At 49.6% G+C, this 71394-nt stretch overlaps 1 protein-coding gene across 2 annotated transcripts; it reads right to left on the bottom strand.

Annotated features, from left to right (window-relative positions):
- Positions 1-15768: 15768 nt before the first annotated feature.
- LOC120394711 (butyrophilin subfamily 1 member A1-like) lies at positions 15769-66759 on the bottom strand. Of its 2 annotated transcripts, XM_039518909.1 has the most exons (10): positions 66529-66759; positions 40867-40973; positions 38537-38652; positions 28601-28951; positions 23435-23719; positions 20213-20317; positions 18907-18927; positions 17639-17659; positions 17483-17509; positions 15769-16461 (listed from the first exon to the last, which is right to left on the bottom strand). In XM_039518909.1, exons 3-10 carry the CDS (start codon positions 38634-38636, stop codon positions 15947-15949), a joined length of 1425 nt encoding a protein of 474 aa, XP_039374843.1. In that variant the 5' UTR covers positions 38637-38652; positions 40867-40973; positions 66529-66759; the 3' UTR covers positions 15769-15946. The 2 variants fall into 2 exon arrangements, with proteins under 2 accessions (XP_039374843.1, XP_039374842.1); XM_039518908.1 differs by lacking the exon at positions 40867-40973.
- Between the last annotated feature and the right edge of the window lie 4635 nt (positions 66760-71394).

Here is a 71394-nt window from a genome sequence, read left to right as displayed (position 1 = left end):
GCTCAACGGGTAGTGCTCAATGGCTCGATGTCTAGTTGGCAGCCAGTATCAAGTGGAGTGCCCCAGGGGTCAGTCCTGGGGCTGGTTTTGTTCAACATTTTTATTAATGATCTGGATGATGGGATGAACTGCACCCTCAGCAAGTTTGCAGATGACACTAAGTTGTGTGGAGAGGTAGATACACTGGAGGGTAGGGATAGGGTCCAGAGGGACCTAGATAAATTGGAGGATTGGGCCAAAAGAAATCTGATGAGGTTCAACAAGGACAAGTGCAGAGTCCTGCATTTAGGACAGAAGAATCCCATGCACCGCTACAGGCTGGGGACCGACTGGCTAAGTGGCAGTTCTGCAGAAAAGGACCTGGGGATTACAGTGGATGAGAAGCTGGATATGAGTCAGTAGTGTGCCCTTGTTGCCAAGAAGGCCAAAGGCATATTGAGCTGTATTAGTAGAAGGATTGCCAGCAGCTTGAGGGAAGTGATTATTCCCCTCTATTTAGCACTGGTGAGGCCACATCTGGAGTATTGCATCAAGTTTTGGTCCCGCCACTACTGAAAGGATGTGGATAAATTGGAAAGAGTCCAGCAGAGGGCAACAAAAATTATTAGGGGGCTGGGGCACATGACTTATGAAGAGAGGCTGAGGGAACTCATCCCATCAACCTCAAATAGTACAGAAGCTAAAACACCACATTTGATTATCCCCACTGCAACTTTTTTTGACTCTATTTAATTCTGGTCTGTAAAAACACTCAATGCTCTCAGCATTATGTGGAGCAATGTAAGAATATCTGGGAAGGAGACAATGCTCAAAGGGAGAACTTGTGACTTTAACAACCACTCTGCTCATGGGGGGATCAGAATAAATAAGATGCTCAGGCTTAGTCTAGACAAGGATAAGTGGTGGAAAGTCCCAGAGGAGACATCCTAACTAATCCCAACCACTTTTCCTACCACAGACAGAACTTTGATTCAACAGAGTAGGTGAGTGATTTAGCAGAGGCAGAGGTGGGATCTCCAGGCTTCCAACAAAAGGGCCTGTAGAAATCAGGGAGAAGGGTAAGAGGGGCTGAGTGAGGAGAGGCAGCACCTCTCTACCCCTATGCTCTCCCTCGCCTCTTATCCCATGAGCCCCAAACACTTGATAGCCCCGGCACTCAGCTCCCCTGCTTCCTAGTTCCCCCAGTTCCAACCAAGCTGTCTCCCTAATTTTATCAACACCCATCCACTGATCTGTTGTATAACAATAATATTTATGACCAAATATGAAATTCCGCATCACACACTAGATTATATAACATGTTTATCAGCTTACCAAGAGCAGCAAAGCTATTGATCTTATTATTTGACAGGGACTTTCCTGGTTTACCCTGAGCATATCTGGCAGGTCCCAGTGATCTCTGCTTTGCCATGTACCCACATCAGGACCATTCAGGGCCGTTCCAAACACTGACTAGCAAGGATATTGAGTAAGTCAAGAGGGCTTCATTTGCACTCCTTCCCAAAATCAAAGGTCTTCTTGACTCCACTAAATCAGGCCACCATTGCTTATATAATGCTTATTCATTGGCTTGTATATTACTAGTCAGCATATGATGCATTATACACGCTAAATGAAACATAATCATTATCCCTGCAGTCAAAAGCGTTGAAACCTTTCAAAAAGTGTAAAGCTGAGTCGGAGCCTCTCTGCCTGGGGTCGATAGCCTGACTCCTGCCACCTGGAGCTGACAGCCTGAGCCCCGCCATGTGGGGCTGAAGCCTGAGCCCACTGACAGCACAAGCCCTGAAGCCTGGGGCTGCACACAAAGTCCCACTGTATGGGGCTGAAATCACAGAGGTCATGTAAAAAAAAAATCACAGAATCCAGCACCTGCAGGACCCACTTGTAGCCTTGGTTACTGCAATATTTTTTGTGATCGCTCATCCCCCCCCCCCCCACTTCCTAGCCTTTGACCCCCTTTTGGGTGAGCCCCCCTCCCAATTTGAGAAACACTGGCCTACTGGTTAGCACACTCTGCTGAGAAGTGAGGGACTCTTGTTCAAATACTTTCTCCCTTTCAGGTGTGACACTGGCAAACCCAGTGCCAGTTTACGCCAAGGCCCCTAGGCCTCACTGAAAATGCCTGGCTGGAATCCAGTCTGGCTCACCTGTGTGTTAGTTTTGTTAAAATAGGGATTTGATTTATGAAAATGTGTTTAGATTTTATGAAATGCTTGTGAGTAGCTGCCTGCGTTAACTTCATTTATAATATCTGTATCCCTCATTATATGGTAATCGTTAAGTGTTTGCTCAGTAACTATAAAAGTATTTGCTGTAAGACTATAAACCCAGTGAGGAGGGAAGCATCACCAAGGGCGAAATACTAGATTACCACAAGAGGTGTCATCTCCCCTCCAACAAAAGAAGGTCCATAGACACCAGACAAACCATAATGGAACATCAGTGGAAAAAAGACTTTGCTGATTCCTCCCCACACACCGATGAAGAGGAGATGTGCACAAATCCTCATCCCATCAGCTTGACCTCTGGGGGGAAGGGAATAAAATGCTTGTCAAAAAGAAATTGTTTTCTCATGGATGCTTGAACTCTGAGGGGTGAAGATTTCTAAGCATAAGCAAGAGCTCCCCAGGGATTAGACCTAAAGGACACATGGAGCTTGCATATTACAGCAGCTCCTGTTAGACACATTTGTGTGCGCATGTTTACCTGTTTTAACCTTGTAAAAAATGTTCAAATTTCTTTTCTTAGAGCATGGCTAAACTTGCAAGTTAGAGCGCATTAAAGCAGCCCTAGGCACCCTAACTCACGACACATCACACTGGCAAGGCACGTAGAGCGCCCAGACTCCGTGGCTGGAGTGCTTCTGGTAATCCATCTTGACAAGAAGCATAATGCTTGCTGCGCCCCAGCTGGAGTGACCTGGCACCAGTGTGGACACCCTGGTCTGTTAATATGCTCTGATCGGCCTCCAAAAGTGTCCCACAATGCATCTTCTAGCCACTCTAGTCATCACTTTGAACTCTATTGCCCTGCCCTCAGGTGACCAACCATCAGACCCGCCCTTTAAATTCTCTGGGAATTTTGAAATTGCCCTTCCTGTTTGCTCAGCCAGGTGTGGAGTGCAATCAGTGAATCTTTCCAGGTGACCATGCCTCCACGCGCCAGGCGATCCCCAGTATGGAGCAATGGCGAGGTGCTGGACCTCATCAGTGTTTGGGGGGAGGAAGTTGTCCAGTCCCAGCTGCGCTTCTGCCGTAGGAATTATGATAATGATGGAAAGGGGCCATGACTGGGACTCACAGCAGTGCAGGGTTAAAGTGAAGGAGCTGTGGAATGCCTACCACAAAGCCCTCGAGGCAAACGGCCGCTCTGGTGATGCCCCCACGACCTGCCGTTTCTACAAAGAGCTGGACACGATACTTGGGGGAGACCCCACCTCCACTCAGAGGAGCTGTTCTCAAGCCAGGAGAAAGGTAGGCAGTCACAGCGGCCAGTGCTTGGGGAAGGACTAGGGTGACCAGATGTCCCGATAAAATTGAGACTGTCCCGATATTTAACCCTTTGTCCCACGCCCCGATCAATGTATGATCAGGACGCCGTTTGTCCCGATATTTGGGTAAGGAGGCTAATAGGAGGGAGACCCTGACCCTGTGGGTGCTCCGGGGCTGGATCATCCACAGGGAAAAATTTCAGCCAAGCTCCCCACTCCTCACCTCCTTCTTTACCCCTCCCCCCCAGCACGCCACGTCCCCACTCCTCCCCCCCCTCCCAGCACTTCCTGTGGCCTAACAGCTGTTCGGCGGCACTTAGTGCTTTCTGGGAGGGAGGGGGAGGAGCAGGAACGTGGCATGCTCAGGGGAGGAGGCGCAGAAGAGGCAGGGCAGGGGCGGGAAAGGGGTGGAATGGGGGCGGGGTGAGGGCAGGATGAGGCGGGGGGTGGGCGAGCACCCACCCACTGGAGTGGAAGTCAGTGCCATAGAGGTGAGTGACGGGCAAGGGGGTGAAAATGCGAGCGGCGGGCCAGGGGGTGAGGAGGTGAGCAGTGGGTGGGACACTAAGGCCTGGTCTACACTAAGAAGGGGGGTCGAACTAGGGTACGCAAATTCAGCTATGTGAATAGCGCAGCTGAATTTGAAGTACCCTAGTTCGAACTACTCACCCGTCCAGATACCGCGGGATCGAAGTCCGCGGCTCCAAGGTCGACTCCGCCACCGCCGTTTGCAGTGGTGGAGTACCAGAGTCGACCGGAGCGCGCGGGGAGTTCGAACTATCATGTCTAGATTAGACGCAATAGTTCGAACTCCGAGAAGTCGAACTCTCCGCATCAACCCACGCGGTAAGTGTAGATGTACCCTAAGGAGGGACGCAGCAAGCCAGAGGCGGGCCAGGGGATGAGGAAAGCCACGGTGCGGGTGGCCGAGCGGGAAGGGGGCAGGACCTGGGGCAGAGTGGGGGCGGAGCCTGGGAGGAGCAGCGGGTGGACTGTGGGTACAGCTGATGACACCCCATGTGTCCAGATATTTTAGTGTGGTGATCTGGTCACCCTGGGAAGGACAAACCCCAGAGGAGGTGCCCGGTAAGAGGCTTTCATTTTAGAACATACATAAGAACATAAGAATGGCACCTCCTCCAACACCCCTGGTCCTTACAGTCTTCCTGGGCTTCCCCCTGAATCACCTCCAGGGCTCCACTGCCTCCCCCCAGTGCTTAATTTCTATAGAAAGAGGTGCCAAAGCTCAGCTCCAGAAGAAATGAGGCACTGGTTTGGCAACCCTGATAGTGGGTTGCATCTTGCCAGAGCCCACGGCCTTTCCACAGTCCTCTGGCCACTCCTGGTTCACCAGGGGCTTCATTCTAGTTTTTCAGGGGTGAGAGGCAACTTTAATCGTGATTCCAGGGGCTGCTTTGGCACTTGAAAACTCTAGGATTTTTTGCACATCATAATTTAGGAATTAGCTGACAGGAGCACTGTATCTAATTCCTATATAATGAAAGATTTAAAAAATATAGAAACTCCAATTAAAGTGACATTTTAAGTTTCTATGTAAATCTAGAACAATCAGGAGTTAATACAGCAAGATATTCCCAATCCCAAACTTTGAGGTATCAGTTCTTGAGCTTTAACATGGTATCAGAAACAAATGTTTGATACTTTTCAGAGTAGCAGTCATGTTAGTCTGTATCCGCAAAAAGAACAGGAGTACTTGTGGCATCTTAGAGACTAACAAATTTATTTCAGCATAAGCTTTCGTGGGCTACAGCTCACTTCTTCGGATGCATAGAATGGAACACACAGACAGGAGCTATTTTTACATACAGAGAACATGAAAAAGGTGGAAGTAGGCATACCAACTGGAAGAATTCAATCAATTGAGATGAGCTATCATCAGCAGGAGAAAAGAAACCTTTGAAGTGATAATTGAGATGACCCATAGAAGGTGTGAAGAGAACTTAACATAGGGAAATGATTCAATTAGTGTAATGACCCAACCATTCCCAGTCTCTGTTTAAACCTAAGTTAATTGTATCGAATTTGCATATTAAGTTGAGTTCAGCAGTCTCTCTTTGGAGTCTGTTTTTGAAGTTTTTTGTTGCAAAATTGCCACCTTCAAGTCTGTCACTGAGTGGTTGGAGAGGTTGAAGTGTTCTCCCACTGGTTTTTGAATGTTATGATTCCTGATGTCAGATTTGTGTCCATTTATTCTTTTGCGCAGAGACCGGTTTGGCCAATGTACATGGAAGAGGGGCATTGCTGGCACATGATGGCATATATCACGTTGGTAGATGTGCAGGTGAACGAGCCTCTGATGGCGTGGCTGATGTGATTAGGTCCTATGATGGTGTCACTTGAATAGATATGTGGACAGAGCTGGCATCAGGCTTTGTTGCAAGGATAGGTTCCTGGGTTAGTGTTTATGTTGTATGGTGGGGCAGGTACTTGTCCCAGTCCTGCGGATGCTGATTCATAAAAGTCCTCAGCATCATCCTCAGGGTCCCATAAAATCTCTCCACCAGCCTGTTGGACTGAGGGTGATATGCAGAGACCCAGATGGGCCAGACCCCACATTTCTCCCACAAGCCCCGGAGCAGGGCTGACATGACATTGAACCCCTGGTCCATAAGGGGTTGGTCAGCAGCACATCTGCCATTATGTCTGCCTTGATGGAGGACAGAGTCACCGCCTCTGGGTAATGAGTCACGAAATCCATCACTTCCCCAACCGGGTCGCCTTGCTGAGGAGCCCCACTATGTCCATAGCCACATTTTGGAAAAGTTCCTCTTTGATGGGCAGGGGTCTCAAGGGAGCTTCACCCTTATGCCAGGCCTTTCCCACCCTCTGGCAGGAGTCACAGGACCTGCAGTACTTTTGGACGGTGTCACAGACTCCAGGCCAGTAAAAGTTCTGCAGCAGCTGCTGCCTGGTGCGCTGGATTCTCTGATGTCCGGAGAGAGGAACATCCTGGGCCAGGTACAATAGCCTGCGGCAGTACTTCTGGGGGACCACCAGTTGCCTCCCAATTCCCCACAGTTCTACTGCTCCTTGGAGAGCCCATTCCTGGTACAGGAATCCCTTCTCCCACAGGACTCTGTCCCTGCAGCCTTCCCCAAGGGGGTTTGCAGCGCTGTGGCCAGCAAGTTCCCTCAGCTTCTCCAAGGAAGGATCCTTCTGCTGCTTGGTCTGGGATTCAGCTGCTGGGGAAGGGAGTGGAACCTATTCCCTCTCACTGGCTGGGCCTGGGGTCACAGCCACCCTGAGCCCTGTCCCTGGTTGCTCCCTCTCTGCCGTGGGATCACCTCACCTCCCAGCAGCACATCTGGACCAGGCAAACCTGGTTGGCAGCTGTCCTGCCCTGCCTGTGTGTCCCCCATACACAGCTGGGGTCTCCGCTCCCTCCATGCTCAGCGCTGTCCTTGCTGTCCCAGTGACAGCAGGCAGCGAGCTCTCTGCTCTGGTCACAACATCAGAGCCAGCATGAGCCCCCTCTCTGGTGTGCAGGGTGGTGGGGAGCATTTCTCCCTTCCACTCAGCCCCAGGGATCTGGTTACAGGTAGGCAGGTATCCTGAGCCCAGCAGCCCCTCCCTCCTGCCAGCCAGGTCATTTGCATTTTCACTTTCAGTCTCAGCCAATTGGTTCTCTGAATTCAAATTCAAATCCTCGGCCATTACAGGAGCACGGTCTGGATCCTGTCCCAAAGAGAAACAGTCATCCCCCAATAGGACATCACAGCTGATATCTTGGAGAACCCCAACTACCAGACAACCTGACCTCTCCTGTGTCTGCACAGTGATCTGAGCCATAGGCAGGGCAAATGGCTTCATACCTGGGACCTTCACCCAGGTCACACAGCCCTGCAGCATCTGGTGGGGCTGCACCACCTGGGGTCTGGCAACAGTTTTCTCAGTCCCAGAATCTCGCCACCCCAGGAATGTCTCCCCATTGACCATCACCTTCTGCTCCCACTGGGGATCCGAGGGGTCTGAGCCCAGGAGAGTCCATGCAGACATATAGGCCCGGGCCAAGAGTGGGCAGGGGCGGCAGCTTATATGGGCTCGAGGTGCTTAAGCACCAGGAATATTCAAGGCTGAGGGCTCTGCTCCACCAATATTTGGAGCTAGGTTTCTCCCCTGCCCCCGCCTTGGAGCTTCCCTGCCTGAAAGAAAACAGCCAGTGCCTCTCTCCTTTGTTTGTGCTGCTTCTGTCTAAGGCTATAGAGATCAGCGGCAGGCAGCCTCTTGGAGCACCGGAGGAGGGAGAGGGGAAGAGGGAGAGAGGAGGAGGAAGGAGGCACACAGGTGCTTGGGAGCTCTCCCCCCTCCTCCCCCCAGCACCCAGGGGCAGCAGCAGGGGTGGGGAGGCCACACATGATGGCAACCCCCCACCCCGGTGTGACGAACTGGGAATGTTCTTAGTGTTTTCTCTGAATACTGTGTTAGTACCTCAGTGTCCCCTATGCAGTTCTTAAGTATCTAGGTGGTGGATCAGGGTGTGTGATTGCTGCAGAGCAAGGGGCCAGTGCACATAAATGCCTGACACTGTCTCCTAGCAACTGATGGCCTTGGCCCCTCCTCTGCAAAGGTGCCAGCGGAAGGTGTTGGAGACAAAGAGGTCAGGTGACCTCCTGGCCCAGGAAAGGAACTGAGCAGAGAGGAGGGGCTGGACGGGGTTTGGGAGTCTGGAGCTGGCTGGGGACGAGGAGTGAAGTGCAGACATGGGGGTCTGGCTCACTGCCCCCAGAATGGACCAGGCCAAGGGGTCTGGTTCACTGTACCTACAAACTCTGTTTTAGACCATGTTCCTGTCATCTAATAAAACTCTGCTTTACTGGCTGGCTGAGAGTCATGTCTGACTGCGAAGTGGAGGGGAAGGACCCTGTGGATTCCCCAGGACCCCGCCGGGGCGGGCTCGCTGTGGGAAGCACATGGAGGGGCAGAGGATGCTGAATGCTCCAAGGAGAGACCCAGGAGGTGAAGATGTGTGAGCTTCTTGCCCTGAAAAAGTCTGCTCCAAGGGAGAGGAGGCTCCCCTCCTGACTGGCTTTGTGAGGAGCAGTTCCAGAGCATCGCCCAGGGACTCCGTGACACCCGGTACCCACCATAGGGGAGGCGAGTGGGCTTTCTGGACCTAAGAGAGTCCCTAGGAGCATGTGCAGTGACTGTGGTACAGAGTGAGTGTGCTGCGGGGGGGGGGGGAGAGGGGAGAGGAGGGGTCCCTCCCCTGGAGCTTGCTGCTGCCAGTAACGGGGTGCGGGGGTGGCGAGTCCTCTCTGGCCCTAGCCCTGGGGCAGCCTGTCTGCATCCCAAGTTCCTTATCCCCAGCCCTGCCCCACCCCAGAGCCTGCGCCCCCAGCACCCCAACCCTGGGCACCCTCCTGCACTGTGAACCCCTCATCCCCAGCCCCACCCCAGAGCCCTCACCTGAGGGGAAAAACGTGCAACTTAAATTTGGTGGTCAGTTTGGAATATCATTGTGTTTAGCACAATACTTGATTATTTTACACCCCTTTAAAGTATATAACTAGTCATATACAGGTGTTACAAAGTGGGAATGTTCTTAATGTTTTCTCTGAATACTGTGTCTGTGCCTCAGTTTCCCCTATGCATTTCTCAAGGATCTAGATGGTGGGATAAGGGGGTGTGATTGTTGTAGAGCCCTAGAGGCCAGTGTGATGCCATCTGCACAGAGAATGGCCGAAACCCTGTCTCTGGGCAACTGATGGCCTGGGCCGCTCTCCTGCAAGCTGCCAACTGAAGGTGTTGGGGAACAAAGAGATCAGGTGGCCTCCTAATGCCTGGAAAAGAGACAAAGGCCAGAGGACAGAGTGGCAGTGCCTGTGCGGACTTCCAAGAAACGCATGGTGTGGAAGGGGATGCTTTGGAACTACTCCATACAAAGCCAGTCAGGACTCTGGGGGAGCCTCCTCTCTCTGAGCGTACTATCTCCAGGGCAAGAAGCTTACACCTTCCTGGGTTTGACCTCGGAGCATTCAGCAAGCCCTTCCACACTATGCGCTTTCCGCACGAGTGTGCTCAGGTAGGTCCTGGGGCAACCAGAGGTCCCTGCACCCCAACTCTGCAGTCAGACGTGACTCTCAGCCAGTCGGTAAAAACAGAAAGTTTATTAGACGACAGGATCACAGTCTAAAACAGAACTTGTAGGTACAGAAAACAGGACTCCTCAGTCAGGTCCATCTTGAAGGGTGGTAAGCCTAGACCAGGGATGGGCAAACTACGGCCCGCGGGCCGGATCCGGCCCTTCAGGGCTTTGGATCCGGCCCGCGGGATTACCCCTGGTGGTGCTGCGGGCCCGGCGCTGCTCTCAGAAGCAGTCCCTGGGCCGGGAGGCAAAGGGCTCCATGTGCACACGCAGAGCCCTCTGCCCCCCCCCAGGGGCCGCAGCACTTCCTGGAGTGGCGTGGGGACAGGGCAGGCATGCAGGGAGCCTGCCTTGGCCCTGGTGTGCGCCACTGCCACCCCAGAACCACTTTAGGTAAGCGGCACCGGGCTGGAGCTCAAACCCCTCCTGCCCCCCACCCCCCAACTTCCTGCCCTAAGCCCTCTGCCTGTACCTCGCACCCCTCCTGCACCCAACTCCCTGCCCTGAGCCCCTTTCTGCACTCCTGTGCATTCCAACCACCTGCCCTGAGCTCCCTGCTGCACCCTGCACCCCGTGCACCCCAACTCCCTGCCCTGAGCCCCGTCCTGCACTCCGCACCCCTCCTGTACCCCAACCCCCTTCCCTGAGCCCCCTCTTACACTCTGCACCCCTTCTCTGCCCCAATCCCTTGTCCTGAGCCCCTTCCTCCACATCCCACACTCCACCCCCCCCTGCCCTGGCCCTGCATACAATTTCCTCACCCAGATGTGGCCCTCGCCCCAAAAAGTTTGCCCACCCCTGGCCTAGACCCAAGTTCTGGGCCTCTCCCCATTTCCCCAGCCAGATCCAAACTGACATTCCCTCCTCTAGCCTTTGTGTCTCTTCTCGACAAGGAGGCCACGTGATCTCTTTGTCCCCAACACCTTCAGTTGGCACCTTGCAGGGGAAACTGAGGCACCCACACAGTATTCAGAGAAAACATTAAGAACATTCCCACTTTGTCAAAACAGGTGCAGCAAAATTTAATACCGTATATTGAAGTAGGCAAGTGCTGCTTCTGACTTTCCACTTTTAATTGACCCTTGTAATCTTGTGGTGCCGACGCGTTGTAGCTTCATTTTATATTGGCTTACAGGGCGAGAGCGGGGGGGGGGTGACCATCATTTTGGGCACCACCAAAAATTATACAAACCTGCCGCCTATGGGAGTGGGAGCCTGTCCACCACCCCACACGTCTGGCTGAGAGTGTCTATGGCCTTGGGACCCAGCAAGGGAGCTAGATACCAGGGCTTTTCTGCAGGGTCCCCCTGGTTCAAATCATTCACCTGCTCGAAGGCAATACGGTGGGCATCCACATCCTCTCCCTCCTTAACCAGGGGCAGCAATTTAGTATCAAGGTTCCCTCACCCCCGGGAAGTCCCCCTATGCCTCTTCACTCCACCATCACCAGTTCATGCTGCTGCTGCTTCTCCTGTAGCTCTTTCTTGGGCTCCTGCTTTCACAGTCCTCTCGCTCCTTCTCACTGTCCTCCAGCTCTCTCAGACTCAGCTCCAATCCCATCCTTCTCAGATCCCCTGATGGGGAACCCGATCTTGAAGACCCCCTATCTGGTTGGGGACAGGAGTCTTGGGGATGCCTGGCTACTGCTCCAGCTGCTCCCACATCTTCTTGTAGCCCCATTTGGGTCAGGAATCTGCTCCTTAGAGTGGTCACCATCTTCCACTGTGGTTTGGTGAACTTTTCAATGTATAACCCTCTCTTTTTGCACAGGTTTACAATGTCCTTCTTAAGGAGATGGTGATAGGCCATCACTTTGCTGTTACCAAGTTGTTGTGGACTCACAGGCCTGTGTGCTGTCAGCTCCCCACGGTTTCCAGGAAGAACTCCTAGTGTGCCAGCCCTTCTCAAAGTCACCACCTCTCTCCCAGGGTGAAGCCGCACACTCCTCTATCCCTGGAACTGCTCATTGCAGTCCCCAGAGGGACCCCATTACTGCAACAGTCATTCTTGCTGGTCACACACTACCAGGAGTTAAGCGTAGCTCCTTTGCCACCTGAAACCACTGCTCTCTCAGCCTTTAGCACACCTGGTTCTCATTAATCCCCCTTCGTTTCACTGCTCCCCAGTCACTTACTGCAGGAAACTCCATCCACGGGGTGCAGTAGATCCCACTGCTTCCACCAGTTGGCATGGAGTGTTGGGGAGTCAGGGTCATGCACCCCCCACTTCCTTCAATTCACTGTGACTCTCAGCCAGGAAGTAAAGCAGAAGATTTATTAGATGACAGGAGCACGGTCTAAAACAGAGCTTGTAGGTACAGAAAACAGGACCCCTCAGTCAGGTCCATCTTGGAGGGTGGAGAGTCCTTACCCAGGTCCTGGGCCTCCCCACATGTCCCCAGCCAGTTCCAAACTGAAACTCCCTCCAGCCCCTCCCCTCTGGCCATTGTCTCTTTCCCGGGCAAGGAGGCCACCTGACTTCTTTTTTCTCCAACACCTTCAGTTGGCACCTTGCAGAGGAGGGGCCCAGGCTATCAATTGCCAGGAGACAGGGTGTCGGCCATTCTCTGTGCAGACCCCTGCACACCCCTGCCCTCTGGGGCTCTGCAACAATCACACCCCCTTATCCCATCACCTAGATACTTAAGAAATGCATAGGGGAAACTTATGCATTCACACACTACTCAGAGAAAACATTAAGAACATTCCCACTTCATCACACCTGTCACTCTAGAATGTGGGCACAATTTCTGCAGAGCCTGCATCAGCCAGTGCTGGGAGGGATCAGATACAGCCGCCTCCTGCCTCAGTGCAGAGAAACTGTGCAGCAGAGAAACCTCAGTCCCAACAGGCAGCTGGCAAATGTAGACATAGCCAAAGGGCTGAGTTTACAGGCAACAAAAGGAGATGGGGTGTGTGGGGAACACCAGGAGGTGCTGAAACTGTTCTGTGAAGAGGCTCAAACCCCCATCTGTGTGGTGTGTGACAGATCCCAGGCACACAGAGCTCACACAATGGTTCCTATAAAGGAAGCTGCCGAGGAGTACAAGTTAGGGAATTGCTGCCAAATTTAATGGGTTCACGGGAAGCTGCCTGTTACATGTATATCTGCATCATTCAGCTCTCCAAAGCCTTTGTTGTGTGGGAAATACTATTGAAAAATAAATTATCTAGAAGTGTGGCAAGAAGGGGAAAAAACAGTCTTTAAAGGTACCTGACACGGGAGACTTATCTGAGAAGCTGAATCCTTGTCAAACCCAGCTTCCATTGGGGAAATAAGAGAACTTTTTTACCATAGGAGTTGACCGCGTGTGTCTTGCTGGCAGGCCCTGCTGATCAGTGCCTCACCTCTGGGCGGCCCTGCCCCGGGCCTCCCGGCTGTCGAGCTCAGGGGGCTTTGGCGGGAGAGGAGGAGGAGTAAGGAGTGGTGCCCTCAGGGGACAGGGCAGAATGGTGTGAGCAGAGTTGGGGTGAGGCCTTGGGAAAGGGGTGGAGTGGGGACGGGGCGAGCCCCTCTCCCCTAACCAACACATTGGAAAGTTGGCACCTGTGCTTTTTACAGAACGGAAGTTGTTAAATGATCAGTGAGGCTTGAATCACAAGAGCTGCAGGCTGGTCTATGAGAGTGCTGCCTTCAGGCTGGAGATGGGGAAGTTACAAGCTGTTGATGTTGTTACTGATTTGTATCATAGAACTTATTAGTTATATTTGGATCACAGCAGCTCCCACAGCCCCCAGATGAGATCTGGGCCCTGCATAAAACACAATGAGGGACAATGTCCACCTTCAGCAGGTTGCAGACAAAGTAGACAAGACAAAGGGTGGGGGAGGGACACTGAGGCACAGAGAGGGCAGTGACTTGTCCAAGGTCATGCAGCAGGTCAGTGGCAGAACTGGGAATACAACCAAGGTATCCGAAGGCCCAGTCCAGTGCCCGAACAGCTAGACCAGGCTGCCACCCCCACAGCAGCACTGAGCAGTGATGAAGTGCAGCCATTAGGAAGGAAAGACTCCTTGATAAACACCCCAGGCCCAGCAGGGCGATGAGGTTTCTCACTGGGGCCTGGTCTACACTACACGTTTAAACTGGTTTTAGGAGCATAAAACTGATTTAACGCCACACCTGTCCACACTAAGAGGCCCTTTATATCGATATAAAGGGCTCTTTAAACCGGTTTCTGTACTCCTCCCTAATGAGAGGAGTAGCGCTAGTATTGGAATTACCATATCGGATTAGGGTTAGTGCGGCCGCAGATCGATGGTATTGGCCTCCGGGCGGTATCCCACAGTGCACCACTGACCGCTCTGGATAGGAATCTGAACTCAGATGCAGTGGCCAGGTAGACAGGAAAAGCCCCACAAACTTTTGAATATTTCCTGTTTGCCCAGCGTGGAGCTCCGATCAGCACGGGTGGCGATGCAGTCCGAAATCAAAATAAAAAAAGCGCTCCAGCACGGACCACGTGGATGTGATCGCAGTAAGGGCAGGCAAATCTGTTCTATCAGCGCTCCGTTACAGAAGACGAAATTCAAAATCATTTTAAAAAAAACTCCCCACAGACGCCATAGCAGGGACTCAGCGCACCGCTGCATGACAAGCGTAATGGAAAGCCAAAGAATCAAATGGACGCTCATGGAGGGGGGACTGGAGCGGGGACTGGAGCACTCAAGCAATCCCACAGTGCCTGCAGTCTCCGAAAAGCATTTGCATTCTTGGCTGAGCTCCAAATGCTTCTAGGGTCAAACACAGTGTCCGCGGTGGTTCAGGGCATAGCTTGGCAATTTACGCACCCCCCCCCACCCCCAGAAGTGAAAGGGAAAACAATCCTCTCTTGACTCTTTTACATGTCACCCTATCTTTACTGAATGCTGCAGATAGACACAATGCTGCAGCAGTCAACACCAACATCCTTGCTCCCCCGCCCCCGCCATGGGTGGCTGATGGTGCAATATGGCTGATATCCATCATCATCATCAGCCTATTGGCACATGGGGCAGTGCAAAAGGACTGGTAACCATGCCGACTAGCATTCCGTGAGGTCTATCATGGGCGCCTGTGTAAAAAGCTCCTAATTTTTCCTGGTAGATGGTGCAGTATGGCTGGTAACCATCTTCATCATAGTAACAGGGGGCTGAGCTCCATCAGCCCCCACCCTTCATGTGTAAAGAAAAGATTCAATTGTCCCTGGACTAGCAGTGGGATGCTGGGCTCCTCTCCTCCACACTCCTTACTGTCCTGTCTGGACTATCATAGTAGCTGGAGGCTGCCTTCCACTCATTTCTCACTAACAAGTCACTGTGTCTTATTCCTGCATTCTTTATTACTTCATCACACAAGTGGGGGGACACTGCTACGGTAGCCCAGGAAGGCTGGGGGAAGAACAGAATCAACAGGTGGGGTTGTTGCAGGAGCACCCCCTGTGAATAGCATACAGCTCATAATTTCTGCTGGATTTGACACAGAGAGCAGCTGTGCTCTCTGGTTCTATGATACAGTGGTTCTCTAGTATACTTGCCCATATTCTAGGCAGGACTGATTCTATTATTAGATACCAAAAAGGAGGGATTGACTCAGGGAGTCATTCCCAATTTTGGCTTTTGTGCCCCTGGCTGATCTCACTTATGACAGCAGTAAATGGTGTAGTGCAAAAGGACTGGTAACCATGATCATCTTATTACCAATTTATGGTATGGTAGATGGTACAGAATGGCTGGTAACCATCTCTGCTGTCATGCAAAAGCAAAAGCATGCTGCTGTGTAGCGCTGCTCAGTCGCCTCTGTGAGCGGCATCTAGTACACATATGGTAACAGTCACAAAAGGCAAAACAGGCTCCATGATTGCCATGCTATGGCATCTGCCAGGGCAATCCAGGGAAAAAAGCCGTGAAATGCTTGTCTGCCGTTGCTTTCCCAGAGGAAGGAGTGACTGACGACATTTACCCAGAACCACCCGCGACAATGATTTTTGCCCCATCAGGCACTGGGATCTCAACCCGGAAATTCCAAGGGGCGGGGGAGGCTGCGGGAACTATGGGATAGCTACGGAATAGCTACCCACAGTGCAACGCTCCAGAAATCGACGCTAGCCTTGGACCGTGGACGCACACCACCAATTTAATGTGTTTAGTGTGGCCGCGCACACTCGATTTTATACAATCTGTTTTGCTAAACCGGTTTATGTAAAATCGGAATAATCCCTGGGGCTGAAGGGAGGGAGGAGAAGGAGCTTCCAGGGGCCATAGAGATGAGGAGCCAGGGGTTGGGTAGATGGGAGTCCTCCAAGATCGTAGAGACTGGGGTCCATGAGGCTAGAGAGGCTGATTTCCGGTTCCCCCCTCTGCTGTGTCTCAGGGATGCAGTCGGAGCCGGGATTCCGCCCACACCTGGAACCAGGGTTGGATTCTATCCCCAGGGATGGAGCCCGGCAGGAAAGTGAAGATCGGGGCCCCGTCACGAGCATCGATAAATGTCACCTGCCCCCAGTCACAGTCCAGATAAACCCGGATCCTGCTGGGGGCCCGGCGCTTGGGCAGGGGGGTTGCAGGGAAGCTGAGAGCCCAGAACTGACCCCACCACCGCTCCACAGCCCAGATCCCCCCCTCAGGGCTACGGCTGATCCATCCCTTCCTCCCCACAGACTCTCTGGCCACCCCGACTGCCCAGAATCGCCCATCCCCCACCTCCACCTCCCAGCAATGTCTCCCCGAGGTGAATCCCTCACAGCCCAGCACACAGAAGTCAGTGTCAAATCTCTCAGGGTTGTCGGGCAGATCCTGCGGTGTGTCTCCCCATCTCACACTTTTCCGATCCTCAGACAGGACTAGTTCGGGATGAGCCGTGTTTGGATCCAGAGTCACATTCGCTGGGGGGAGAGAGAATCAGAGCGTTAGGGGCAGAGCTTGGCCCTGGGGGAGGGTTTGATGGTGTCAGTGACAGAATCTGCCCCATCTGGAGAGTGACTCAGGGAATCTCCTTCCTCCAGGATGTACCCAACTCTGACAGGGAGCAGCTCTGAGATGTCAGCCCAGTGCAGGGGAGAGTCACTCTTCAGGGAGGTGACAGAGCAAGAAGATTTGCTGAGCCGAGACTGAGACTCCAAATGTTTCTCATCCTGCTCTTCCCCTGATGGAGACTAGAGACCCTGGAATCATAACGAAGCCCCAGTAGATTTCCACTCATATTCACATGGTCACAATTATTTTTTCCCTGATATGCCCTCCCTCACTTCATTTTAAAACCTTGGCTCTCTCTTGTTGATGCCAGCATGATGCCTGCTCCATCCTGCCATGTATCTGAGCTCTGTAGAGAATGAAAAGATTTCACTCAATCTCAAACTAAAATTCTGTAGCTAGTCATCATGGCCAGCCAATGAGAATGATCAGTCCAGGTTTCAGTTTTTAAAATTGGGATTTGATTTAGAAGCAAGTACCTTCTACAAGAGATGGAAGTTAGGGGTGCGGAGAGGAGAAAGAGGGTTTGGAAATTACTTCATGAAGAAGAAGGTGGCAAGGAAGATTAAAAACAGCAGAAAGTTGGGATTTGGTGGAGAGAGGAAAAAAGAGAGAAAAGAAAAATGCAGAATTTGAAGTCTGAGTAGAGTTACTCCTTGGTTTGAACTCTTGGGGCTGGTCACTCTTGTTCCTCTACCTGACACCAGGACTGGGATCCTAACGGACAATAACTGCTCAGTCACTTGGAGCAGGATTATGGGAGAAATGTATAAGGAAGGCATGTTGTGGTAGTCCTTTCCTCTCCTCCTTTGAACCTCAGGACTCCGTCTTCTCTGAACAGGGACAATATTATACTACACTTTCTTCCTTGTTTTTTTGTGTGCAGTGAAAGGGAGTAGGATCTCCCATTGATTAAATATGAGTTGTAATTACCTGCATCACTTAGGGATCTCCTCCACTCTGGAAGCAAACAGATAGATGGGGATGAGAATTAAGCCAGACAAATTCAGCATCAATAGGATTCATTATCACAGAAAAGGCTGCATCACAGACAGAAACAAAACAAAACAACAAAAAAAATGCCCTTACCTAGGTCTACTTGAAGTTTACCTAAATAACAAACAGAAACAAAAGTACATCCTGTAAAAGCTTCTCCTGGGTGAAATTAACCATTGCCTGCTCCCCAGTCACTGATCAATTGGCCTGTCTACTGTGCATTGTTTTACATCAGTACAATCCTAGGGATTGGACACAGGATAAGCCACACCAGTGCAAGTCACTTTTCACACTGGTGTAGTTGCATTAGGGGTCTGACCAAGTGCAGTTCTATAAGGAAAGCAGACGGCAGCCCAAAACTCTCTGTGGCCTTTATGCCAGCCTTGAGCTGGGTTAAAGGTTACACTTATAACTCACATGCCTCACCTACATGCCAGGGCTGTGGGCACTGGGTGCACAGAATCCTGACCCAGGTGACCACATCCTCACTTCGATCCTGGGCTGCCACCAGCCCATAAGAACATAAGAACGGCCGTACCGGGTCAGACCAAAGGTCCATCTAGCCCAGTATCTGTCTACTGACAGTGGCCAATGCCAGGTGCCCCAAAGGGAGTGAACCTAACAGGCAATGATCAAGTGATCTCTCTCCTGCCATCCATCTCCATCCTCTGACGAACAGAGGCTAGGGACCCCATTCTTACCCATCCTGGCTAATAGCCATTTATGGACTTAGCCACCATGAATTTATCCAGTCCCCTTTTAAACATTGTTATAGTCCTAGCCTTCACAACCTCCTCAGGTAAGGAGTTCCACAAGTTGACTGTGCGCTGCATGAAGAAGAACTTCCTTTTATTTGTTTTAAACCTGCTGCCTATTAATTTCATTTGGTGACCCCTAGTTCTTGTATTATGGGAATAAGTAAATAACTTTTCCTTATCCACTTTCTCAACATCACTCATGATTTTATATACCTCTATCATATCCCCCCTGAGTCTTCTCTTTTCCAAGCTGAAGAGTCCTAGCCTCTTTAATCTTTCCTCGTATGGGACCCTCTCCAAACCCCTAATCATTTTAGTTGCCCTTTTCTGAACCTTTTCTAGTGCTAGAAAGTTCTCTGAAGTTCTTTTTATGGAACTGGCATGGAGCCATTTCTGCCATTGGCATCAAGTGCACAATCCCCCTGGTCACCCACTCCATGCTGCCTCCTGAAGACACATGTACAATATTGGCTTCCTACCCATTACCGATATAACAAGTTATGCAATTAGTATTACTTATGGGTTTCAAGTTGACATTGTCACAGTCATTCAAAAATCTTTCAAAGCATATCATTGGTTCTACCAGGAGAAAATGGAACTTACTGATAGTGTTGAGATGTTTCCCTGAAAAAGAAAATATAAATAAAATTATATAGGGACTTTTTCAGTGACTCTAGATTTAAAAGGATCTTTTCATTATGAGTCCTTGTGTAATAATAACGATGCTGCTCTGCTAAGCCATTGCAGCTCTCCAGGGACTTGCAAGTTGGGTGTCCAGTGGAGGAGAAATCAGTGACACAGAGTTTGGGTACTTTCTAAGTATAATTTGATTTATTTACACACAGACCTGTCCTAGAACAGAGATGGTCACGAACAGCACACAGGCAATCCTTTCTTTCAAGAACTTCACCTAGCATCAGGGCTTGGTTCCCAGGGAACACCAAGAATTGATGCCAGTTGACTAATAAATCATACTCTGTTTTGAAAAGGCTGTTTCGTGTCACTGAAAAAACTTGCTGTGGCACATAAGTCCCTGAAGAGCATACAAGCATGTGTTCAGGAGTCTGTCTAAGTGTAGACTAGCTGGGGAGAGCTCTTGGTGTGAAAACCCGAGTTCTGGAGCCCAGAGGCTCAGTTAAGGAAGTGATGAGGCTGTGAGACCTACTGTGAAGGAAGACTGAGATCCTTTGGATGTGTTGCAGACTGAAGGGGTTCCTCCAAGAGACTGTTTAAGAGCTGGAGTGTGGATCCATGATATTTGGCTCCTAGAGAATCTTAAGAATTGACTCTAACCTGAGATCAAGACAATGAGCAAATTGTCCTGTTACTTGTTCAGCTTCCTCTTCCTGAACATTTGCAGAACCCCAAACTAACAACACAGCCTGTCTTCTCCACGACAGAACATTTGCTCACAAACTAAAACAAAGTTTAAAAAAAGAAAAACTTGGAAGACTCTGTGTACTGGCATCCCCAGATAGAGCCTTCCATAACAAAAATGAAATGCCATTCATTAATACTGTAATAATCTTTTGAATACACTAGAATTAAACAGCAGAAACTTCATAAGGCGAGGATTTTTGTTCGAGCCAAGGGTACTTAAAACCCCCAAACCACATTGATTATAGTGGGAGTTGGGAACCTAGCTCCCTCAGGCTCCATTGATAATCTAAACTGGTAGAAACCAAGTGTAGGCTTATTTTAAGATGAAGAGGAACTGGTTTAAGTTAACCTGAAATAAACTCCACTTAAATTGATGTGTCCACACAGAGGTTTGCATTGGTTTAACAAAATCCATTTAATTTCATACCTTAAGCTGATGTAACTTTCTCATGTAGAAAAGTCTAAATGGTCTTTTCTAAGGAGAAAATCTCATTCTGATTACACTGCATTTTCCCCATTAGAGCTTTACCTCTTAACATGAACAGAAAAAGAGTAAGGCTGATGAACACCAACAAAATCACCAGAGTCACACTGCAAACCACCGGCCAAGGAGACATTCTTGGGAAAAAGAAATCTGAAACACAAAGCCCACATTAGTTCAGAAATAAGAAACACTACACTATAGTTTGGAATGACAAACAGTGTGTACTTTTATTCTAGAAAAATGTATTACATCAGGATTTGTTTGAAACAAGTGTGGGAAAAATTGCTCCCTGCAAGATAAAAATTGGCAGAAACTAATTTGAAAGAGAGGTTCTGCTCACACACTTTTGATAGTATTGAATGGTGTATTAAATACTATGTGACATGCTACCAGCCTCTCCGTCTCTGTCTTCCTCCCTCCAGCATACAGAGGCACCAGTAGAAAAAAGGGCCTGGGGAGCACCACCAGAAAAGTGCGGGGGGAGGGGGAGCCGCATGGGCTGTGGGGGAAAAAGGGGAGGGGCCTGCTTGGGCCACATCGTGCTGATGCGAGGGCTTCACATGACCCACATTGCCCCTCCCGCCCCTGCCTGCATATATAAGTGGGCCTGGTCACAGCACCTGTTATTAAGGTGGCTCCGCCCTTCCCATTATAGAACCTTCTTTTCAGTTGTTCACTACTTTGCCAGACTTTAGCCATCTGGGCAGAAAAGTTCCACACTGGGTATCTGCCTCAGGTGGAACTCTTTTTTTTTTTTTTTTTTTTTACTAGTTTCAGCCAAAATGGTTCCACTGTTTCTGAGAATGAGATTGGAGAATAACTCATTGTTTTGACATTCAAAAATAAAATAAACATCTGACGACCTTTTCTAGGAGAAGCTTTAGTGCCCCGGGCTTTTGAGCAGAAATTTGATATTCAGCAGGATGTGACCTTTGTGTCAGGGATGTGCCCTGTCCCTGTGAAAATCCATCTAATAATTGGCCAAGTGATAAGCCTCTGAAAAATTGTAGTTTTGTGCACACTCCGAGTTCTTAGAGTTCAACAGTTAAATGCTCTGAAGATTTTGTCCTCACAGAGCCTGCTCCATCCCCTCACAGCCCCTACTGCTGACCTGACATCCCCACACTCCAGGTCAAGGATAAAAGGGCAAAGCTGAGCTTTCCCTGCAATTGCTGCTCCAAGCTGGTGTGAGGTTGGGCACTAAATGGACAGCAGGGGGCCTCTCTCCTGTGCTCTCAGTGCCCACTCTGCCGGTGTCTAGGCAGAGCGGAGGTAGAAGGTGATGGACTAGAATTTAGGAGGAAAGAAAGCTAGACCCGGAAGGAGGTAAAGGAATAGATTTGAACAAAGTGCTTGGTGAGAGAGAAACTGTGCCTCGGAATGAGGTGGAGCAGGACTCTGGGTAAGGACACTGGGAACCAGTGACGGAAATGGGAGGACTGAAAGTGAGAACTGAGACCAGATGAGGAACAGGGGCAAAGGGACAGACTAGAACAAGGCCTGACAAGGAGACTGGGACTGGGAACCAGTAGGGGAACGGGGAAGAGGAAGGGGAGTCAAATCTGACAAGGAGCTGGAGTGTGGGGTTACATCTGAGGCTGGTTGGGCAAAGAGACAGTGCAACCAGATTTCAGAATGGAGAGAGGTAAACAGTGGTGACCCCAGGAGTCTATTCTGGGACCAGTCCTATTCAACATACTCATAAATGATCTGGAAAAAGGGATAAAATAGTGAGGTGGCAAAATTTGCAGATGATACAAAATTACTAAAGATAGTTAAGACTCAGGCAGACAGCAAAGAGCTGCAAAAGGATCTCTCAAAACTGGGTGACAAGTCAACAAAATGGCAGATGAAACTTAATGTTGATAAATGCAAAGTAATGCACATTGGAAAGTGTAATCCCAACTTTTGGAGGCAAGGGGAAATAGTATGTGATCATGGTATTAGAAACTGTATCATAGTGTATAGAGGACAAAGGGACCAAATTTAGAACACACAGGGAACCTGAATTCTGGTATTTCCCAACTTTTGAATCCAATTTTCATTTAAGGTGTTTTGTGTGTGTGCACACGGCTGAGCGTGTGGATTTTATTTATATATAAATAAATGAATAGTGCATTTGTGTGTTTATATTTTAATTCTGGTTGTCCCTATCCACAGTCTTCATGCTGTTGGATAACCGGGCTTCTGAACCCATCATCCAACCCAGGAGCCAACCCAGGGGAAAGCGCTCCTTCTTTTCATTAAATTAATTCTACAGTTAAAACATGTAGGAAGAGAAATTATAGGGAATGATTATAGGGAATCAACAGACAATTTACATTTAAGTAAAATTAAAATGTTTGTAACAGCAACAAACTTCCATAGTAAAAGAAAATCTGACGTTTTAAGAGTGGAAATAAATAATTCATAGAGGGCAGATAAATATTAAAACACTCTTCACTTCAGCTGGCATAGGAGCTGATCGGCTAAATGGGTGTGTAGGAACTGATCCAAATCCTATAAATGTCTTTAATGGGCTTTGGATCAGGCCCACAACATTTTGTTCTTATGGCAACACCCTTCCCTGTGTGAAGTTTGCCAGAAGGTGAGAAACCAAATTTCAAATTAAAACGTGGACCTTGTAGTGAGTGACACACTCACATGACTGTTCCCAGGGCTCCAGACTTTCTTGGCCCTGCCTTGCTTCTGACCCTTCATGAGCCAAAGACTCAGTCACAAATTTCCTCTATGTTGGAGATCACAGCATATCACATCTCCCTCTCCACAGTCACTGGGGCAAGAAGCCTAGTCCTTGATCCACCAGACCACTAGGAGGTAGAAAGTCCAACCAATCAGTAGGACCCCCAATATACCTTAACACTGCCTTGTGGTGACTGTATGAGAAAAAGAAATCAAATTTCAGCTTAAACATACATTAATAAAAAGATATAAAATATCAGTTTATTCTTCTATGGGACTTCAAACACCAGCCATGATGTTTTTATTATAATCATATCCATAGGGCATTTCTAGGCAGAAATACATTTGGATTTTAAAATTTAACCTTAATTCTGAATTTCCTGTGTCAAAATTGCTTGTTTCTGGGATAATTACTATATCCCTGGAATGTATTTTACCCTAAATTGTGTTCTGAACCTTAACTTAATGTAGTTTTTGGTGAGGAAATATTTTAACTTTTGTATTATTTAGCAACCTAGATTTTATTTCTTCTTTTTTTTTCTCCCCAGTTTGGGATATCAGTGTTTGGTTTTGGTGGTAACTCACCTGATATATAAAAAGTTGAGGGTTCCTTTTCTAGGCTGAAGTAAGCATTGCTTATAGAACAGGATAAATTCTGGTTTGAATTTTCTGTTATAATGATAGAACCTTGTATTTCAAAGAGCCCACGTCCATCTCTGGATTTTGTTTTAGTAGAGGAAGATAAAAGCTGCCCACTGCGATCTTGCCACAGCACCTCGGGCTCTGGGTACCATCCAGCCGACTGACACACAACTCGGATCCCTCCATCCTGATAACCCTCAACAGAGATTTGAGGTGCAGAGCCTGAAGCTAGAGTAAAATGAATCAGTGTTAATGATATACATATACAGCCTAGCATATAAAAGTTTACATTTTCAATAAATTGATTGAATACATTTTATGACGGCTATTTGTAGAAACAGGAAACTTGACTTTAATGAGACTTAAGTACTTGATAAGCATTTTGCAGTCCTGCAGCCTCAGAGATGGAAGTGAAAGTCTTACAGAGCATGGGAATGTATAATCAGCAGGTTAGTAGGTGATGTGAAGTGGGCAAGGAATGCAAAAGAATTTCCTTTGGATTTCTGATTTCTAGGCTTTGAAGGTTTTTTGTTCACAGATTCAATAGATTTTTAAGGTCAGAAAGGACCACTGTGATCATCCAGTCTGACCTCCTGGATCACACAGGCCATATGTCTTCCATGAATTAATTCAAGTCCAAAAGCTGTGGCTGTCCTAGCACATTCCTTTTCACCAGCGGTGTTCGAGTTGGTGCAGTGAGTCCTGATGCAATTGTAACTCTCGCTGAATAAAGTTTTTGTTTTGATTGTACTGGAGGTGAGGAAAATGTGTTTTTTTCACTACTGTCGCACCTGAGATCAACTTATACCTGCAGTGAAGAGTGGCATTGAATATGTAACCTCTAATTTCTTAGCATGAACAGATAAAGTGAAGGATTATGACACAGAAAAATCTTGCCTCTCTCTCTCTTTCCCAATGACTGTTCTATTGTGTACAAATACTTAAATAGTCGCTGGGCCAGAGAGACAGGCTCCATTGCCCAGAGATTAGTGCACCCCCCTGGGTGGTGGGAAACCCTGGGTCCAGTCCCCCTGCTCCAGTCACTCTTTCACTATTTATCCAACCTGGAACAACTTCAACAGCAGAGACTGAGGGAGCCTCACATTAGAATTTCCCATAGCTCAGTGTTTAGAGCACTCTCCTTAGAGATGGATGACCCTGTTTGATTCCTTTCTCCACCCTGCAGAAAGAGGAATTGAAGCTGGGTGTTACACAACCCAGCTGAGTGCTCTAACCACTGGGCTAAAAGTTATAAGGTGGGCACCTCCTCCTCTGGTTATTTTGTGTGGAGTGGGGCCAGGCACCTACAGTAACTCCTCACTTAACGTTGTAGTTCTGTTCCTGAAAAATGCGACTTTATGCAAAACCATGTTAAGCGAATCCAATTTCCCATAAGAATTAATGTAAATTTGGGGGGAGGGGAGGTTCCCGGGAATTTTTTTTTGCCAGACAAAGACATTATATACATATACAGTATGAGTTTTAAACAATTTTAAACAAACAGTTTAATATTGTACACAGCAATGAATGATATGAAGCTTGGTTGAGGTGGAGGAGTCAGAGGGTGGGATATTTCCCAGGGAATGCCTTAGTGCTGAATGATGAACTAGCATTCGGCTGAGCCCTCAAGGGTCAACACCCTGCTGTTAATGTAGCCTCACACATTACAAGGCAGCATGGACTGAGGCAGGAGGGAGGAAACACAATAGATGTAGGGCCAAGGCTGCAAACACCTCCCTGCAAAAACTGAACATGATGAGCCCACACTATCCAGCTGGAGCGCACCACTCCCTCCACCTGGTGGCACATGCATGGCTGCACAGGTGCTGACTTTCCAAAGTGCTGGGGGGTGAATGCATGAGTGAGAGAGAGAGACGTGCATTACCCCTTTAAGTACACTGATCCTACTTCAAGTATGTTGCCTTTTTAAGCAGTTCAGACAGGAAGCATCGGCTTCCAGCAAGCTCCCTCCATTCTGTCCCAGAGCCCTGCCCCCCTCCTCTGCTTTGTGGAGGGGGGTACAGAGTGGAGGGACAGGAGCAGGGGAACATCTTGACATCAGCACCCCTCTTCCCCTCCCCCACACCCCCCAGCAAGCAGGAAGCTCCCGGGAGCAGATGCAAGGAAGAGGGCAGGAGCAGCATGGCAGTGGGGGGAGAGCCACCTGAACTACTGCTGGGCAGCTGCCGAGCCACATACCTTACAGAGAATTTAGAGGCGCTGATGGGGGGGGGCTTCTAGCCCTCCATGGTTCTAATACCCCCAAGGAGGGGCTGCTCTTCTGGAGAGTCCTGCAAGCAGTGGACAAAGCAGGCAGCTGCCAAAGGACATTATAAGGGAGCATTGTGCAACTTTAAATGAGCATTTTCTCTAATAGATAAGCAATATAACAATGAAACAACATTAACTGGGACAATGTTAAGTGAGGAGTTACTGTAATTAATTCCTGCAAGAAATGCGGGCTGGATTAGCCCCGGGCCCTCAGAAGAGTTACCAGATTTTCTGGAGTCCCTCCCTGTATATAAGTTGTCTTCCTAATTTAAAACAACTTGATAACATGGGGGACAGAGGCTCAGGGCTTCCCCTAGGCTCTGGAGTGGGGCCAAAATGAGGGGTTCAGAGTGCAGGAAGGGGCTCCAGCTGGGGCAGAGGGTTGAGGTGCAGGAGGGGGTTCAGGGCAGGAGGTTGGGGTCTGACCAGGAGTTAGGGTGCTGGAGGGGGTTCAGGGCTGGGGCAGGAGGTTGGGGAGCAGGGTGCTTACCTCGGGCAGCTCCCCTTTGGCGGTGCAGCAGGGCTGAGGAAGGTTCCCTGCCTGCCCTGGCCCGCGCCACTCCCAGAAGCTGCCGGCATGTTCCTGGCTGTGGCCCCAGAGGGTGGGGCAGGTGGCTCCACATGCTGCTCTTGCCTACAGACTCTGCCCCCGCAGCTCCCATTGGGTAAGGTTCCCAGCCAATGGGAGATGGGGGGAGGCACCTGCAGGGGAGGGCAGCGCATGGACAGAGCTTCCCTCCCTAATTGCTGTGAACCAGTCTCCCAGCTCCAGCCCAGTGGAGTATGTGTGTTGGGGGGGAATAGCAGTGCATGGAGCCTCCTTGGCACCTCTCCAGGCAGGGCTGGATAATGCAGGGGCTTTAGTGGCTGTAGACCGGGCCCCCTCAAAATGGGATTTTAAATGGGATGGGATCTGAGTTACTGCAGAAAACTCTTTCCTGGGTGCTGGCTGGTGAGTCTTGCCCACATGCTCATGGTTTAGCTGATTGCCATATTTGGGGTCAGGAAGGAATTTTCCTCCAGGGCAGATTGGCAGAGGCCCTGGAGGTTTTTTGCCGTCCTCTGCAGCGTGGGGCACGGGTCACTTGCTGGAGGATTCTCTGCAGCTTGAGGTCTTCAAACCACAATTTGGGGACTTCAATAACTCAGACATAGGCTAGGGGGTTGTTATAGAAGTGGATGGGTAGGATTCTGTGCATTGTGCATTGTGCAGGAGGTCAGACTAAATGATCATAATGGTCGCTTCTGACCTTAAAGTCTATGAAAAATGATCTGGACTTTGGCAGCCCAGAGATCTTTTTGCAAGGCCCCCCTTAGCCTGGGGCCCTGGGCTGCAGCCCCTGAAGCCCCAGTGTTAATCCAGCCAGCTGGTGCCCCAAATATCCTGGTGCCCTATGCAGATGCATGCTACTTCAGCCCCTGCTCTGCCTCTTCCCCATGGTCCCTGCCCCCACTTTGCACCACTCAAAGGGTGTCAGGAAGTGGAATGACCTGGCCCCAGCCCGCTCCCACCACGGAGGGGCTGCGTAGGGCACCAAAATGGCGAGGGATGGCCCTGCCTACTGCCCATGAGTGTGCTCTGACCCTGGGCTCTGGGATATTCTGATGTGGGGCTCTTTCATTCTCTCCCACTGAAGCTGTTTCACTTAGGACAAATAATCATTTGCAGTCATTGGAGCAGGAGGATTAGATCTTGGGTCTCTTTCTAATATGTGAGAGCCCTGATCATCGGCCTACAGATTATTCTCACTCTCTCTCTCTGGCCCAATGACTAATTAAGGATCTCATTTAATGACTAATTGGAGGATTTCAAGGGCATCTGAATTTTAGACTTCGGTGTCTGACATGGGGAGTGTGGAAGCAGGGAAAGCTTCAATAAGGATTTGAAGGGGATTTTAATGCATGTTAGTCAGTTAGCAAGAGTCAGGCCATACTGTAACCCTAATGATGTGAGACTTGCAGGAGCAAAGATAGTGCGAGGCGACAGGACAGGAACTGTGTACAAAGTTATTACGACCTTGCAATCACTAACCAAAATGCAGGCTTGCTTTTCTTAAGAGAGAGACAAATAAGATAAGCCTTTCTGCTATGTATAAACAAAATGTATTTGTTGCTTTTTACTGTCTCCATGATTGCTAGAAATTGTCTGTAACAAAGGTATAAAGGCTTAATGTAATTGTTTACCAGTTGAGAGACCTGTCCAGGACTGGGGCGACCCTGTGTCCTATGGCACTCTCTCCCTCCATTGTAATTACTGGAGAAATAATAAAGTATTTGATTTTGCTGCACCCAAACAAAAAGCAAGAACTGAGTTTTTCTTCGACAATTTGGGGGCTCGTCCGGGATGGCAACGCCCACGGACCCACAGACGGCTACTACAGATCATTCCCCTTCGAACCCCATGGCGCCACATGAGAGGTATGAGACCTTTTGAAATCTCTATTGGGGTATCGGAGGAGGACTTTCCGTGAGGACGTCTGTCTCTGTTGGGCTCACGCCATCTGAACTTATTGACTGTGCAGCAGGATCAGATGCAAAGTGGTATTGGGGAGAGGCCCCAATAAGGTTAGTTTATAGCAGTACTGGGAACTGCTGAGTTGGCCAAGGAAATGCATAAGGTAATGCATAAGGTAATGCATAGGTAAATGCATTAGAATGCACCGGTGCTGAGGGGTTTTTACCGCCTCAAGAGGGGTTGTCATACCGCCTCATGGTATTGGTCCGGACCAGGTAAAGATGCATCGTGGTTAAAAAAAAAAAATTTAAAAGATAAAAAGGTTCCACAGGAGTTAGGTGCCTAAGTAATTTTGTGGACTTTTACAGACACATTTTACTGACCTTCTACCTTCAGGTCCAGTACTGCTTCTTCATAAAGTACATCATCTTGAACAAAACAGCGGTACTCTCCTTCATCAGAGGGTCTGACATTCACAATCCTCAAGGCAACATTCCCATCCATGATGCTGGCTTTCAAAAGCTCTGTTCTTCCATGATATTCTGGCATCTGCTGCTCATACTGATCCTTTCCATGCTGATACAGGTGCACAAACGAAGTGAACTCAGACCGGAACCATCTCACCTCCATGTTCTCAGCGCTCATCCTGGGGGACAGGTGACAGGGTAACACAGTGGCCTCACCCACAATCGCAGTGACAGGCTGATCAGGTCCAATCACTGTGAATCGAGTTGCTAAAGGCACAAAGAAGATAAAACAAATAAAGTAAATGTACATCATATTCCCTATTAATCAATGACATTCATAAATTAGAATCTCTTTGTGTGTATTTCCTATTCTGTGCCTCTATTGCAGTGCTCTGTCATTGACTAGGATGTGTCCTGAATTTATAGATGAATTTTACAATGAACAGTGCATTTAGCTAACCATAAGTTATATTAGTTTTAATGGAAGCTGAAATACTTTCTGCCATTATCCTTACAAGCAGCTCCAGATAGAATTAACTTGCATTTGCAAACCTTTCAAATCATTGTTTTCTGTTTGAAACAGTTTAAGTTTTTTGAATGTTATAAAAACGTATAAACTAAGTTAAAGAACATTATTAGGGTACCATTCAGGAAAGAATCTTTCTTCAGGAAGGAAACTTCCGCATGTGTTTAACTTTAAGCATAAGCTTAAATGCTTTACTCCAGTGGTTCTCACACTTTTGTACTGGTGACCCATTTCACACAGCAAGCCCCTGAGTGTGACCTCCCTTAGGGCTTGGCTACACTTACAAATTTGCAGCGCTGCAGCAGGGTGTGAAAACACACCCTCTGCAGCGCTGCAAATTGCGGCGCTACAAAGCGCCAGTGTAGTCAAAGCCCCAGCGCTGGGAGCCGCGCTCCCAGCGCTGTCCGTTATTCTCCACAGGCAGGTGGAGTACGGACAGCGCTGGGAGAGTTTTCTCCCAGCGCTGGTGCTTTGACTACACTTAGCGCTTCAAAGCGCTGCCACGGCAGCGCTGCCGCGGCAGCGCTTTGAAGTTTAAGTGTAGCCATAGCCTTATAAATTAAAAACACAACTTTTAAACACTAGTATTTAAGCACTATTATAAATGCTGGAGACAAAATAGGGCTTGGAGTGGAGCCTGACAGCACACGACCCCCATGTAATACCCTTGCAACCCCTGCGGGGTCATGACCACTAGTTTGAGAATCCCTGCTTTACTCAATCAGGAGCGAAGGTTGCCAAACAAAGCACTTAAATATTAGGAGATGCCAGCTTGTGCTACTTCATTTCTGCCTCCTTTTGTGTATAATACAGTCTTCTGTTCTATGATCTCATTACTGGCCTTTCCACAGAACCCCTGTTTCACTCCGAGACTGCTCAACTGGCATCAATAGAGAGAAAAAAGAGGTTTCCTACAGCCAACCACTGCCTTGACTTGATGCTCACAGGGAGTACTTTGCTCATGAGCTCTGTGAAGTCAGCTGGGTGTTTGCCCTAATACATCCCCTCCCCTCGCCCCCCGCCTCTCCCCTCAGTTTTAATATGGGAGACAGATAGGTGCCCAGGAGACCTTCAAAGAAGAGTCTGAAATCCTAGAACTCCTTTGCCCCCTGTTTCCTATGGAATCTGCACCTACACAGTCCAAGCTGATTAGGTTTTTGAAAAGAAAACGGGCATGTTGAGGAAACAGAAGGAGGGCCATATTAAGAAACTGGATGGATGAGGTGTAGTTATTAATCCTGAAGGCCTGGGGAGACATTTTACTGTATTGTTACCCCCTTTCAACCTCAGCAGCTAGTCCAATTTTGGGGCCTGTTGGAAGTAGACATTGATAGAGCCTGGTATTCTCTTTGCTGCATTTTTTTTTTATTTATAAGGAATGTACCAAGTCCTGCTTCTCCAAATGCAGGAGGAACCAAAAGCTAAAGGAGTTTTGTAGCTTACAGCCCCAAGACTTTCTAGCCAACAGACTCAAAAGTTCCCTCTGTAGCTTTTTCCAGGGTCACACTGTGGTCACAGGCGCCTGCTTGGCTTCTTTGCTTTTTTTTTTGTCTCCGCCTCTCTCTCTCTGTTCTTGTCCGCTGTCAATTCTGTGTGTTCGCTCTCTCAAATCTCACACTCCCACACTCACCGGGTCACAATACCCAGTGGAAAACCTTCTCCCTGTCTTTGCCACCTCCTCCACATACCCAGCACATCCACAGTTCTAGGTGTGGTCCACACTAGCACTTTTGTCGGTCAAACTTTTGTCGGGCAGGTCACTCCCCTGACCGACATAAGTTTCACCGATAAAAGCGCCGGTGTGGACAGAACTGTGTCGGCAAGAGAATGTCTCCTCTGCTGCTTGTTAGGGGTGGTTTAATTATGCATAGAGCAGCTACAGGGGAGACTTTACAGTGGCACAGCTGCAGTGGTACAGCTGTGCCGCTCTAAGGTCTGTAGTGTGGACATAGCCCTAGCATCTGTGCAGACTCTATTTAGTCTTGTTTTAGGTATGGCTACTTTATTCTCTTTTACAGCTATATTAAGCGAAAGGGTGCATGAACACACCAATTTGAACATGGTCAACTCAATACAGAACAAGATGTCACCCAGCTCATAATAATTCATATATTTTTTTACTGATGTTGATATGCTTGGGAACTTGTGCTGATTTTTGTTCAGTTTTGTATAATGTAGTTAAATAAGGTTATTGTTGTTACGTTGCACTCCATATTCTTTATGGAAATATGCTTATGAATACAACATGACAGAGTTTGAATAAAGCATTTCCAGTTATGTGACATATCCTTGGAAAGGTTATAATCTGCTGAATGTGTTCATCCTCTTTGTATGCATGTGTCATAAACAGATAGTTAGGGGTTAATGTCTCTTTTACCTGTAAAGGGTTAAGAAGCTCAGTAAACCTGGCTGACACCTGACCAGAGGATCAATAAGGGGACAAGATACTTTCAAATCTTGGTGGAGGGAAGTCTTTTGTTTGTGCTCTTTGTTTGGGGGTGGTTTGTTCTCGGGACTGAGAGGGACCAGACATCAATCCAGGCTCTCCAAATCTTTCTGAATCAGTCTTTCATGTTTCAAACTTGTAAGTAATAGACAGGCAAGGCGTGTTAGTCTTATTTTTGTTTTCTCAACTTGTAAATGTTCCTTTTTGCTGAGAGGATTTTACCTCTGTTTGCTGTAACTTTGAACCTAAGGCTAGAAGGGGGTTCCTCTGGGCTATAAGAATCTGATTACCCTGTAAAATATTTTCCATCCTGATTTACAGAGATAATTTTTACCTTTCTTTCTTTAATTAAAAGCTTTCTTTTTAAGAACCTGATTGATTTTTTCCTTGTGTTAAGATCCAAGGGGATTGGGTCTGGACTCATCAGGAATTGGTGGGGGAAGGGAGGGTGCATGGTTAAATTCTCCTTGTGTTAAGATCCAAGGGGTTGGATTGGTGTTCACCAGGAACTTGGTGAAAAAGCCTCTCAAGGCTGCCAAAGGAGGGGAAGGTTTTGGGGGGACAAAAAGTGATCCAGACACTGAAATTTCTGGCTGGTAGCAGTGTTACCAGATCTAAGCTAGTAATTAAGCTTAGAAGTGTCCATGCAGGTCCCCACATCTGTACCCTAAAGTTCAGAGTGGAGGAGGAACCTTGACATGGTGAGCAGCGGCGAGGGATTTTTTAGGAACCAAAAGCCAGTAGGATTTTTTTTCTCCTTTCTAGCTGCTTAGAAAGCAGCCTGAGGGCAGAGGTGTTAAGTTTTTTTAACAAGGGTCTTTGTTAAGAGAAGGCTTCAAGCTGTGAGCAAACAGCCAGCAAAAGGAATTTACAAGCTGAATTGTTTTTCTTTCTTTCTACCTCTCGGGTATAGCTAGTTAGAAAGTCTCTGGGCTTGGCTACACTTACAAATTTGCAGCGCTGCAGCAGGGTGTGAAAACACACCCTCTGCAGCGCCGCAAATTGCGGCGCTACAAAGCGCCAGTGTAGTCAAAGCCCCAGCGCTGGGAGCCGCGCTCCCAGCGCTGTCCATTATTCTCCACAGGCAGGTGGAGTACGGACAGCGCTGGGAGAGTTTTCTCCCAGCGCTGGCGCTTTGACTACACTTAGCGCTTCAAAGCGCTGCCGCGGCAGCGCTGCCACGGCAGCGCTTTGAAGTTTAAGTGTAGCCATAGCCTCTGAATACATCCCAGTTTCAGTGGACTGCAGAGCAGTGTGGCCAGCACAAGAAAGCAGGAAAATGAGTACCAGTGGAGCAACTAACAAACTAGAACTGGCTAGGCTGGAAGCAACAGAGAAAGACAACGAACATAAGAGACAAATGGAACTAAAACAATTAGAAATTAGTGTTTTGGAGGCAGAAAATGCCAGGTAAGAAGTGGCCCACAAGAGAGCTATGGAGATGAAACAAAAAGGCCTGGTATGATAAACATACCAGAGAGCGTTCCTTCAAAGTAGGGGACCAGGTTATGGTCTTAAAGGCGCTACAGGCCCATAAGATGGAGGCATCATGGGAAGGGCCATTCACGGTCCAAGAGCGCCTGGGAGCTGTCAACTATCTCATAGCATTCCCCACCTCAACCCTAAAGCCTAAAGTGTACCATGTTAATTCTCTAAAGCCCTTTTACTCCAGAGACTTAAAGGTTTGTCAGTTTACAGCCCAGGGAGGAGATGACGCTCAGTGGCCTGAAGGTGTCTACTACGACGGAAAAAGTGACAGTGGCATGGAAGAGGTGAACCTCTCTACAACCCTGGAATGTCTGCAGCGGCAACACATCAAGGAGCTGTGCACTAGCTTCACACCAATGTTCTCAGCTACTCCAGGATGGACTGAACAGGCATACCACTCCATTGACACAGGTAATGCTCACCCACTTAGAACCCCACCCTACCGGGTGTCTCCTCATGCCCAAGCTGCTATAGAATGGGAGATCCAAAGCATGCTACAGATGGGTATAATCCATCCCTCTAACAGTGCATGAGCATCTCTGTGGTTCTAGTTCCCAAACCAGATAGGGAAATACGCTTTTGCATGGACTACCGTAAGCTAAATGCTGTAACTCGTCCCGACAACTATCCAATGCCATGCACTGATGAGCTATTGGAGAAATTGGAACGTGCCCAGTTCATCTCTACATTAGACTTAACCAAGGGGTACTGGCAAGTACCACTAGATGAACCCGTCAAAGAAAGGTCAGCCTTCATCACCCATGCAGGGGTGTATGAATTTAATGTGCTTCCTTTCGGGCTGCGAAATGCACCCGCCACCTTCCAAAGACTTGTAGATGGTCTCCTAGCAGGATTGGGAGAATCTGCAGTTGCCTACCTCGATGATGTGGCCATTTTTTCTGATTCATGGGCAGAACACCTGGAGCACCTGGAAAAAGTCTTTGAGCGCATCAGGCAGGCAGGACTAACTGTTAAGGCTAAAAAGTGTCAAATAGGCCAAAACAGAGTGACTTACCTTGGACACCAGCTGGGTCAAGGAACAATAAATTCCCTACAGGCCAAGGTGGAGGCTATCCAAAAGTGGCCTGTTCCAAAGTCAAAGAAACAGGTCCAATCCTTCTTAGGCTTGGCCGGATATTACAGGCCATTTGTACCACACTACAGCCAAATCGCTGTCCCACAACAGACCTGATCAGAAAGACACAGCCAAATGCAGTTAAGTGGACTGATGAGTGTCAGAAGGCCTTTAACCAGCTTAAGGCAACACTCATGTCTGACCCTGTGCTAAGGGCCCCAGACTTTGACAAACCATTTCTAGTAACCACAGATGTGTCTGAACGTGGTGTAGGAGCAGTTTTAATGCAGGAAGGACCGGATCAAGAATTTCATCCTGTCGTGTTTCTCAGCAAGAAACTGTCTGAGAGGGAAAGCCACTGGTCAATCAGTGAAAAAGAATGCTACGTCATTGTGTATGCCCTGGAAAAGCTACGCCCATATGTTTGGGGATGGTGTTTCCAGCTACAAACTGACCATGCTGCGCTAAAGTGGCTTCATACTGCCAAGGGAAACAACAAAAACCTTCTTTGATGGAGTTTCGCTCTCCAAGATTTTGATTTCGAAATTCAACACATTTCAGGAGCTTCTAACAAAGTAGCTGATGCACTCTCCCGTGAAAGTTTCCCAGAATCAACTGGTTAAAAATTGTCCCTGAAATGTGAAAAATCTTGTAGTTTTGCATAATTAGTAGTATATGTAAAGGTGCATGTGTTTTATAAATCTGTTTATTCTAAAGTTTTAGGAAGAAATCACCGCCAGTGTGGTTCCACAGTGTCTGAGATTTGGGGGGCGTGTCATAAACAGATAGTTAAGGGTTAATGTCTCTTTTACCAGTAAAGGGTTAAGAAGCTCAGTAAACCTGGCTGACACCTGACCAGCAGGGCCGGCTCCAGGCACCAGCATTCCAAGCTGGTGCTTGGGGCGGCATTCTGCAAGCGGCGGCAGTCCCTGTTGTTTTGCCCCCAAGCAGCGCGCGGAATTGCCGCCGCAGGCGGCGGGGGCAGTCCGTGTGCCCTTAGGGCGGCAGGTGCGTTTCCACAGCGGCGGCAATTCGGCAGCAGCTTCTATGTTTAGCTGTCCGCAGCTGCTTCAGCTAAACATAGAAGCTGCCACCAAATTGCCACCGCCGCGCAGGGCCACCCAGAGGGCGGGGGCAAAGGGGGCAATTTGCCCCGGGCCCCGGGCTCCGCAGGGGCCCCCAAGAGAAGAGCGGAGGCTCCCGCCTCCGCCCCTCTCCTGGAGCCTCGGCGCATCAAGCGCCGAGACTCCAGCCGAGCCCCTGAGCCCCGCCCCGATCCGCGTGGTGAGGGGGCGGGGCTGGGAGCTCCACCGGGGCCTGCGCCCCGGCCCGCTCAGAGCGGCGTGGGGAGGGGGTGGGGCAGCTGCCTCCGCCCAGCGTGGAGGTCACAGCTCCGCCCCCTCACCACGCGGCTCTGAGCGGACGGAGCTCAGGCCCTGCCGTGACGTGCTCGGTAAGGGGCCGGGGCCGGGCGGGCGGGAGAAGCCAGGGCCGGGCCGCGCCGGGAGGGCGGGCAAGCGGGCGGCCGGGCCGCGGCCGGGAGGGCGGGAGAAGCCGGGCCGCGCCGGGAGGGGCCGGGCTGGGCGGGCGGGAGAAGCCGGGCCGGGCCGCAGCCGGGAGGGCGGGCGGGAGAAGCCGGGCCGCGGCCGGGAGGTGGGCGGGCGGGCGGAGGGGGCCACGGCCGGGAGGGCGGGCGGGAGAAGCCGGGGCCGAGGCCGCGCCGGGAGGGCGGGCAAGCGGGCGGGCTGGGGCGGGGCCGGGCGGGCGGGAGAAGCTGGGGCCGGGCGGGCGGGCGGGAGGAGAAGCGGGACCCGCCGCCGCCGCCGCCGCCAAAGCACAGCCCAGTCTTCGGCGGCGGGGGGCCCCATCTGTTCCGGGACCGCCGCCAAAGTGCCGCGGGTCTTCGGGGCACTTTGGCGGCGGTCCCGGAATGGAAGGGCCCCCCGCCGCCGAAGACCCCGGGCCCCCGGAATCCTCTGGGCGGCCCTGCCGCCGCGGAAACGCGCCTTCTGCCCTAAGGGCACACGGACTGCCCCCGCCATCCATGGCGGCAATTCCGCGCCCTGCTTGGGGCGGCGAAAACTGTAGAGCTGGACCTGCTGACCAGAGGCTCAATAAGGGGACAAGATACTTTCAAATCTTGGTGGAGGGAAGTCTTTTGTTTGTGCTCTTTGTTTGGGGGTTGTTCGTTCTTGGGACTGAGAGGGACCAGACATCAATCTAGGCTCTCCAAATCTTCCTGAATCAGTCTTTCATGTTTCAAACTTGTAAGTAATAGCCAGGCAAGGCGTGTTAGTCTTATTTTTGTTTTCTCAACTTGTAAATGTTCCTTTTTGCTGAGAGGATTTTGCCTCTGTTTGCTGTAACTTTCAACCTAAGGCTAGAAGGGGTTCCTCTGGGCTATAAGAATCTGATTACCCTGTAAAATATTTTCCATCCTGATTTACAGAGATATTTTTTACCTTTCTTTCTTTAATTAAAAGCTTTCTTTTCATGAACCTGATTGGGTCTGGACTCACCAGGAATTGGTGGGGGAAGGGAGGGCGGATGGTTAAATTCTCCTTGTGTTAAGATCCAAAGGGTTGGATCCGTGTTCACCAGGAACTTGGTGAAAAAGCCTCTCAAGTCTGCCCAGGGAGGGGAAGGTTTTTGATCCAGACACTGAAATTTCTGGCTGGTGGCAGTGTTACCAGATCTAAGCTAGTAATTAAGCTTAGAAGTGTCCATGCGGAGCCCCACATCTGTGCCCTAAAGTTCAGAGTGCGGGAGGAACCTTGACAGCATGTATCATTTCTATGTCTGAAGTTGGAAATATGAAGTGTAAACCGATGTTACTGTTACTAAGGTAGTTATGCCAAGTGAGGGCCATTAAGGTACTTCAGGAACTTGATGACTCTTAAGCAAGAAACGATGGGATGTCGATGGATTTGTTTTCCTGTAAGCCTGTGGGATGCCTGTGAGGAGGAGGGGTGATGGGGGTCCCTGCATAGGTGCTGACTTCCCCTCTGCCCTGTGGGTGCTTAACTCCCCTTCCCATGGCCCCGCTCCTGCATCGCCCTCACCCCACCCCAATTCTACCCCCTTCCACAAAGTCCCTGCCCACCCTGCCTTTTCCCACCCCAGCTTCTTCCCCTCCCCACTCACATTCCACCCCTTCCCCCAAGTCCCCACCTCTGCCTCTTCTGTGCCTCCTCCCCCGAGCATGCTGCATCCCCACTCCTCCCCCCCTTGGAAAGTCCTAATTGCCACCAACAGCCATTGGGTGGAGGGAGAAGCACTGGGAGGGAAGAGGAGGAACAGGGACGTGGCACACTCAGTAGGGGAAGATGGGAGGAGTGAGCCAGGGGTGGGGGGAGCTTGGCTGCCAGTGGGTGTGGAGCATCTGCTAATTTTTCTCTATGGGTGCTCCAGCCCTGCAGCACCCACGGAGTCAGCATCTATGGGTCCCTGTGAAGACACGTGTCTGTCAGCTGATGCTGGAATCCATCTTAGATTTTATATTTTTCCACAAAGTGGGGGGAAAGTTTTAAGAAAGAGACAAAGGATTCCTGCCTTTTGCCAAATCTATAAAAGGGTATGAGGCTGGATAAAGGGGGAATCATGAGGACACCCCTGCTTACCACCCAAGATGCCTGCTGGAACTGACAGAGACTGAACAGATTGGGCCAGAATAGAAATGAGTCTAGTCTGTGAAAGAAGCTTATTGGAACATCTTAGAGGGTAAGATAATACATGTAAGCAGTTTCTTAGTGTATTAAGCTTAGCCTTGTGTGTTTGTTTTATTTTGCTTAGTAACTTACTTTGTTCTATCTGTTACCTCTTATGATCACTTAAATCCTACCTTTTGTACTTAATAAAATCACTTTTGTTTATTAATAAACCCAGTGTAAATCATTGTTACCTGGCGGGCAAACAGTCTGTGCATATCTCTCTTAACTTCGAGAAAGAGGGCAAACAATATGAACTTATACATATAAAACTTTATACAGTGTAAAATGAATTTATCTGGGGTTCAGGTCCCATTGGGGCTCTGCACTGGGGTGCTGAGCCTTCCCAGAGCTGAGTTGATCTCAGTGTCTGTATTCTGCAGAGGGGTGTGGCCCTATCTCTGTGTCTGTGCTGGAGGAGGCCTGGAGGGTCTGGCTTGGCAAGACAGAGGCAAGGGATGTCCAGGCTGGCAGAAGGGTTAGGTTCAGTGGTATCTCAGCACATCAAGTGACAGTCCCAAGGTGGTCCTGACGAGGGAACCCATCACAATTGCAGAAATCATACAAATGAATAAATCCTGTAAGAAGCAGCAGATGCTACAGACATTACCTGATTCCAGCTTCTGAACATAAAATGTAATGAAGAAAATGATGAAATCAGGTAGAGAGGAGCTGGTTATGGAGCTGTGGCAGATTGAAAGACCCTTCATCTCAGTATAACTTGATCTAAATGACAGGACAGGGGGATAAAATAACAACAAAAAATGTATTGAGTGTAACACAGTCACAATGATTGAAGGCAACCTGGATGCAGAGAAAATGGAAAATTATGAACAAGGTGCATTATTGGCAAAACAAGACCCTGCAGCACTCAACTTAATTGCATTTCTCTGGTTCTATGTAACTTTCAATAACATTCTGAAGGTTGCATCTTATCAAGCCCAACATTTCATGGAATACTCCCGGCATCAATCAAAAGCTGTCTCCTGAGCAAGGGAAACCAACCAATGTGCAAATCAAATTTTTCTTAGCCAAAAATATCCCACAGTAGGCAAAGGTTGTTAAAAGTGGACTATTGAAGATACAATGGGTCTGGTCATGGCACAAAACCAACCCAATCACAGTTTTCAGTCCATTTGCCAAGGCCTTTGAGAAAAGTATATAGCTGGAGCAATGCAGAGACACAGACCCTTTACCTCCCCAAGGTTCCCCTTCTTTAACAAAGGGGTGAGAATTGCTCGACAACAACAAATGGTAATATCATCTCCCTGACGCTCTCCTGAAAAACCTGGAGCAAGTCAATGCCAAAAAGGGTCCAAAAGGCCTTGCAAAACTCAACAAGCATTACCAGGTGTCTTCCCTGGAGCATTTAGGGCATGTGACAATGTATGGATTCTGGGGGACTTTTGAGCATATTATGAATAATTAAATGCTTGTCAGATGGATCCCAAACAAATGGCTGCTTGTGCGTTTGATGGAGCTGCAAACTTCTCTGGAAGACATGGTGGAGTATGAGCTTTGCTCAGAGAAAAGTGTAACCCTAATCTCTCCTATATACACACTGCAGAGGTCATCTACTCCAACTAGTGCTAGTACAAGCTGCAGACTCTTCAAAAGACATTTAAAAAGCTATACATTTAATGTCTTCATTATATTCTTTTTTCAGCAAGAGTCCAAAAAGACTGAATATCTTGGAAAATATAGAAGATACACTGGGACTGAAGTTCAAATTAGTCCAACCTGGAAAAACCTTCTGGCTTTCTCATGAGCGATCCTTGGCTGTTGTCTTAAAATTACTCCAGCCGTTATTACTGGCTTTGGAAAGAATCTACCAAGATGGGATGGATCTAAGTACTGAGGCTGGTGGATTACTTTTGCTACTATGTTCAGAGAAGACTATTGCCATTCTCTCTCTTGTAAGTCTACTGTTGAAACCATTTGGGTCATTAAACAATGCCATCCAGGCATCTGCTACAACAGTAGTAGATCTTTGTCCAGCAATAGAAGCTCTTTATATGGATCAATCAGAGAGCTACCCATTGAAAAAGTACTGGAAGAAGCAAAGACTTCAGTCCAGAAGTTGACTAATGAAGACATTTATACTGATTCTTTAAGTGAAGAGGACAAGAAGTGTTTGTTAAGACAACTGAAAAAGTACACAGACTTGATTCTTAAAAATCTACAACAGAGAGTTCTAGATTCTACTCAACCTCTACGTAGCTTTTACAGATCCCTGTCCATAAAACACTGACAGTTGAATGGAGTGAGGCACTACCAGCAATGGGGGCTGCCATGTGCTCAGGACAGAATAGAGAATTTGAACACAGAGTGGAATATCATACGAGGAATGAATGAAGATTTAACTTCAACTTCTTTTTTCATCATCGCTAGTGGCTCAACCCGATCTTTGTGCTATGTTTCCTGGGATGAAAGAAGTAGGGATTCATCTCTTGCTACTCCCTGTCACAACAGCTGCAGCTGAATGTTCTTTTTCATCATTGAATAGAATTTTGTGTTCTGAAAGAAGTCGCCTTCTGCCTGATCATGTGAATGAACTAATGAGCATATCATTTGAAGGAATGGAAGTACCAGACACATAAGAAGCCACCGAAGATGAACGCATTGCATTCAAGAAGTTCATTAACAGAGTTGTGCTAAATTATAACAAGAAACCAAGAAGGATGTAGATGTAGTGCTTCTTAGAAGGCTTGAGTAGCCAACTTTCCTTTGTGTGATGATTTTAAAACATGCGTTAATTGTAATAAAATGGTCATGCAACATTTTTCAGTTTTTACTATGGTGCCATAAAGCCCACCTTCACCCTCATGCTCTCGCTCCTCATCAGCTCTGACCCTCCCTCCCCTAGTAAATTCGAACACCCCCCTTAATTTCAACTCTTGGGGAAAACACTAGGGAGAGCTAGGACTGGAACCACATCACCTCCATGTTCTCAGCGCTCATCCTGGGGGACCGGTGACAGGGTAACACAATCTCTTCACCCACAATGGCAGTGACAAGGTGGTCTGGTCCAATCACTTTAAACTGTGCTGTGGAATGTACCCGGAGATAAAGAAAACAAATGCAGAGAGAAAATCATGTACCTTTAATTAGTGTTACACACAAGACAGGTCCTGTTTTATGTATTTTATATTCCATGGAACTATTTAATAGATTTAAAGGCCAGATGGGAGAATTGTGATCACCTGATCTGACCTGCATAACATAGGCCATAGAATTTCCCTATGGCAAAGCACTAGCCATCCCTGACTGGGAAGTGAATCCAGACTATGGCAATGACAGCACCAAATGCTGATCACTAGAACAGCAGGGAGAAGTGCTCTGTGAATGAACACTCTGTGTTCTGAATTTACATATGGATTTTTTTAAAAATGTATTTGTGTAATTGTTATTCATATAAATATAAATAAATGCTGACATTCTCAGTGTTCATCCTGGGGAGCAGGGTAACAAAATGTGATCGTTGACAGTGTCAGTGACAGCATGCTCAGGGCTAATCATCGTACACTGTGGTGTTAGAGGTACCAGGACCAGGGCCAGCCCTACACCAAATGACGCATCTTTGACACACATTCTTCCATTTATTAAACCGTCAAATACCTTTTTAATCACATTTGTATCTCATTTCATGACGTTGATGCACAATTTATCTCTGTCACATAAGACGATAAATTTGCATGCTAGGATCTGTAAATCTTAAAGAAACTTTTTAATTTTAAGAATAACTGAAATGTGCTAACATCAAGAAATTGAACTGTGCACCAGCATTGGGTGGACCAGTATTAAATAGTGTTACAGCAGGTGACAGACTTAGAATGGTAACAGGGCCAGATTTAGGGGCATTTTACTTCAAACATTCTATTTTCCCTTTTATTGCTAACATCAAAAACAGCACCCAGAGCCTGGCACCCCCCATGTCCGGCACCCCAGGCAGTCACCTGTCCCTAAATCCAGCCCTGACCAGGACACAAACAAAAAGTAATTCAAAGAGAAAAAATATTTTACATCTACCCCCTCAATTCTTCTGCCCCTGGCAGTAGCGTGTTCTGCATAGAAAGTAGGATTAGGCCTGGTAAACTAGGGAAAGAAAGTGGAGGAAATTTTAAGTGGCTGGGGACCTGATCCCAATCCTGCTGATGTCAGTGGAAAGAATCCCAGTGATTTCAATGGGATTTGGATCAGCATCTTAGGCCCTTGCCAGCTTTCAGTGCTCAGGTTTGCAGTGTGGGAATCCCGTTATCACCTGAGGACTAGTTGGCAGCTTCTGCAGACTGTCACCTCCTGTTTCCTTATCTGTGCTCTTCAAACAGAAATCTGTGACCCTCGCGCTGGGATCTGCTCTGGCTCCCAGTATATTTCTGGTGCAATTCAAGGTGTCTGGTTTTTGACACATGAAGCACTAAATGGTTTAGGACCAGGCTACCACCTCTTTCTTGATGGTGGCGGAGAGCAGCTGGGATGCTCAGTCTTACAATCCCATTGGATTTAGTGGGAGAAGAATGGTGGTGAGAAGCTTTCAGTGAAGGATCTTCAGCTCTGTAACACCCCATTAGTCTGGTACATCTAGAGTCCATTCTCTGTCAGGAAGGGAATGGCTGGAAGAAGATGTAATTGAGATAAGGTGTGTTGGGGAGTGTACTGAGGCGGCCTGGCTCCCGGCCGCTCCTGAGAGGGAGGAGCCAGAACAGCCGCCACAGTGGGCAGAGCCACTGCCGCCTGTCCCCGCCCCCCGGAAGTCAAGGGGCGGGACAGGAAGTATAAAAGCCCCGGCCCAGCGCTCAGTTGCAGCCCGGCGGCCGGAGAGGACAGACGCTCCTGACCGAGCTCCTGCTGTACCGAGCCTGCCCCGAGCCCGGTATCCTGAAGTGGACTGGCCGAGCCTTCCCCGAGCCCGGTATCCTGAAGTGGACTGGCCGAGCCTTCCCTGAGCATGGTACCCTGAGGAGGACTGGCCGAGCCTCCCCCGGGCCCGGTACCCCGAGGAGCTGCCCAAGCGTAACCCTGACCCGCGTCCTGAGGAGCAGCCCGAGCTAGCCGACTCTCAGCACGACGAGGAGCCCATGGTGTGGGACTCAGCGCTGGACACCAGTACTGAGCAGGTACCCATGGAGGGGAAGATGGAAAGTAGCCCGGGGGTAGCTGACCCCAGTCTGGCTACAACAGACTGTGAGCCGATGTCAGTGTGTTGCAGTCAGGACCCCACCGACACAGCAGCAGACTAACTGCCGCTGGTAGGGCCCCGGGCTGGGACACAGTGGAGTGGGTGGGCCTGTGTCCCCCCTGCCACCCCACTCACGGGTGGCAGTCTCCCCCTCACCCCAGCGCTCAGACAGAGAAGTCTGGACTTACCAGCTGTTGCTCAGCTCCTGCCAAGGACCTGAGGCCTGAACTATTGCTGTTGCTCAGCTCCTGCCGAGGACCTGAGGCCTGAACTATTGCTGTTGCTCAGCCCCTGCCTGAGGGTCTGAGCCTAGAACTGCTGCTTTGCTGCCCCACCCTGACTGAGGGCCTGGGCTTAAATCACTGACTGTGGGTGCTCAGCCCCTGCCTGAGGGTCTGAGCCTAGAACTGCTGTTTTGCTGCCCCACCTGACTGAGGGCCTGGGCTTAAATCACTGACTGTGTGTGCTCAGCCCCTGCCTGAGGGTCTGAGCCTAGAACTGCTGCTTTGCTGCCCCACCCTGACTGAGGGCCTGGGCTTAAATCACTGACTCCGTGGGCTCAGCCCTGCCTGAGGGCCTGAGCCTAGAACTGCTGTTTGCTGCCCCGCCCCGACTGAGGGGCTGGGCTTCATTGACTGTTTGTTTTTGCTCAGCCCTGCCTGAGGGTCTGAGCCCTTGGACCTTCGGAGACTGAACTGCGGACTTAGGCCGTGTAGTGAGGCGGCCTGGCTCCCGGCCGCTCCTGAGAGGGCCGAGCCCCCTATACCGGACCCTTACACGTGGTGCCTTCTCTGAGGATTGTCGCCCAGGATGTGGACGCGAGCTCTTGACGCTGGTGAGAAGGGGGTCGTGGGAGAGAGGCCTCCCGCCCGAGAGATGGATCTATCCCAGCCCCTGGCCCTCATGACGGAGAGCCAGGAGTGACAACAGGCGGCCCAGTCGCGCCAGCAACAGGAACAGCAGGCCGCCCACCAACAGCAGCAGCAGCTCGTTGAGCAGCTGGGTTCTCAACAACGGCATCTCATTCAAGACCTGGTTACCCAGCACCAGGACTTTCAGCGGCAATGTGTCCAGCAGCTCGCAGCGGCACTGACTCGACCGGGGGAACCCCAGCCAGGAGGTGCTGCAGGGGCCCCGTGGCCCAGCCCCCCAATCCGGCTGACGAAGATGGGGCCCGGCGACGACCCTGAAGCCTTTCTCGTCACCTTCGAGCGGGTGGCCGTTGTCGCGGGCTGGGCCCAGGACTAATGGGCCACCATCCTGGCCCCATACTTAACGGGAACTGCGCAGACGGTCTATCGAGGCTTGTCTGTGGAGGCAGCCCAGGACTACAGTCACGTGAAAGCGCTATTCTGGACGCCCTGGATGTGAGTCCAGAGACCTACAGACAACGGTTTAGAAGCCTGGCATATCCTCCAGGGGCCCGGCCTCGGATAGTGGCCCAGGAGCTGCGAGAGACCTGCAAAAAGTGGCTGCAGCCTGAACGCCGGACATCAGAGGAGCTGATGGAGCAGGTAGTACTGGAACAGTTCGCTCATGTACTCCCACCGCGAGGAAGATCCTGGGTCCTCCGCCATAGGCCGGCGACAGTGGCCGCGGCTGTTACATTAATGGAGGACTTCCTCGCGGCTGAAACCCCGCTGGGTTTGGCTGGCCGGGCAGCTCCACCCCGGACGGAGCGCCCCAACCCAGAAAGGAAGGGGGCGCCCACCCTCCCAGACATATGAATTTCCTCCCGTGGAGCAGAGACCCGGTCCCATACCGCTGCGTCCTCCGGGAGACCCGCTTGGACCCCAGGGCCCACAGCAAGAGGGGACTACCGGAATCCGCTTGGAGGTAACCCCGGGGCCCAGTCACGGACGGGATGAGCAGACCTGGGGCCCTGTTTCTCCTGTGGGGAGTATGGCCATCTACAGCGGGACTGCCCAGGACTGGAGTGTACCTTTGGCCAGGTTTACGCAGGGGAAGGCCGTGCCCGGTGTTGGCAAGCGGCCAAGATCACCGTGCCCGTGGTCGTTGAGGGGCGCCCGACGGTGGCCCTCCTCGATTCAGGCTGCGGCCAGACTCTGGTCTGCGAAACCATGGGCCCGGAGGCTGACAACCGCCTGAGGAAGATTCAGCTGCAGTGTATACACGGGAATATACGGCCCTACCCGAGTACTAGGGCCCAACTGACTATTGATGGGGTCACCCGGCTGATGACAGTGGGACTCGCCCCACGGCTGGCGTACCCGGTGATCCTGGGTCGGGACTGGCCCGAGTTCCCCGCCGTACTACGCCACCATGCTGAGGGCAGCCCGCAGGTCACGCCAGCCTTGGAAGGGGAGGCCCCAGAGACTGAGGAAGACGAGATGGAAGCCCCCGACCCCACCAACCCGACGGAAGGACGTGAAGATCCCCCCCCAGGAGTGGGGAAGGATCCCTCGGCGCCCACGGATTTTTGCCGGGATCAACGGGCCGACCCTATCCTCATGCGGACATACGACCAGCTGGCCTCCGTGGATGGGACGGTCCTCTACCCCCATCGAGCGGCGCAGTGGCCGCACTTTGAGCTGCGGCAGGAGCGCCTGTATCGCGTAGAGAGGGACCCCTGCACGGGGGATACCCGGACACAACTCCTCGTGCCTCGGTGTCACCGCCGGGCGGTCATGAAACTGGCCCACGACATCCCTGCGGCCAGGCACCTCGGCCACGAGAAGACCCTGGCTCGGATCCTGGGGCGCTTCTTCTGGCCAGGGGTACACCAGGAGTTAAAGAATTATTGCAACTCTTGCCCGGAATGCCAGTTGGCGGCCCCAGCACGAACTCCCAAGGCACCGCTGATCCCGATGCCTCTGATTGAGACCCCCTTTGAACGTGTGGCCATGGACCTGGTGGGGCCTCTCCCTAAGAGCAGCGCAGGGTTCCAATACATCTTGGTGATAATGGACTACGCTACCAGGTTCCCCGAAGCAATCCCTCTCCGGACCATCACAGCCCGCACCATCGCAGCTCAGCTGGTCAAGGTCTTCGCCCGTGTCGGCTTGCCCCGGGAGATCCTCACGGATCAGGGGACCAACTTTACGTCCCGGCTGCTCCAGCAGGTGTGCTAACTCCTGGGGGTAAAACAACTCCGGACGTCCGTTTACCATCCCCAGACAGATGGGCTGGTTGAAAGATTCAATCGGACGCTGAAAGAGATGTTGCGTAGGTTCCCCCAGGAGGACCTTCGCCAATGGGACCAGCTCCTGCCACCCCTGCTCCTGGCGGTGCGAGAAGTTCCCCAGTCTTCAACCAAGTTCTCACCCTTTGAGTTGCTGTACGGTCGGCGACCTCGGGGCCTGCTGGATCTCATGAGGGAAACCTGGGAGCAAGCCCCATCGCCGGCCCAGGGCCTCTTAAAGTATGTACTCCAGCTTCAGGAGCGCCTTAAGCAGGCGGGGGCCCTGGCACAGGAGAACTTGAAAGCCACCCAGAACATGCAGGCCCAGACTTATAACCGGGAAGCCCAGACTCGGGACTTTCAACCCGGAGACTGGGTATTACTCCTCCTTCCCTCCAGTGAATCGAAGATCCTGGCCCGGTGGCAAGGACCATATGAGGTGGTCCGGAAGGTGGGCCCGGTTAACTATGAAATCAATCAGCCGGACCGGAAAAAGAAGACCCAACGGTATCATGTCAACCTCCTCAAGCCCTGGCGGGAACGCGAAGGACTCCTGATCAATCCCTACCCGCCGGAACCTGAGCTAGGACCCCAGGTAGCCCATACCGAGGACCCTGGGGAACCCCAGCTCGGGGAGACCCTAACAGACGACCAACTCAAGCAGACCCGGTGCCTCCTCCAAGCCTTTTCCCGCACCTTTATGGGCCAACCGGGATACACCACCCTGGTATACCATAGGATCCAGACGGAGCCTGGGGTGGTGATCCAGGGCACGACCCAGCCCTTGCCGTATCACCGGAGGCAGGTCGTTGAGGAGGAGGTACGGGCTATGCTGGACTTGGGGGTGATTGAACCGTCACAAAGTGAGTGGCGGAGCCCGGTAGTGCTGGTACCGAAGCCCGACGGCTCACAGAGATTCTGTATTGACTTCAGGCGTGTTAATGCTATCTCCAAGTTCGATGCCTAGCCCATGCCTCGGATAGATGAGCTGTTGGCCCGCTTAGGGGAGGCCCGCTATATCACCACCAAAGGGTACTGGCAGATCCCCCTGGAACCAGCCTCCAGGGAGAAGACTGCGTTCGTCACACCCACGGGCCTATACCAATTCACCCGGATGCCCTTTGGCCTCCATGGGGCCCCGGCCACCTTTCAGCGCCTAATGGACCGCCTCCTCCAGCCACATCAGGAATACACGGCCGCCTATCTTGATGATGTGGTCATTTACAGTCCTCGGTGGGAGAACCACCTGGAAAGGGTCACAGCCGTCCTGAGGGCCCTGCAGAAGGCTGGGTTAACAGCCAAACCTAAGAAATGTCGCATTGGCTGGCAAGAGACCACGTACCTGGGGTATACTATCGGGCATGGACAGATAAAACCTCTTGTCGGCAAGGTCCAGGCCATCGCAACCTGCCTCCCCCCGCCAGCCACGAAGCGCCAGGTGCGCCAGTTTCTGGGGCTGGCAGGGTATTACAGACGGTTTATTCCTCAATTCGCGGCGATTGCCGCCCCCTTAACAGGGCTCCTGACAAAGGATAGCCCGCGGCAGGTGCAATGGACCCGCGAGTGCGATGAGGCCTTTCAGACACTCAAGACGAGCCTCTGCAGCAAGTCGGTCTTGTACAGTCCTGATTTCCACCAGACATTTGTTTTGCAGACCGACGCCTCGGAAGTGGGACTCGGGGCCGTCCTTTCCCAAGAGGTAGAGGGGGAAGAGCATCCAGTTCTTTACATTAGCCGGAAGCTGTTCCCCTGAGGGCCTGAGCCTAGAACTGCTGTTTGCTGCCCCGCCCCGACTGAGGGGCTGGGCTTCATTGACTGTTTGTTTTTGCTCATCCCTGCCTGAGGGTCTGAGCCCTTGGACCTTCGGAGACTGAACTGCGGACTTAGGCCGTGTAGTGAGGCGGCCTGGCTCCCGGCCGCTCCTGAGAGGGCCGTGCCCCCTATACCGGACCCTTACAGGGAGTTATTAGTCCTGAAGGCTTTGGGAGACAGCAGGGCCGACTCCAGGCACCAATGGAGGAAGCACGTGCCTGGGGTGGCACATGCTAAGGGGTGGTATTTATTCCGTCCATTCTCGGGGTGGCGTAGTCCGAGTGGTTTTTTTTTGTTTTTGTTTTTTCGCTTGGGGCAGCAAAAATGGTAGAGCCGGACCAGGGAGGTAGGAAGGTGTTTTTAAAACAAACCAAACAAAAACAAACCAAACTGCTATTGGTCCATTTACCTTTGTATTTGCAACTAAAGAGAGAGTGATGGGCTCTCTTTATAAATATAAACCCTAATCATTTTAATGCTTTAGGTTTGTATTACACCGCAGTAGAAGAGTGTCCATCCAATGAGCTGGGCCTTCTTGGCAATCTTTACAAAATACATGTATGAACAGACTGACAATTACCCCCAGGTCATATCAAATAGTCCAGCACCAACAGAAACCACAGCTAAAAAACAACAAGTAAGGCCCTGTTCCCACTCTGTGCTTACATTTACACAGTGGGATTACTTCCATTGACTTCACTGGGACTGCTCACAGTGCATAAAGTTCAGCCCATTTGTAAGGCACTGCAGGCCAGGGGCATAAACAAAAACCTCTAGGAAGCCGTAGAGGCCGTGAGGATTCCTACCTGGTTCCAACTTGTGAACATAAATAGTTATAAAAAAAATAATAAGACCAGGCAGAGAGGAGCTGAATCCGGAGCTCTGGCAGAATGAGAGAATCATCATCTTCACTGAAACGTCATCTACGACAGGAAGAGTAAAGAGAACACAACAATAGTATAACTTCATAAGTAGGCTGCAGTGATTAGGACAAGCGGGATATTAGAGTTCAAGGAACAGAAGATTGCAAAGGACCTATTAAATAGGTGGGAGAGGGATAGCTCAGTGGTTTGAGCATTAGCCTGCTAAACCCAGGCTTGTGAGTTTAATCCTTGAGGGAGCCACTTAGGGATCTGGGACAAAAATTGCTCCTGCTAGTGAAGACAGCAGACTGGACTCACTGACCTTTCAAGGTCCCTTCCAGTTCTATGAAATAGGTATCTCTCTCTCTCAATAGGGATAAATGCATTATGTGAACTAATTTGCATATTATGCAGTGACAGCAGTCATCCCATAGTCTACACAAAAAAGAGCAGATCAGTGTAAAATATTAATGTCCCATGACCCAAAAGAGAGAATGAACTCCTCTGAATATAAATTAAGGGCAGGATTTTGAAAATCATTGAGCACTGGCCTAATGGTGCCCCACGGAAGTCAATGGGAAAACTTGAAATGACTAACAAGGCAGCAGGTTAGACCAAGACTGGGAAGTTTTAATAATCTGACCCTAAAATAGTAGGTGTTAGGAGATTTCAGTTTTGTAATTAAAACAACAGCTTTAGAATTTTTTTTTCATAACAATCCCATAACCCCCCCTCCCTCAGACACAGATTTTCTGTTCCCATAATGGGAAACAATAAGCCAGTGTAATAGGTAAAGTTGAATACGCTGTACATAAAACGCAGCAGGTGGGAAATAGATAGGACCAGAACATGTAACGATATTTTGTTTTTATTGCCATAGCGTATAGGCAACAGCCGCTGATCAGGACCCCATTGAGCAAGGTGTTGTGTATTTGGTTGTCATGGTTTTTGTTGCTATGGCAACTGAGTTAGATTATTAGCTCTGTGTCTGTAAATAAAATGGTAGTTTTGTTAGCTGTCTGCTCTCTGGCCTTAAGTGATTTCTTCCTAACCAGCTGCCCCCAAGGATATAACAAGTGGTGACGATGGATGGGATCCCGGTGCTGCTCCAGTAACAGAAGGAAGTAGAAGTCAAGGTAAAGAACAAACAAACAAAAAACCTGCTTGTTTGCACTGACTATGAAAGTGAAACTAAAAATCATGGCTACTCTGACCAGGACACTGGAACCTTTTGATGAGAATATAGAGCAATGGCATGTGTATACTGAGCGTTTTGAGCTTTTTGGTATTGCAAATGACATTACAGAAGCGAAGAAGGTGCCAATATTCTTAAGTGTTGTAGGGGCTAAAACCTACTCCCTGCTACGCAGCTTACTACACCCTGTTAAGCGTGAGACTAAATCTTACAGTGACATTGTGGAAATCCTGGGGTCCCATTTTTCCCCAAAACCACTGGTAATTGCTGAAAGATATAGGTTCCACAAAAGAGACCAAAAGGAAGATGAAACAGTTGTACAATTTGTAGCAATTTTAAAAAAGCTAGCAGAACACTGAATGTAAAGAGATGTTAAATGATGCCCTGCGTGACAGGTTAGTGTGTGGCCTCTACAGTGAAGCTATACGGAAGCACCTACTGACAGAGGCTCAGCTTATATTACAGAAAGCTGTTGATATTGCTGTCTCCATGGAACTGGCTACAAGGGAGGTGCAATACATTGGTGCATCCCCTAGGGTGCAAAAAGTGTCACAAGAACCGACCCATAAAACTGCAGAGTCAAGAATGTTACCGCTGTGGTAAGCCGGGTCACCAGGCATCAGAATGCTGGTGTAAAGACCTGGTGTGTCGACACTGTGGCAAAAAGGGACACATTGAGTGTGCCTGTAAACAAAAGAAAGAGGCCTGTGGTCTGGCCGAAAAAAAGAGGAACCCTGCATACCCTAGAGCAGACCCAGGATGATCAAGGTGACACCTCCTCGCAAGAGGAAGTGCCACTGCATGTTTTGTCTTTGGCAGTGGGCTCACATGAATACTGGGTAACCCCGTTGTTGGATGGCAAACCTATACGCATGGAACTGGACACCGGTGCAGCCGTCTCGCTGGTCTCTGAGACTGTGTATAAAGAAAAGCTACAGCATCTTCCGCTTAAGGCAACAAAAACTGTTCTGAAGACGTATACGGGAGAAGCTGTGCCCATGTTGGGCACTATTGATGTTAAGGTGGAGCTCAATGGACAGGCTGCTAAATTGCCACTGTTTGTGGTGAGAGGTAACTACCCAGCCTTAATGGGTAGGTCTTGGCTTGGTAAGATTCAACTGAACTGGGCAGAAGTGCACCGGATGACTAAAGAAGAAACCAGTCTAACCCCTATTCTAAGGACACATGCTGTTGTTTTTGGAGATGATTTGGGAAGTATGAAGGGAATCACTGTGACATTGAACATTAAACCTAACAGTCCACCAAAATATCTGAAAGCCCGAACTGTGCCATATGCCATCAGGCCAAAAGTTGAAGCAGACCTGGAGCGCCTGGTCACCAATGGAGTCCTAATACCAGTTACCCATAGCTCATGGGCCACTCCTATCATTCCAATAGTGAAGAAAGATGGCTCTCTCCGGATTTGCGGTGATTTTAAAGTCACTGTCAACCCAGTGTTGTGTGCAGAGCAATACCCGCTTCCCCGCATCTATGACCTCTTCGCAGGCCTGGCTGGGGGACAAAAGTTCAGTAAGATTGATCTGAGTCAAGCATATTTACAGATGCACGTCGATGAAAAGTCCCAAGAGCTGTTGACTATTGTGACTCATAAGGGGCTTTATCAATACTGTCGCCTACCCTTCGGAATAACGTCTGCTCCCGCCCTGTTCCAGAGGGCTATGGACCAGATCTTGTGTGGCTTGTCAGGAGTTCAGTGCTATCTGGATGATATCCTGGTCACTGGAAGAAATGAAGAGGATCACTTAAAGAATTTAGAGGCTACCCTACAAAGACTGGAAGAGTATGGCCTATGAGTATGCAAAGACAAGTGTGAATTCTTCAAGCCCTCTGTTGAATATTTGGGACACATCATTGATTCTGCAGGTCTTCATAAGGCCCCTGCAAAAGTTAAAGCTATTGTGGAGGCTCCCCCACCTCAAAATGTAAGCCAGCTGCGCTCGTTTCTAGGACTACTGAACTATTATGGAAAGTTCATCTCACAGTTAGCCACACTGCTAAAACCACTTCATGAGCTCCTTGGGCAGAACAAGGCCTGGAAGTGGACTGAAGCCTGTGATGTTGCATTTAACAAAGCTAAGGATGCATTGCTAAACTCTGAAGTTCTAACACACTTTGATCCATCCTTACCCCTGCAATTGGCGTGCGATGCCTCCCCTTATGGAGTGGGAGCAGTCATGTCACATATTATGCCTTCGGGAGAAGAGAGACCTATTGCTTTTGCTTCACGCACTCTAAGCAAAGCAGAAACTAACTACGCCCAAATCGAACGTGAGGCATTAGGAATTGTTTTTGGAATTCGGAAGTTTCATCAGTACCTGTTTGGGCGATAGTTTACTCCTCTCACAGACCATCGACCTCTGACGTCAATTTTTGGACCCTACACAGGCATTCCCCCATTAGCTGCTAGTCGTATGCAACGTTGAGCATTGTTACTTTCAGCACACACATATGAAATCAAATATTGGAAATCCACTCTGCACGGCAATGCAGATGGCCTCTCAAGGTTGCCTTTGCCGGTCAAACATCAAGATAGTGCCCAAAAGGAAATCTTCTACTTTGAACAGGTAGAGAATACACCCATCACTGCTACTCAGATAAAGAAGGCAACTCGCATTGACCCAGTATTGTCCTAAGTTATGGACCTGGTGATGCACGGAAAATCTCAACAAACCTCTCCGGTCTCACACGACCTTGTTACCTACATGTCCAGGAGGACGGAGTTATCAGTCCAATCTGGTTGTTGGTTGTGGGGGAGACGTGTCATTATTCCACCACCATTGAGATCACAGATGTTAGAACAGCTACATTCCGGTCACTGTGGAATAGTGCGCATGAAGGAAATTGCACGAAGCTATTTTTGGTGGCCTGGATTGGACAGTGCTATTGAAGAGAAGGCAAAAGCTTGTATGTCATGTCAGGGTGTGAGGAATGCACCCCAGTGGGCACCCCTACACCCATGGGGCTGGCCTGAAAACCCGTGGCAACGTATTCGCGTTGACTTCGCTGTCCCCCTTGAAGGAAGCATGTTCTTGGTGGCAGTAGATGCCCATTCTAAATGGCCAGAAGTCTCTATAATGCAGACCACTACTGCAGAGAGTACTATTCAAAAACTACGAGGACTCTTTAGTCATTTTGGTCTGCCAGAACAACTTGTGAGCGACAACGGACTGCAGTTCGTCTCTCAGGAATTTCAAAATTTTATGAAGGCAAACGGGAAACACCACATCACGTCAGCACCATATCATCCGTCCACCAACGGATTAGCTGAAAGATTTGTGCAGACAATGAAACACGCTTTGACATCAGCAAGGGGACAACACTCCATTCAAAAGCGTCCGGATACCTTCTTACTTTCCTACAGAAACACACCTCATGCTACAACCCAGGCATCCCCGGCCTTTCTAATGATGGGATGACAGCTGCGCACTTGCTTTGATCTGCTGAAACCTTCTGAACCCCGACAAATAGTGCAACATCAGCAGCAATATCAAGTTATCAGACGAGCACCCAGAGCAAAAGACCGAACCTTTAGCCCGGGACAGCCAGTTTTGGCTCGGAATTATACTTCCAGAGCTAAATGGGTCCCGGCCACAGTCATCACTCAAACAGGACCTGTTTCCTACACAGTCCGGACTGCAGAGAATCTTACCTGGCGGCGACATGTAGATCAGCTGTTGCCAGGTCATGCCAGTCCTCAGGACACATCTGCAGTTGAGGGGTCTGACTTCACCTCTTCTGGTGAGACACTGAATCATGAATCACCTGGTCCTGACTGTTCTCCTCCATTACTGCCGGTGGCTGAGATACCCCTTTGCCCAGCACGAGCTGATACCACCTCCTCACCCGTTCGTGCTGCGGACCCTGAGCCTATGGCACTTTCGGGTGCAACAATACCAGAAGTTCGCCGTAATCCACCTAGAGACAGAAGGCCTCCTCATCGGCTGGATCTTTAGCTAGGGCGAACCCACGGTTATGGGGCAAAATAATCCCCAGGGTTTAGCCGGGAATGGAGGCAGTCTACCCTCCTTCTCTAGTCTAGTGTGTGTTTTATTTAGGGGATGTTCTTATTAGGGGGAGAGGAATATGTTGTGTATTTGGTTGTCATGGTTTTTGTTGCTATGGCAACTGAGTTAGATTATTAGGGGATAGCTCAGCCTGTTTCGGCCGGTTGGGTCAGCTGTGTCTGTAAATAAAATGGTGGTTTTGTTAGCTGTCTGCTCTCTGGCCTCAAGTGATTTCTTCCTAAACCGGCTGCTCCCAAGGATATAACACAAGGCACTGTACAAAACGTAACAAAATCCAGATCTCTGCCCATGTAGGAGATCCTCTCACTCATGGAGCTCTGTTCTTCCACACGGACAAAAAAAAATACATGTGGGTTTTTTTTTAAAGTTGCCTTTTGGTATCTGAGATTTTAGGTCACACTCAGGTAATTGTCTCAAGCTTTTTTTCTGCAGTCACAAGGGCTAGAAACTTTCTTTAAAAATTAAAACTGAAATTCTCTCATAATCACAGGACAAGAACAGGTGAGGTTTTATGGAAAATATAAAATATTTCAAGACTCTCGATAAAATTATGAAAGAACTGACACCACTTGAATATATTTCAATATATTTCTTTAAACAATACATGAAAGAAATGCCATTCAGAACAATGCAGAAATAACCACAAACACTTTCTTGTGATTTGATTTAAAAAAATATTTCAAAATGAATTTTATTTCAAGTAGATTTCAAATGACAAGCTCAAACTAAAATGAATGAAAAGATTTATTGCTATTATGTTTCTTCTGCATCATTTCTTTTAAAAAACAAAAACAAAAACAAAAAAAACACGAGAGTGAGAGCAAGAAAATGAGAAAGTCCCAAAACCCACTGCCCCAAAATTAAAGTGTTTGTGTCCATTCATTTTTTTCAAATTATTTCAAGCTGTTTTTTTAAAAAAAGGAAAGATCCATAAACATTTCAAATCAATCAAACAAAAATCATGCAATTTTTTTTGATGAAAAATAATTCCCCCTTTTTTAATCATGTCCAGAGAGACCCTCATGAATTCTCCCCCCTGATGGTTTTTCACACTGGGAATAACCTGTCTCACAGTTTCTAAGGGTATGTCTACACTACAAGAGTAGTTCGGTTTAACTTAGGTCGAATTTGTGGATTCGACCTTATGAAGTCGAATTTGTGTATCCACACTAAGGACACTAATTCGACTTTGTGAGTCCACACTAACGGGGCAAGCGTCGACATTGGAAGCGGTGCATTCTGGGCAGCTATCCCACAGTTCCCGCAGTCCCCGCTGCCCATTGAAATGCTGGGTAGAGCTCGCAATGCCTGCTGGGGGAAAAAATGTGTCGAGGGCGGTTTTGGGATACTGTCGTCATTGAACCGTCAATCACGCCCTCCCTCCCTGAAAGCGCTGGCAGGAAATCTGATCGCGCCCTTCTCTGGTCGGTTACAGTGCGGACGCCACAGCACTGCGAGCATGGAGCCTGCTGCGATCATCGCTGCACTTATGGCCGTTGTCAACTCCTCCCACCTTATCGTCCACCTCTTCCACAGTCAGATGCTGAGAAATCGGGCGAGGAGGCTCTGGCAGCGTGGTGAGGACATGAAGTGTGAGAGTGGCACAGACCTCTCACAAAGCACGGGATCCCGCGCCACGGAGATCATGGTGGCAATGGGTCACGTTCATGCTATGGGACGGCGATTCTGGGCCCGGGAAACAAGCACGGACTGGTGGGACCGCATACTGCTGCAGGTCTGGGATGAATCACAGTGGCTGCGAAACTTCAGGATGCATAAGGGCACTTTCCTTGAACTCTGTGACTTGCTGGCCCCTGCCCTGAAGCGCAAGGACACCCGGATGCGAGCAGCCCTGAGTGTGTAGAAGAGAGTGGCCATAGCCCTCTGGAAACTTGCAATGCCAGACAGCTACCGGTCAGTAGCGAACCAGTTTGGCGTGGGCAAATCTACCGTGGGGGTTGCTATGATGCAAGTAGCCCACGCAATCGTTGACCTACTGCTCTCAAAGGTAGTGACCCTGGGAAACGTCCAGGTCGTCATAGATGGCTTCGCCGTGATGGGATTCCCAAACTGCGGTGGGGCTATAGATGGCACTCACATCCCTATCCTGGGACCGGCCCACCAGGCCAACCTGTATATTAACCGAAAGGGCTACTTTTCAATGGTGCTGCAAGCACTGGTGGTCCATAGGGGACGTTTTACCAACATCTATGTCGGGTGGCCGGGCAACTTTCATGACGCGCGTGTTTTCAGGAACTCTGGTCTGTTTAGACGCCTGCAGGAAGGTAGTTTCTTCCCGGACCACAAAATAACTGTTGGGGATGTGGAGATGCCTACAGTGATCCTCGGGGACCCAGCCTACCCGCTAATGCCCTGGCTCATGAAGCCCTATACAGGCGCCCTGGACAGTGACAAGGAGCTCTTCAACTACCGACTGAGCAAGTGCAGAATGGTGGTGGAGTGTGCTTTCGGACGTCTCAAGGGGAGATGGAGAAGCTTACTGACTCGCTCGGATCTCAGCGAAACCAATATCCCCATTGTTATTGCAGCTTGCTGTGTGCTCCACAATCTCTGTGAGAGCAAGGGGGAGACCTTTATGGTGGGATGGGAGGTTGAGGCAAATCGCCTGGCTGCTGATTACGCTCAGCCAGACAGCCGTGCGATTAGAAGAGCCCAGCGGGAAGCGCTGTGCATCCGGGAGGCTTTGAAAGCTAGGTTCCTCAGAGAGCAGGGTAACCTATGACTGTCCAGTCTCTTTACAGAGAAGCTGAACCTGCCCCTGTTTCAGTTACTATTGACTGTTTTCAGCGGTTACATACCCCGTTCACCATGTTTCCACCCTTCCAACAGACGTTTAAAAATAAAGTTATTGGAACATTTTTAATTAACAAAGTTTTCTTTACTAATGAATTTGCGTTAAAGGGTTCAAACAGGGACGCAGACTGTGGTGGGTACGGTGTGCAGTGATGTACAGACCGCTTCTACACTCGAGGACTGACAGGCCCCTGCTCCTACAGTGGTCTCTGGGGGGAGGACGGTTACAGGAGGGTGTGCAGGAAGGGGTGGGTTTGCAGGAAGGGGTGAGGGGTGTGTGGGAAGGGTGAGTAGGTGTAGGGGGATGATGGCTCTGGCTGGGGCTCAGGGCATCGGAGAGGTTCATGGCTAGGGTGGAAGGGCATGGTAAGGGCAGCCTGCCTTGCCATTTGTGGATGCCAGGCGCTCAGACCCTGGGGCAGCATACACCTCCCAGACTGACCTGGGGAAGCAGACACCTCCCAGAGTGACCCGGGTGCCTAGTGACTGCACTCTGTGTGTGACCTGCTGTTGATCCTGCCCCCATGTCTGTACCCTGGTAATGGTGGCTGTCCTATGCAATTAACAAACCCCTATCTCCCCTTCACACAAAGTCTTCTGCAAAGAAACATGACGGAAACAGTAATGAACAGCAAACTATTTTTAATACTCAACTACACAGTTGGGGGATGAAACTGGGATTTTGGATCGGGTGAGCCAGGAAGGGAAGCAATTCTCATACTTTAGGGAATGAGAGCTGTTTGGTACATGAGCGCTCTGCTGGGGTGGAGTGACAGTTTTCACGGCCCCTAGCACCTCTCCTTCTTGTGATTTTGGGTGAGGGGGGGACAGGACTTTGTGGCGGGGGAGGGCGGTTGCAGATACAGTTCAGGGGGGCTCTCTGCTCCTGCCTGTGGTCCTGCAGAACATCCACAAGGCGCCGGAGCGTGTCCATTTGCTCCCTCATTAGTCCAAGCAGCGTTTGAGTCGCCTGCTGGTCTTCCTGCTGCCACCTGTCCTCCCGTTCGCTGTGTGAGCGCTGCTGCTGAGAGAGGGTCTCCCTCCACTGGCTCTGCTGGGCCGCCTCGGCTCTGGAGCAGGCCATCAGTTCAGCGAACATCTCGTCCCGAGTCTTTTTCTTTCACCGCCTAATCTGCGCCAGCCTCTGTGAGGGGGATGCCGGGGCAGTTCGGGAAAGAGCCGCAGCTGTGTGATGGGGAAAAAGGAAGTGATTTCCTTGCAAAGATACATGTTTGCGAACACTGGACACAGTCTACTCAGTTTCTGTGAACAAGACCATACAGGGCACCTATCTCATGTGCTCTCAGGACAAGTTCGAATTTTCGGCATTTGCTTTCATTGCCTGGGGTCTTGCACTGGAGATCGGACAAGCGGGGCAGGACAGCAGAATCCGTGTAGCAGCCAGGCCTGGTAAGCCATAAACTTTAGGCTGATTAACAGTTAATGGATAGCAGTGCCCTCCTGCTGCAGGCAATCTGGAAAGCATAAAGTCTGACCCTGTTCCAGATCCCTGTATGCTTTCCCTCTGCAGCCTCCACCACGTGGCTGTTAAACGACGGTCATTGTTATGCAAAGGAAAAGTCAAGCATTCACAATAGTAACATTACCTTAATTCCCCTAATTAGATGCAGCAGTCGCCGAGCGAGATCACCCTGAGGCGGGTCACTAGGACAGACAGAGAGCGCATGCTGCGTGAATCCCTGCACGGACCAGGGCCCTATGGTGCCATGCTGGTGGAAGCAATGCTCCCACTGTACCTCAGGATGGCCTGGCGTGGAAGAGTGTGCTTCCACGGAGCACCCAATAAGGCACCTCTCCCCAGGAACCTCCTGCGGAGGCTTTTCGAGTACCTGTACGAGAGCTTCGTGGAAGTGTCCCAAGAGGATTTCTGTTCGATCCCTATATGTATTGACCTTCTTTTCATATAGTTTTTATTCCTGTTTTTTAAAAAAATAAATGTTTACATGTTTATAGCACTTACCGACTGATCCTTCCCCTGATTCAGAGTCCGGGTTAACGGCCGGGGAGGGTTGGTAGGGGATCTCTGTGAGGGTGATGAAGAGATCCTGGCTGTCGGGGAATTCAGTATTGTAAGCGCTGTCGCCTGCCTCGTCCTCCACAAACCCTTCCTCATCTTCCCCATCCGCGAACATCGCCGAGAAACTGCCCGTCGACACTATCCCATCCTCAGAGTCCACGGTCACTGGTGGGGCAGTGGTGGCAGACCCACCTACAATGGCATGCAGTGCCTCGTAGAAGCGGCATGTCTGGGGCTGGGCTCCGGAGCGTCCGTTTGCCGCTTTGATTTTTTGGTAGCCTTGTCTCAGGTCCTTGATTTTCACGCAGCACTGCGTTGCATCCCGGCTGTATCCTCTGAGTGCCATGGCTTTGGAGACCTTCTCGTAGGTCTTTGCATTCTGTTTTTTGGAGCGCAGCTCCGAAAGCACAGACTCATCGCCCCACACAGCGATCAGATCCAAGACTTCCCAGTCAGTCCATGCTGGGGCCCTCTTTCTACTCTGAGATTGCATGGACTCCTCTGCTGGAGAGCTCTGCGTCGCTGCCAGTGCTGCTGAGCTCGCCCCAATGTCCAACCAGGAACTGAGATTCAAAATGGCCAGACAGGAAAAGGAATTCAAATTTTCCCGGGGCTTTTCCTGTATGGCTGATCAGAACATCTGAGCTCGGACTGCTGTCCAGAGTGTCAACACAGTGGTGCACTGTGGGATAGCTCCCGGAGCTACTAAGGTAGATTTCCGTCCACACATAGGCTAACTCGACATAGCCATGTCGAATTTAGCGCCACTCCCCTCGTCGGGGTGGAGTACCGAATTCGAACTAAAGAGCCCTCTAGGTCGAACTAATTCGCTTCCTGGTGTGGACGGGTGCACGGTTAAATCGAATTAACGCTGCTAAATTCGACATAAACTCCTAGTGTAGACCAGGCCTAATATGGGCCTCTCTTGCCATTATGCCATCAAATCTTCCCTAAACCCAGGACAATAAAATCACCCCTACTGGCCACCCTTTTACAGCTCTGTGGCCACAAAGATAGGAGGCAACATTAATTTATTACAGGATAACCATGCAGTGTGTACAAACTGATCACTCAGTGGTTGTTGTGGATCACTTGACATCCATACAGAAGACCAATATGAAGCTAAAAGTGGTGACATGCCCTCATTCTCCAATTGCATTAAAGATTCTGGCCCAGATTCAGTAATTAAGTCCATCCCTATTCAGCAATACATTTCAAAGGGTGCTTCACTTTAGGCACATGCTTAATTCCCACTGATCTCAAAATGATTAAAGGCTGTAATTTGTTTCCATTGATTCCGGACAAAAGTGGACTTTTTTTCCTTTAAAGCATCAGAAGCAAAAGGACTCAACCCCAGAGTCAGGTCAAAAACTACTGACTACAAGCAGGCCAGGAAACTACACTGATTGCAGTTGAGTTTGCAGCTCTATGTTTCTTCCTATAGCCTAAATACAGGAAGTTACTTTGTTACAAATCTCCCTCTAACTCAGGGGTCTGCAACCCGCGGCTCCGGAGCCGCATGCGGCTCTTCAGCCTCCTTGTTGTGGCTCCCTTCGGCCTTGACAAAAGAAAAAAAAAAGAAAAAAAATAATAACGGTTATTTATTAATTTAATTTTTATTTATATATTATTTTATTTTTGTTTATTTTGTTGCACAGTTATCTTGGAGTTCGAAGTGATACTTTAACATCGAATTTTTAAAAAGTTTTTATAATTTGTCAGTTAAAATATGCGTCACATCCACGTCTATAGCCCTCACCTTTACCTGCAGGCGGCTTCTTGAGTGTGCGACCCCCGCGGTAAGCTAACCATGAATACATCCCAAAAAAGAAAAATCTCAGAAGAAAATAGAGAGTTTAATTCTGCATGGACAGATTCCTTTGCCTTCACTGCCAACGACGCTGGCTTACCTGTGTGCTTGATATGTGGCGAGAAATTAGCAAACAACAAAAAATGTAACTTTGAAAGACATTTTCAAAACAAGCACTCAGCATTTTCTGAAAAGTACCCAACTGAAGATCGGTGAAAGAGAGCGATTTCGGAACTACTACGGAAAGTTGAGCAGAGCAAACATACTTTCAAGAAGTGGATCAACTCTCCAAACTCAACTACAGCTGCTAGTTTTGTGGCAGCTCATGAGATCGTAAGGAGAGGGAAGCCGTTCACTGACGGAGAATACATGAAAGAATCGTTCATAAAAATATCAGAGCATCTATTCTCTGAATTCAAAAACAAACAGGAAATTATTCAGAAAATTAAAGAAATGCCTCTCTCTGCAAAGACTGTCAAGGACAGGACCATTAAAATGGCAACAAACATCACCAGTAAGCAAATTGATGACATCAATTCAGCTCAAGCATATTCAATTGCCTCTGATGAGTCAAGTGATGTAAACGATATTGAGCAGACAGCACTGTTATGCAGATATGTGAACTCTGATGGGCCACAGGAAGAACTGATTGAACTCATACCGCTAAAGGGCCAAATGCGGGGACAGGACATTTTTGAGGCTGTTTTGAGTTGTCCAAAAGCCAAAGGAATAAACACCACTCACCTGGTGTCAGTGTCTACTGATGGTGCACCCAGTATGAGAGGAGCACAGAAGGGCTTTGTGAATTTACTTCAAAAGTCGCTGGATCGAGAGCTGATGACGTTTCACTGCATCTTGCACCAAGAAGCACTGTGTGCTCAAACATTCCCCCCCTGAATGTGTGGAAGTGATGAACCTCGTTATTAAGATAGTGAACAAAATAATTGCAAATGGGTTAAACCACCGACAGTTTTGTTCATAGTTAGATGAAGTCGAGAGCGCATATTTGGATCTCCTGCTGCACAACAGAGTTCGGTGGCTATCAAGGGGAGACGTGCTGAAACGCTTCGCTGCTTGTCTGGAGCATGTGAAAACCTTCTTGGAAAGCAAAGGCCTCAGCTATCCCGAACTGGGAGACCTTGATTGGCTGGAAAAGTTTTATTTCATGGTGGATATGACAAGTCACTTAAACACGCTGAATAAAAATCTCCAGGGAAAGGGAAGCACGGCCCTGCAGTTGCTGGAGGATATTCTGGCGTTTGAGCGCAAGATGACAGTGTTTGCCAGAGATGTACAGAGAGGTACGCTCTCTCACTTCCCCTCCCTGAGAGAGTTCAAAGAAGAGAACAATCACATAAATTGTGATTATTTACACCGTGCAATTATGGCAATGCAAGCTGCATTTGGAGAAAGATTCAGCGAGTTCAGAAAGGAAAAAAACACTCTGTCCTTCACTGTCACACCGCTGGACATCGACCCATCCCTGCTGAACATATCCACATTCACAGGGATAAGTCAGCCCGATCTTGAAATTGAACTGGCCGACATAGCGGATAAAGACTTATGGGTATCCAAGTTCAAAAGCCTGACAGCGGATCTCGAAGAAGTCGCCGGTCAGAAGGCCACTCTCGCTAAAGAGCACAAATGGAATGATATTGAAAACCTCCCCAAACCCAACAAACTTGTTTTTGAAACATGGAGTGCCATTCCCGACACGTATATGAACATGAAAAAGTATGCATTTGGAGTCCTGTCCATCTTTGGCTCAACATACTTATGCGAGCAAGTTTTCTCGAGCATGAACTTCATAAAGTCCAAATATCGCTCCCGCCTCACAAATGAGACCCTACAGTCCTGTGTGAAGATCAAAGTTACATCTTACAGCCCCGATATAGGGAAGATCAGCATCGAGCTTCAGAAACAGAAGTCACATTAAACAGGTGAGAACACTAGCATTTAATAGGCTATTATTATTCAGAAAAAAACATTTATTTCAGACCCGGAGCTGATGTAGTTTTTTATTGTATGTTCAGGTGCTTCGGTTGATTGCTGGCCGAGAAAGAAACCCAAAGAGGATGAGAGCACACTGAAATGGACTTGTCAAAAAACGTTCCTAATTTTATGTTTACTTTTTTAAAACTGCTAAGCTGCAACTATATATTTTTTATATTAAAGTGGGCTATGTTTTATTTTAATTTTACACAAATACGGGAAGGACTCAAAAAGGCCTGCATAGTTCAGTGTTTAATTTATTTCAAAGTAGGCCTACACATGCACACTGCACTTCTGTTTGTTGTATTCTGTTGTTGTAACAGGTAAAATTAAAAAAAGATTAAAACTTTTAAAAGTTTATAAGCAGTGTTATGTTTTGCGGCTCCAGACTATTTTTCTTTAGTGGAGGAGGGGGCAAAATGGCTCTTTTGATAGTAAAGGTTGCCGACTCCTGCTCTAACTTCACTAAAAACTGGATTGGGCCCAGGGTTGAGTAAAACACAGTAACAGAGGAAAGTAATTACTTACTGAATGTACTGTAAAAATCAGGGTTAGGGCCAACAAAATAAACTTGTGCTATAAAAAGTAAAAGTGGTAGAATTAAAAACTCCAAATTACAAATCAAAGTACAAAAATTTTTGAACTGTTGTGAGACTTCACGTAGACATATAGCAATAAGCGACTCTTTTAAATACTCAAAATGTGTAACAGAGTTTGAGGGAATGTAAGTAAATTATTTCACTGCATCAAGTCTCCTGTAGCAATAAAGTAGCATAAGAGGCAGCAAGTTTGTGTATATTTTGGTGGCGTCCAGAACAGGTCCAATGGAGTTTTGCTGTGGGAGGGGTTTGGGATGCAGGCTCTGGGAGGGAGTTTGGGTGCAGTAGGGATGCAGACTATGGCAGGGAGTTTGGGTGAGGAGTGCAGGCTCTGACCTGGGGCAGGGGATTGGGGTGCAGGAGGGGGTGCGGATGTGTGGGCTCTGGGACGGAGTTTAGCACCTCAGCACATTATATAAGAGAAAGGAACTGCAGTGACTTTATATAGACATAGAAACTGATAGAATACTCTTTTAAATACTCAAAATGTGTGAGGCAGAGTTTGAGGGAGGGATTGTATGTATAATCTTTCACAGCATTAAGTTTCCTGGCTGTAACAGTAAAGTAGCACCTCAGCACTAAGTTATATAAAATAGAGAGACTCTGCAGTGTCTAAGCATTGACAGTCTAGGAATTGGGAGGGGCCTGTTTCTTTAAGACACAGCCCCAGGAACCAGCCCTCTGCTCCCATGCTGACATGCAGCGGGGTGGGATTTAAAGGGCTCGGGGCTCCCCGCAGCAGAGGGAGCTCCAGGCCCTTTAAATCCCAGGCCCAGCCCAACTGCTGGAGCTGTGGGGAGGGATTTAAGGGGCTAGGGGCTCCCCACAACCGCGGGAGCTCAGGGCCCTTTGAATCCCTGCCCGAGCCTGGCTGCTGGAGCTGCAGGGGGGATTTAAAGGGCTCTGGGCTCCCCGCAGTGCCCGGAGCATCGGGCCCTTTAAATCCCCGCTGTGGAAGCCAGTGCAGTCCGGCACAGCGTACTGGCTCTTGCTGGTATGCCATACTGGACCGTACCGGCTTATTTTCACCTCTGGGAAGCACCCACCTACCCCTCCATCTGGCCCCCGCTGTCGGAAGGAGCCAGCCCAGTTCATCCCCGGGGTGCTCTGAGCCTCTGCCCTGCCCCAGATCACAGCGCTAGGTGCCTCTGGGCCTGCCTCTTGCTCTCGCCTGTGGTCTGAGCAAACTGTGCCTCTGCCATGTGCTGAGCCTGCCTGTTCTCAGGGCCACATTGGTCTAAGCTCGGTGTGTCTGTGCCCCACCCAGGGACGGCTCCAGGCACCGGTACACCAAGCGCGTGCCTGGGGTGGCAAGCCATGGGGGGCGCTCTGTTGGTCACAGCGAGGGCGGCAGGCAGGTTGCCTTTGGCAGCTTGCCTGCAAGGGTCCGCTGGTCCTGCGGCTTTGGCGGACCTCCTGCATGCGTGCCGCCGAATCCGTGGGACCAGGGACCTCCCGCAGGCAAGCTGCCAAAGGCAGCCTGCCTGCTATGCTTGGGACGGCAAAATACCTAGATCTGCCCCTGGCCCCACCCCTGTGTCATGCACTGAGCCTGCCTGTTCTCAGCACCTCATCAGCTTCTGACTCCCCCACAGCATTATCCTCCAGCCTGCGCCTGGGATGCACTTGGGCACACAGCTGGATGCCAGGGGGTGTGTGAAAAACATCACCGGATTCAGGGTAACCATAGGCGGGTTTTTTTTAATAACTTCAGCAAAAAATGATTTGGGGGAAGTTTGTTTCTGTGCAAACTTCCTGCCTTTCACTATCAACCCCTCCCCCCATCTCTTTCCCCTCCCGCTCCCATGTCATTGAGGGAGAGTGGAGACTTTCTGCAGGAACGGAAGGAAGCCAACTAAGCAGGGATGGTCTGTTGGGTTGTGTCTAAGAATTTTACACCTGATATTTTTAACCTGAGGAAAAATATTCATCCTTGTGTGACCCTTCTGCCAGGTGGAGTCGGCAGCAAGAAGGGCCGGGTTCAATATCCAGGAGTGCCTCTTAACAATACAGCACAGAACCAGCTCGAGTCCCCACTCAGTAACCTGGGACAATTACAGATCACCCCAGTTGCCTCTAGAGGCAAAACTTCCCCCTCTCACAAGCACAGAGTGTGGAGGTAGAGAAGAAACATCCAATAAAATGGAGGACATTAACCCGGCATTCACTCAGGAAAATGCCGCACGCAGGATTCATAAGCATAATACCACAATCAAAACACCCATCCCTGAGTACGTTGGCCAGTGTCCTTTTGCCTCAGGGTCTTAAGTCCAACAACCAAAAGTTCCTTTAACATGCCCCTCTCTGCTCTCTCCAATGCACCCCACTCACACTTGATATCCTTGGTCAGGGAAGACCCAAAATTCATAGATGCATTCACGTGAGTTCACCTCCCACCCAGGAAAGGGTGGAAGGGGAAAAAAATGTCACTTGCTCCTCCAGCCATTCCATAGCACCCACTGGGATGTCCTATGGTCCCAGGACTTAGCACAGCTCTCATTGATTTCAGCTGTTAGCAGGGAAACCTCACCACTAGTACAGGCTGCACTGTGTCTTTCACCAAAGACATTGTCCTATAGACCTGGTTATCAGTGATTTCAGCTATTGTGGTTTCTTAACAAAACAAAAGACTCTCCATAGAGCCTAAGAAGCTTTATGTCTAAAGAAAACAGGCCTATAATTCTTAATCAGCGCCCACACTACCAGACAGAGACACCAACACCCACCTCCATATAGATTTGGCATCTGAGCCCCTTGCTTAGTGGATTCAGTTGAGTTAAGGGTGACCCTCCCTCAGTCAGGACCAGCTCAGCACAGTTCTGCTGCCCTTTACTCACACAACCAGGATAATAACATCCCATGATCCCTGCATTCAATACTCAAGTGATTTGTAACCCAACACCAGCCAAAACTGATCACTTGGGCAACATTACACAGCTCGGTCTGCTAGGTACCTGGGCAGAGTGGGTGTGTTCATGTAAACACAGTCTGGTCCTGAAGATTCTCACACACACACACCCATTCCTAGCTCATCACTAGCTGTCAGGGTACAGTTCATTCACACTTTGCATACACCCAGGTCAAAGGATAAAACAAAAAATCATTCCCCTACCTTGTGTCTACGTAACAAATGTCACCACAGCTCCAGGGTCTCTGGGGAGCTCCTGCCTCCCCCTTTCCTTTGAGTTACACAGACTCCAGCAGGAGCCTTTTTAATAAAAGTAGCTTATTCTCAAGTATAGATTGTTTCATCTGAGCATCTGGGGTAATTCTAGTGGTTTCTAATGAATGTTTGAATCCTTCCCCCTCTCTGTGCACTGACTGAGGCTCAATGCTAGAGGGGGAGGAGGGGAATGGCAAGAAATCACATGATGTTATTGGCATGAAGAGACAAAGACAACAACTCAACATTCCTTTTATGGACCACAACTGAGATTTCTGCTAATTCATCCGCAGGGCCGGTGTGACAACAGAAACAGCTCCCACTCCCGACTCCCTACTTTGGCTGCACTGAGCATGCACACCCGAACTGAGCTGTCGCCGCTGCTCTCTCTCTGCCCTCACTTCTACTTACGATTTGCTGCCTGCTCTTTGGGGTGGGTTTAAAAGGCTCAAGGGGGCAAATCGCAGCGGGGGGGCTGCAGGGTCTGAGCGGGGGGCAGAAATTTACTGGCCGGGGGGCTCAAGCTGCTGTAGGTAGCGGCAGGAGAGAGGCTGAAGGGGAAAAATCGGGGGCGGGTGGGAGCCGGGGTTAAGCCCGGGGCGGGAGACGCTGCCAGACCCTGTGCGGGGACAAAACCCCCGTTTAGGGAGGGGGGGAACAGTGGCCCCTCGGGATGAGCCACCTGCTGGGCTCGCAGATCTGGGGGTGTCGGGCTGTGGGGGGGGGGGGGCACAGGCTGTTTTCAGTTCTGCCATGTGTCAGCCCCGGAGCAGGGGCGGGTTCCTGGGGCTGGGTCTTAAAGGCACAGGCAGCCCAATTCCCAGACTGTCAAAGCCCAGACACCGCAGCTCCTCTCTAGCCTATACAAGTGCTGTGGGGCTGTTACTGCTCCAGCCAGGAGACTGAATGCGGGGAAATATTGTACAGATGCCCCCTCCCTCCCTCACACTCTGCCTCTCACATTTTGACTATGGAAAAGAGTCTTCTATCCGTTTCTATGTCTATATGAAATCACTGCAGCTCCTTTCTCTTATACAACGTGCTGATTTGATAACTCCCTCCCAGAGCCCACATGTCTGTACCCCCTCCTGTACCCGAATCCCCTGCCCCAGGTCAGAGCCTGCACCCGTCACTCAAACTCTACATAGCCTGCAACCCTCCTGCACCCCCAACTCCATCCCAGAGCCTGCACCCCAAACAGGGCCGGATTAACCTTTTGTGGGCCTGGTGCTAAACATATTTGTGGTCCCCATGGGGGAAATGGGGACATGGGGCAGGGGGGCAGAGTCCTCAGAGCGAGGGGCTGACTTGGGGCAATGGGATATGAGTCATGGCACGGCAGGGACAGCCCCACTCCACCCAGCCCAGTACAAGGGCACTGTTTACAAACCGGGAGCTGCCAGACCCACGCTGTCCAGCCCATCCCAACGCTGCCATTGTGCTTCTTCCCCTTGGGGGTGGGCCCATGCTTCACCATACTACCCCCTGCCCAGCACCCCTCTGGCTCCCTATGCCCAGTGCCACACCACCCAGAGACCCCCACAAACCCCCTGCCCAGCACCCCTCCGGCTCCCTACGCGCAGTGCCACACCACCCAGAGACCCCCACAAACCCCCTGCCCAGCACCCCTCCAACTCCCTATGCCCAGTGCCACACCACCCAGAGACCCCCACAAACCCCCTGCCCTGTACCCCTCTGACTCCCTTCGCCCAGTGCTGCACCATCCAGAGACCCCCACAAACCCCCCTGCCCAGTGCACTCCCAGATCACTCTGCCACCCACTCAGAACCCCCCCCACAGATCCTCTCACTGGCCAGTGCCCCCCAGCTGAAGACCCCCACAGCCCTCCCACAACTGCACAGTGCCCCACACCTTCCCACCCAGAGCCCCCCTACAGATCCCCTCACTGTCCAGTGCCCCCCACCACCACAACTGCAGTGACCTGCACAGACCCCCCACACTTCCCAGCACCCACACACACACAGATCTCCCCCACTGACAGGCCCCCAACACATAGATCTCCCCCCCCCCAGTGCCCAGCACCTACCCAGACCCACTAGAGACCTACTCTCCCACACCCTAACCCCCAGCCAGGCTGCCAGGCTGAGATGGCAGCGCAGCCAGAGCTGGTCCTGGGGCAGGATAACTCTGGCCTCTTGGGAGTGGTGGAAGCAGCCAGGCTAAAGCAGGAGCAGAGCCTACCTGGGCCAGGCTCTCTCAGGACCCAGCTGAGCCTCCCTCCTCCCCGACTGTTCCCTGTGAGTGGCTGAGACTGGCCCAGCCTCTGCACCAGTCCCAGGTGGCTCTTCCCCCAGGGAGGCAGGTGGGGCCACACAGGTCCCAGGCAGTGGAGACAGCTCAGAGCTGGAGCAGTGCTAGGGAGTGGGCAGATCCCTGAGACGTGACTCCCGAGATCCTACCCAGCCCACCCACATCCATTGGCCCCGTGGCCAGCAGCCTTGCAGAGCACACACCTCTCTCTCTCCCAGCTTTCCTATCACCAGTTATGTTACTACAGGAATGAAATCGAGACATCCCGTAAAACAGCTAGTTCCACATTGTTCTTCAACCCTCAGATCATTGAAATGCAGCTTTGCATTTGAGATACTATATGACTGTAGTACATTTTGCACTGCCTGCATCTACACTGACATCAGGAGAGGAGAGGACAAGACTGTCCCTAGCATATATGATTTTAAAGAAAGGTGAGACACACCCACCCATTATCAATACAAGAAGGGAGAACAGTAGCTGGTGCCAAGAGAGAAGATGCAATGAAACCCTTCTGTACCCACAACTGATGTCTGAAAAGCATCAGTCACTCTGCAGATCAAAGAAAGAAAGAGCAGCCAGTTTCAGACAGATAGGATCCTTATGACTTATATAGGAGAAGTGCACTTCCCTATAGCAGTTTCCCAACATACTTTTCTTATGGATTTATTTATTAAGCAAAAATTAAGATTAGGAGTCTGATTTAAATTATGTACATTTTCAGTGTTAGTTAACTGTGGAACTATTGCAGCTACTTTTCTTTTACTCCTGCCTTCATAAAAAGCTACAGAGTTTTAACAGATAATTACAAAGACTAAAGTACATGCTTTAATATAATTAGGACCGGGCAACCCAAGATGAAAACTACACCATAGAAGAGTCCTACAACCAGATATTTGAGGCCAATCTCTTTATCAATGGAATCCTAACCAAAATATGAGGAAGGAGAAGAGTCACCCTCAAACTTTTGACAATAGCTCAAGGTCAGACACCAAAAAGACCAGCACCATTCATATTCTGGTTTTGGATAAAATACTTGATCTTGCCTACATCATAGAAACCTTCCTCTCTCCAAGTCTACACCCCACTACACCCTTTAGCAATAAAGTAACCATTAAACAAGTTCTGAATCAGTCGTCTTTCTTCCCAATTTAGTTTTAACAATAAAGCTGCAGCGTAAGTAGCTATGGGAGATGACAGTGCAACTACTAGGTATTGGTGGGGGAAAAGTGTGCTAGTAATGTCCTGGATATACTGGCAGGGCCAGCTTTAGGCCAATTCAACCAATTCCCCTGAATTGGGCCCTGCCCCTAAGAGGGTCCCGCGCCCAAGCCCTGGTTCGGTGTATTGGCAAGAGTTGGTGCACTGTACCGGGGTGGCCCGGCTTCTCCAGGAGACAATTTAAAGGGCATGGGGGCCCTTTCAATTGTCACCACAGCCACACTGCTGGAGCCCTGGGGTAGGGCTGTGGGGATCTGTGGGCTACTTAAAAAGTCCGTGGCTCCCATTGCTTCTATCATCCCAGCCCTTTAAATAGTCACTGGAGCCCCGCTGCTTCCCCAGGGCTCCGGCAGCTATGTACATGGCCAGGGCTGTGGAAGCAGGGGAGCCCCAGGCGGCTGCTGCTACCCTGGTGGGGGAGGGAGGAGGAGGAGGGAGCACTTACCGTACCGGGTGGTCTGTACCCCCTGTACCCACACCTCCTGCCCTATCTCCAGCCAACCCCTGCTGCACCCCCCTATGGCCCTGCTTGAAGCCAGCCAGCCCACCCCACCCCACCCCACACACCCCTGTCTCCAGCCATTGCTGTACCCCTTGCCCTGCCTGCAGCCAGCCCCATGTCCCCTGGTGCCCTGCAATTCCCTGGGCAGTAACCCTGCACACCTGCTTCAATGATGGGAGAAGAGAGCAGCTGGTACCCACACATGTGCACACCCTAGGGTGACCAGACAGCAAGTGTGAAAAATCGGGATGGGGTGGAGGTTAATAGGATCCTATATAAGAAAAAGACCCCAAAATTGGGCCTGTCTCTATAAAATCGGGACATCTGGTCACCCTAGCACACTCCCAGGGAGTGGCGGGGACCCACACATGTGAAACAGAGCTCATTTCTAGTTCAGTCCCATCTTTTTAAAAAAGAACTGTAGGTAGGGTTAACATACAGCCGCATTTTCCCAGACATGTCAGACTTTTTGGTTCTTAAATTGCTGTCCGGGTGGAATTTTTAAATATGGACATATGGTAACCCTATTGGTACCAAAAATACATACTCTGGCACATCCCTTAAATCAGAACTTTTTATAGGGAACCGGTTGCTAAGAAAGGAAAGGCTTTTTTTTAACCTTTTTTTTCTTTTTTTAAAAGTCATCCCTGCTGGGGCCCCACCGAAAATGTTTGAATTGGGTGGGCCCCAAACTCCCTAAAGCCGGCCCTAACTAGTCTGTTAAGTGTTATAGCTTTTAATATGCTAATGCAAACACTGTAATAGAGCATCAATGTCCCAATGTACTGTAGCTTGTTTTAACTTACCGTAATACTAGAAGT

Source organism: Mauremys reevesii, unplaced genomic scaffold (genome assembly GCF_016161935.1).
Source record: "Mauremys reevesii isolate NIE-2019 unplaced genomic scaffold, ASM1616193v1 Contig75, whole genome shotgun sequence".
NCBI classification, from domain to species: Eukaryota; Metazoa; Chordata; order Testudines; family Geoemydidae; genus Mauremys; species Mauremys reevesii.
The sequence above is the reverse complement of the archived record's forward strand: the minus strand, read 5'-3'. Positions and strand labels throughout refer to the sequence as shown.

Bases quoted from the DNA above. Each gene is read 5' to 3' on its own strand.
- LOC120394711 (XM_039518909.1), bottom strand. From the start codon at position 38,636: ATGAAGGGTCTTTCAATCTGCCACAGCTCCATAACCAGCTCCTCTCTA. The intron at 20,318-23,434 runs GTGAGTTACCAC...TTTGTGTTTCAG, and splicing joins CTCAACTTTTTATATATCAG to ATTTCTTTTTCCCAAGAATG. The intron at 17,660-18,906 runs GTAAGTTCCATT...TTTGTTATTTAG, and splicing joins GAAACATCTCAACACTATCA to GTAAACTTCAAGTAGACCTA.